The sequence below is a fragment of the Nyctereutes procyonoides genome, unplaced genomic scaffold (genome assembly GCF_905146905.1).
Source record: "Nyctereutes procyonoides isolate TBG_1078 unplaced genomic scaffold, NYPRO_anot_genome, whole genome shotgun sequence".
NCBI lineage: Eukaryota > Metazoa > Chordata > Mammalia > Carnivora > Canidae > Nyctereutes > Nyctereutes procyonoides.
The window spans coordinates 3,775,048-3,837,344 of record NW_026575029.1 but is presented as its reverse complement, the minus strand read 5'-3'; the positions used below and the strand labels follow the sequence as shown (position 1 = coordinate 3,837,344).

The 62,297-nt window shown below is 38.2% G+C and overlaps 4 protein-coding genes across 13 annotated transcripts in view; 2 read left to right on the top strand and 2 right to left on the bottom strand.

The window, feature by feature from the left end:
• Positions 1–1,551: 1,551 nt before the first annotated feature.
• Positions 1,552–4,642, top strand: ANKRD37 (ankyrin repeat domain 37). The gene is made up of 5 exons (XM_055315740.1): positions 1,552–1,689; positions 1,889–2,041; positions 3,322–3,413; positions 3,966–4,169; positions 4,408–4,642. Coding segments are annotated over exons 1-5 (477 nt in total). The 5' UTR covers positions 1,552–1,662; the 3' UTR covers positions 4,409–4,642.
• A 79-nt stretch (positions 4,643–4,721) lies between these two features.
• Positions 4,722–25,871, bottom strand: UFSP2 (UFM1 specific peptidase 2). The gene is made up of 12 exons (XM_055315737.1): positions 25,783–25,871; positions 22,503–22,571; positions 19,639–19,822; positions 19,288–19,354; positions 16,848–17,005; positions 16,282–16,474; positions 14,494–14,640; positions 11,323–11,487; positions 10,976–11,100; positions 9,348–9,424; positions 8,326–8,450; positions 4,722–4,879 (listed from the first exon to the last, which is right to left on the bottom strand). Exons 2-12 carry the CDS (start codon positions 22,564–22,566, stop codon positions 4,793–4,795), a joined length of 1,392 nt encoding a protein of 463 aa, XP_055171712.1. The 5' UTR covers positions 22,567–22,571; positions 25,783–25,871; the 3' UTR covers positions 4,722–4,792.
• A 354-nt stretch (positions 25,872–26,225) lies between these two features.
• Positions 26,226–42,883, top strand: CUNH4orf47 (chromosome unknown C4orf47 homolog). 10 transcript variants are annotated; one of them, XM_055315762.1, is made up of 8 exons: positions 26,226–26,309; positions 28,994–29,171; positions 31,119–31,338; positions 32,347–32,484; positions 32,588–32,663; positions 32,766–32,945; positions 40,371–40,540; positions 42,589–42,881. In XM_055315762.1, exons 2-8 carry the CDS (start codon positions 29,072–29,074, stop codon positions 42,635–42,637), a joined length of 933 nt encoding a protein of 310 aa, XP_055171737.1. In that variant the 5' UTR covers positions 26,226–26,309; positions 28,994–29,071; the 3' UTR covers positions 42,638–42,881. The 10 variants fall into 10 exon arrangements, with proteins under 10 accessions (XP_055171737.1, XP_055171739.1, XP_055171733.1 ...); XM_055315764.1 differs by having other exon boundaries at positions 28,991–29,171; XM_055315758.1 differs by having other exon boundaries at positions 26,403–29,171.
• A 14,049-nt stretch (positions 42,884–56,932) lies between these two features.
• CCDC110 (coiled-coil domain containing 110) overlaps positions 56,933–62,297 on the bottom strand; it is a 14,408-nt gene continuing 9,043 nt past the window's right edge. Inside the window, exons 3-6 of the mRNA XM_055315682.1 lie at positions 61,636–61,691; positions 61,306–61,371; positions 60,116–60,226; positions 56,933–59,104 (exon numbers count right to left, since the gene is read on the bottom strand). Of these exons, the coding sequence (XP_055171657.1) occupies positions 56,933–59,104; positions 60,116–60,226; positions 61,306–61,371; positions 61,636–61,691 (2,405 nt within the window). The remainder of the gene's footprint in view (positions 59,105–60,115; positions 60,227–61,305; positions 61,372–61,635; positions 61,692–62,297) is intronic.

The window sequence follows — 62,297 nt, the reverse complement described above, 5'->3', positions numbered from 1 at the left end:
GGGACTGGCTGGAGCAGGCCAGCCGGGAGCTCCGGGGAGCCACTGCCCCGCCCGCGCTGTGCCCTCCGCGCCCCGCCCCCCCCCCGCTGTGCCTCCGCGCCCCGCCCCCCCCCCACCGGGACCAGCCCCTTCGGTCACTGACGCCCGCGGCCCGGTCCTCCCCCACCGGGGCTGCTGGGGCCGACAGGTCCCCTCCCAGGCGGCCGAGGGGACGCGGTACAACGGTCGGCTCATTTCACCGGATTTCCCAGCAGGGGCCCGGTGTCCCCGAAAGGGCCCGATTTGAAAAATCATTTAGTTTTTTGGGGGAGGGCGGGGGTGGCCGGAGCAGTCGCGGGGGCGAACCCATCACCTCCGTTCACATTAGCCAACCTCCCCGCCCCTCGCCGCCCCACCCGGCAGCCCCCGCTATGCTCCCTCCAGGCCCGGGGCGTCGGGGACCGGGGGGGGGTGCGGAGCGGTCCCGGGTCAAGCCCATCCCCCCCACCACGTTAGCCCCTCTCCCCTCCCCCGTCCCCAGCTCCCCCCTCCAAGCCCGGGGCGTCGGGGACCGGGGGGGGGCGGAGCGGTCCCGGGGCAAGCCCATCCCCCCCACCACGTTAGCCCCTCTCCCCTCCCCCGTCCCCAGCTCCCCCCTCCAAGCCCGGGGCGTCGGGGACCCGGGGGGGGCGGAGCGGTCCCGGGGCAAGCCCGAGCTCCCCCCCCAGCGGCGTCACGGGTAGCCCAGCCTCCCCCCACCACGTTAGCCCTCTCCCTCCCCCGTCCCCAGCTCCCCCTCCAAGCCCGGGGCGTCGGGGACCCGGGGGGGGGCGGAGCGGTCCCGGGTCAAGCCCATCCCCCCCACCACGTTAGCCCCTCTCCCCTCCCCCGTCCCCAGCTCCCCCCTCCAAGCCCTGGGCGTCGGGGACAGGGGGGGGGGCGGAGCGGTCCCGGGGCAAGCCCATCCCCCCCACCACGTTAGCCCCTCTCCCCTCCCCCGTCCCCAGCTCCCCCTCCAAGCCCGGGGCGTCGGGGACAGGCGAGCGGTGGGGGGCGGGGGGGAGATTTTGAACGTGACGCCAAAGCAGCTCTTCCTTCCTCGGGAGCCGGAGGGCGGGGGGCCCGGCGCCAGCAGCACGCTCGGCGGCTTCCCGAGGCGGCGCTGGCGCGGGGCTCTGGCTTCCTGGTTACGTGCGCGCCCGCGACTCCCGCTTCTCCACAGGGACCAGAGGGCCGGGCCCGCTGCCGTGAGACGTGTCCAGCTCCGCGCGCCTCATGGCCGCCGCCAAACCCCGCCGCCCCGCGGCCTCGGCGGCGCACGCGCACGGGCGCCCCGCGGGGGTCACTCCGGGCCCCGCCCCGCGGTGGGCGGGGCTGCGCCTCCCGGCCGGCCAATCAGCGGGCGGCCCTGCGCCGGCCTCCCCCGCCGGCCTCCCCCGCGGGCCGGGCGGCGACACGTGCGGGTGTTTGCGTACGTGCGGCTCCCGCGGGGCGGGCAGGGCAGGGCGCGCGGCGGGGCGGGGCGGGGCGGGGCGGGGGCGGCGGCCGGGGGCGGCCCGCGGCCCGGGCAATCTAAATTCCCCGGCTCCGGGCCGGCGGCGCACTCGTACCTCCCGGTCCGCGGCGACTGCCCCGCCGCTCTGCACTGGCCCAGGGCCTCCGGTCCTCTGCGTCAGGCGGAAGATGCAGCTGCTGGACTGCAACCCGGAGGTGAGACGCGCCCCTTCCTTCTCGGGAGGTCCGTGTGTCTGTCTGTCGGGGGCAGTAGCGAGGGGACTGGGCGCCGAGCGCGGCCGGGTCAGGCCTCGGGTTAGATCTGGGGCGTGGGGGCGTCCGTGCAGCCGCGGGCGAGGCGGGAGCGGGACCCGGAGCGCGAGCGGGAGCCTGAGCTGCGGTTCTGCCCCGGCAGGTGGATGGCGTGAAGCACCTGCTGGAGGCCGGGGCCTCGGTCAACGCGCCGCCGGACCCCTGCGAGCAGGCGCCGGTCCACTTGGCCGCGGGTGGCGGCCTTGCTTGCTTTCTTCTGTGGCAGCTGCAGATCGGCGCCGACCTCAACCAGCAGGTAACTAGGTTACGGACCGTGGCCGCGAGCCCCCCGCTCCACGCACCGCCGCACGGACGGCTGCCGGCGCCCCAGTGCTGCTGCTGCCCTCGTCCTCCATCAGCCCGTGGCCCAGGTGCCCGAGAGAAATACTCGAGCGAGACGCTTCCGTGGTGAGATTTTCTCGTGGCCACGTTAGGAAGGTGGAACAGGAAGCCAAAGTTATGACTCAGCTCAATTTACCTAAATATTTCAATATGCAAGCAGTGTAAAAAACATTGCATACATCTTTTTTTTTTTAATTTATTCATTCATGAAAGACACACACAGAGAGAGAGAGAGAGAGAGAGAGAGGCAGGCAGAGACACAGGCAGGCTCCATGCCGGGAGCCTGATGTGGGACCGGATCTCAGGGCTCCAGGATTACGCCCTGGGCCAAAGGCAGGCGCCAGACCGCTGAGCCACCCTGGGATCCCCCATCTTCCGTTTTCTTCTCAGACCTGCCTGGTATGTATGTTGCATTTACAGCCCGTTTCAGCTCGGTCTGGCCACATTGGTCTGGCCACATTTCAGGTGCTCGTTAGGCACCGGCGGCTCCTGGCTGCCACACTGCACAGCGCACACAGGTCTACAGTTTATTTCAAAGGGAGCAGTTGCTACATGACTAGGTTAAAAGGGTCAGTACAGTAATTACTTAAATAACGGTTGTGAGGCAAACTCATAACCATGAGAGCTTTCTGCAGAACTTTACGATCTTATATTGAATTTAAAGTAGAGTGAATTTATTTACTTTTACTTTTTTAAAGATTTTATTTATTTATTCATGAGACACACACACACAGAGGCAGACACTTAGGCAGAGGGAGAGAAGCAGGCTCCCTGCGGGGGAGCCCGATGTGGGCCTCCATCGCAGGACCCCGGGATCGCGCCCTGAGCCGAAGGCGGACGCTCAGCCATTGAGCCACCCAGGCGACCGGTAAAGTAGGGTGAATTTAAATTGTAAACTGTTAAAAAATTTAAAAAAAAAATAAATTGTAAACTGTTTTACCTCTGTAAAACTCTACTTCACTTTTATTCACTTAAATTTTAATGTATGGAGCTGTGGCTGCATGTGTTTTTATTTATGGAAATTTTGCATTTGACAGAACACAAAGTGGACTTTATTAAAAAATTTTTTGAAGTAAAAAACTTCAGTACAATGTAGTTCTCACTGGCTTCCTTAAACAGTCATTAGACTTCCCCTGCCACCTTCCACAGAAATTGTTTTGGGGAGAGGCTAGAATGTACTGTCTTATCTTTAAGGATGTTTTTGGAGAAGCACCACTACACAAGGCAGCAAAAGTTGGAAGTCTGGAATGCCTTAGCCTGCTTGTAGCCAGTGATGCCCAGATTGAGTAAGTATAAAGTCAGTGGTTTCAAATTTCACATTTTCTTGGATTAAGCTAATCAGACTCCTGACTCCTGAAGCATAATTATGTACTTTAAAAAAAAAATGATGCTTGCCTAATTGACCGTTTAGTTATTTAAATGTTAACTTAGGCTGTTAACAATACCTAATACTATTAAATTTTAGTAAAAAATGGATCCTTAGCAATCGGAGGTGAAGTTCTTTTCATCTGACAGTATTACATCTTAGGTTTGGTTTGGGATAATCCCTTCTATAAAAGTTCATATTGATTTCCTTTGAGTATTACTTACTAGATTGAGCACAGAACACACTTTTATCTATTCAGAAATGGAATGTTCACTGTGCTGAACTCTGTGCTAGCCACTGAGCATGCAATAGGAGGGGATATTGGAATTTCTTGGATTCCTTTACTACTTGTATTCTGAAACCAACATTTGTATGACTCCAAAGCTCTTTTGTAGAGAGAGATTATTTAAAAAAAAAAAAAGGCTAAACAATTGTCAATTTTTATGTAACTCAATTTTTGTCTTAAATTCAGTTTATGTAATAAGAATGGGCAAACAGCTGAAGATCTTGCGTGGGCATGTGGATTTCTAGAATGTGCCAAGTTTCTTACAACAATTAAATGTATGCAGACAATAAAATCGAGTGACCGATCCAATAGAGATCACTGTGTTCCAGTGCTTAGACAGAAACGAAGTTTTGGAAGTGCAGAAAATACAACTGGAAAAAGGAAATGTTGGTATGTAACTCAGTTGTTTTCTTCCTTCCTCGGGGATTGCTTATTCAGCACAGTTAATTTTTTTCATTTAGATATTGGCAGTCTTATTTCAGTGTATCTTTTTATTTTCATGAACAATTTTAATACTGGTTGTAGTAACTACTGCTGATTCTAGAAACAGGAAATCATCCTGCATGATGGAAGGATGGGGAGAAAGGCTTTTTAAAAAAGTTTCTAATGTCACTATGTTTTATCACAGATTCATGTTGGTTCTGAAAAGTTCTGAAGAAAGCCTTTACTCCGTACAGATCTACTGCTCAGCTCTAAGCTATGGCTTTTGGCTCACCAGGTGTATCTCCCAACTCCTTCTAAGAAGGAGGAAAACTTTCTTCTAAGTGAAGATAACATTTAAGAATACATGTTTTTACATGCTTGTAATATTTTGGTTGTGTGTGCTTTTTGTCTTTTAAGTTATTAAAGAATGTCTAAAGAATAAACTTTTCTTTGTGGAGTATCTACAGCCTTTGAAAAAACTTGTACTTTAAACCATCAAGACTACACCCAGGATTTAACTGAAGTTAAACTTAGTCTTTATTAACAAATTTATAATACAACTTTACTACAGTATTTGAGTCTGGGATACTTTAAAAAATATTCGGTCGCTGAGGAAGACATAAATTATAGTAAGCATCTTTGTTCCAAAAGTCTGGGCCTTTCCATCCACACCAGCCCTAGATTTGGGAGAAGGGATAGGAAAACCTTTTACTAAATTATAGGATTACATGATCAAAATAGTAACATTTTACAATCCTGTTCTGTCAACTGGATCCCAGAAAAGACTCTATCTATATAACTCAAAGATCTGAACTCTATAAAGCACAGAAAAGTAACATACTTGGGTCCATTTCAGATAGAGTTAAAAAAAAATGTCAATTCTATAGTATTTAACCAAAGAAATGTTAAAAAAAGAAAAAGCTTCGTTATGGTAACATTACTCCAGATACCACACTTTTATTGATTCCAAGTTTTATGATTCTGGTAGCCAATGGCAGGTAATAAATAGCTGAATGGGCAATCTGCTTTTGTGATCCATTAAAGGCTGTTCTAGGGATCATGATGTGCATCTCAGCTACGAGGAAATGTGGCAGGGAGAAATCTGCTGGCCTCTTGAATTGCCCTTCACTGTCCTTCCACTTTCCAATCTTTTCCATCCTTTTCCCCAGCAGAGAAAATTACTTTCAAACAAAAATCTCACTGTGAATACAAAAGTCTATCAAATTTCCTCTAGGGCCGTCAATTTTCTTAAAGACCCAGCTAATGACTAGTCTGAGTTCTAGCATTCCGAAATGAAATGCTTTGCTTGTGAGGAGGCCAGACAGAACTCTTAAAATAAATACCACCCAGTGAGTGACAAGTGCTGTGGTCTTACTCTTTCGCCTAACTCTGAAGCTGCTGTGTACTCTGCAGTGATCTAGAGCTGAAGTTTATGGTTTATGGTTTCTACGTGTTAGAAGATAGCATGTTAGCTTTATTTTGTAGTGTGGAGATTGGAGGGCTGAGTTAGAGATGCTCTTTAGGTTTTGTGGTTTTCTGATTGCAAAAACAAGATACACATTATAAAAGTTCAAATGAAAGTAAAAATCAAATCCTCCATCAGTCCTATTTCCTTGTTCCCATGTAACCACAAAATTTGTGTTTTTTTTTCTGACTTTGAGACCTGTTTCTATACGTACTTTTTTTTTGTTATCTTTCTTAGCAAAAGCTTTTCTAATAAATTTAATGTGCTAAAATCTGTTTTCTTCTGGATGAATAAAGGCTTATACTATCTGTTTTAATCTTTTAGGTCTTTTCCACGTAACCAGACTCAAATTACATTAAGGAGAAGTGAGTAGAGAGGGTGCCCAAACCAGAAACTGATGAGAGTAGATAGAGGAGCCATGCTCTTTTTCTTGAGGCAACTAGTCTGGGAACTTCAAATGGGAAAGTTCCACAAGACGGTAGACAGGTTGCTCAGAGGCAGAACTTTCCCTACGGGGCCCTTGCTAGACTGAATGTTTGTGTCCTTCCAAAATTCATGTTGAAACCTAATGGCTGATACCTAAGGTGATGGTATGTGGAAGCGGGGCCCTTAGGAGGTGACTAGGTCATGAGTGTGGAGCCCTCATGGATGGGATTAGTGCCTTCATTAAAGGAGGCCCCAGAAAGGTCCCCGATCCCTTCCACTTTGTGCAGACACAGTGAAAAAGACTGATGTCTGTGAACTAGTTAAGTGGGGCTCACCAGACCAAATCTGCTGGTGCCTTGGGTTTCCCCACCTCCAGAACCGTGAGGAATAAGTTTCTATTGTTTCTAAGCCACCTGGGCTATGGTGTTATAGCAGCCCAGGCTATAAGACACTGCTCTAGATTCTTGAGTCAAGTGAGGAGTCAATAGTTCTAGTGATGGCCAGGCCTTGGCTTCATGGTGCCTTGTGCTAACAGGGCAAAGGGTTTTCTAACATTGAAAATTCTTCAGAAATAGAACTAGCAAAGAAGGACAGTACAATCCACAGAGAAAGTAATCCAGGACAATGCCTTATTCTATCCAACTGCTTCAGAAAACACTACCTACACACTTCCATGTACTGCAAAGTTCCTTTAACCAGCCAGAAAGCAGTAATTTTATGATCTATATCACACTTTTAATTAAAATGATTAAGGCTTCCCATTGCCTCTAAGATCAAATCTAAATGCTCTTTTTCTCTGCCTGGCTCACAATTTTAGTTCTTGCCTCTCCCTCCAGCCAAACCTCTTCGACAGCTCTAATCATGTTAAGACTGCTTAGTTCTGAAAACATGTCTGACGTCCTTTCACTGTCTCTAAGGGATCCCCAGTAGGGGGAGCAGGCAGTAGGCATCAGCCTTGTTGTGAACTCCACCTTAGATAACCATATTTTTTTCTTGGGAATACTTTTTTAGATTGCTTCTGTCTTCTACACTAGACTAAGAGCTTCTTAAAGACCTTTGTAATGCCCCTATTACCTTGGACAGTGGATGGCACATATTAGGTACTTAATGCTGAATAGGTGGATACTTTGCTACATAAAGAGAATAAATACTGATCTCATTTTCATGTACTAGCCAAAAACATTTCATAGATTTAAAAGTCCAAATGTTTTGAAAGAAAAATGCAGGACACATTTATATCCTGTTAGTATTTCTAGTCTTATCGCTGGTAAAATACTAAACTGGCCTATAAAGAGTTCAGCTATACATACCCCAAAGCTCTTTACATACTCAAACCCCTTATCCTTAGGGCTTTGGTAACCTCATGCAGTTACATTCTTTTCAACTTCTGAAAGTGTCTCACCAATGAATTTCAATTCTAAACCACGTAATTTCCCAAGAATTGTGTTTTTTTAAAAAAAGGACCTAATTAAATTATAACTTCAGAGTTTAGAGAAAGCTATTTCTTGGTATTAATGATATTGACTTAAGTGACAACATGAGAAAAATGAAGGGTAGTGGGTAAGAGTACGATAAATTCCTTGATTTGTGGCTGAAAAAGTTGTATGCATTCTTTGTGATTTTAATATATTTGGCAAAGAATATAGAAGTTAAAATTCAAGTTAATTAAGTCTTATTATACTTGCCTACTATGAGTTTTCACATGTAGAATTAGTTGCCTATAAATTAAGTTACATTTATAACTCCTTTCACTGATATTATTAGTATCAATGAACATACTTAAATTTGTCTCAAATTCAAATATTATAGAATGAGATTAAACTACATGTAAATAAATTAAAAGTAGGTAAGCCTCCATAATATCTAACTTTTGGCTAATAATACAATTATAAGGTTATTTAATCCACTCTATTTTAATACATTTGTTTATGCAAAGCTGTAACATCTCCAGAGGAATATATGAACTCTTTGTTCCATTAAGTTTAATAACTAAGAAAGTCTTCATAAATCTAAATTTTGTTCTCTGCAATTCATGTTAGTTCCCTCTTATCCTATCTTTATTTTTTTTGGTTTGTCCTCCCTATCTAGACGGATACTACTCACAGCCCTGGAAATACCTCGAGTGTGGCTCACAGCCCTTGCTTTATAATCTTTCTGTTAATGGTCATTTTGGTCTCCTTTTCTTCCAGGTTCTTTGCCATGCATCTAAATTTGTGTTAAACAGATACTTACCTTTTCCAAAATAACTTGCAGATCTTCAGCGCCTGTGTAATGTGGATCTAAAATCAGAAATTTTATCTGCCCTGTAATCTCATTCCATGCCACTCCTAGTATTGTGTGGGCCAAAACTCCTCCTCCTATAGCAAGGGAAATATGAAATATGAAAGGGCATATATGAAATATGAAAAGGCATATATGAATCTCAGCTTCCTATTCAATTTCAATTTAAAAAGATTATTTTGCCAATTAATTGATCTAACACCTTAAAATAGACTAGCTTATATTACTAAAGACCACAGATAATGTCCAGTATACTCTGAGAAGATATTTTAAAGAATTATATCTTTAAAATCAGAAAAGATTCAATCATATTTGTAATCATAGCAGGTTTATATTCCACTGCCATATCCATGGAATTACCTAAACTGGATTTAGAAAGGGCTATGAGGATCACAGTCACTGCTGTGATGCCTCTCTCAGCATATGGACAATGCTGCCTCTGCTCTGAGTACCTCCAGTGGGACAGCCCACCTCCCTGTTCAGGTCTTTCTGATATTCTGCTAAAATCTGTCTGCCTGCATATTTTATATTCCAGTGTTTGTTTGCCCTCTGTCATCACAGATCAAGTCTTATTCTTCACAAAATCATCAGCGTTTAGATCAATGAATCTGATCCTCTTTACAAATAAAGCCCAGAGAGGTGAAGCAATTTATATAATGTTACATAGCCAGCCAAGCTAGAGACACCATGACTTAACTGGCTCAATTGAGTGGCCTCTTTTCTATACTGCTCTTGACTTAATTTCAACAGTTAGCACTTCTCAGCTTTTACTTCTGTTTATTACAATCTTTTTTATAACTTTCCTCCCACCTTGCAAACTGAAAAATAAATATCCAGAGATCAGTATTAACGGTATAAAAGCTAATTTTAAAATGTTTTAAAATGACTAATATTATGACATTATTTATATTAACAATAAATTTTATATATTCTCCCCTTTACTCAAAGAGCCCAAGAGGTCCAAAACACCTTACCGATCATGACTGGAGTTCCTTCAGTCTGGAAATGATTAGCCAGCTCCCGTCCTTGAGAGGCCATTTCACAACCTTGGCTAGAAAGAAATCATTTTCCGTCAGATGAACAATTTCTCACACTAATGTCAAATAAGGAGTTTGGGAGCCACTGTTTTCTACTGTTTTTTGTTTTGTTTTTTGGTTATTGAAAAAAAAAAACCGTATAAATTTAACTAAAATATTAAGTAGTAGGGAACTGACTTGAGAAGAACTTAAAACACCATAACCTCTCTAAGTATTTAAGGCCACTAAATGTGCTAGGCCACTAAAAGCAAGCTAGAAAACCTTGCTTCTTTGCTTGTTAATGGAAGACTGAAAGTGGTCACCTCAATGGCCACGGGGCTCTTATGTGTGGATTTAATTTCAGAAGAATGAGTTTTAAGTCCTGGGTTCTTCTTGTCTTCTTGCCATCAGACAAAGTCTATACTTCCTCTTCTTTAGACTGTGACCAATCACCCCTGTCCTGTCTACATGACAGAAGATTTGGGACTAAAATAGACACTATCTGTGACGCCAAAGTGGAAACTGCAATAGGTTTTCAAGTACAACATATTATTATTGGCATTTCAAGTACAATGTCCTATACAATTTGTACTCTTGAGAAGAGAGAAAGATAGCCAGATAACAGGAGATTATTTTTTAGATTGGAGGTGCTGGGTGGTACTAATCCTTAGTACCATACAAAATTTTAATGTGCCAAAATGTTCAGTCTTTCATCACCATATGCTTCACTACTTAATTTATCATTTATTTGTTAGTTCTGGTTTCCACAGAAAATCCAAACTGCAATTGTGAAATCATATGTTCTTGGACATAATCACATGGACAAAAAAGGATAATGTGACTATATCTATTGAGATTATTATAATAGAAAATTTATTTAAAACATAAGGTCACTAACAAGGAATAAGCTAGCTATTGTCATAGAAATCAATATAATTTAGTTAATATTTGCTCATTTTTTATTTTTATTTTTTTAAGGATGTATTTATTTAGAGAGAGTAAGTGCAGGGGTGGGGAGGAAGAGAGGGAGAGGGAGAGAATCTCAAGCAGACTCCACACTGAGTTTGGAGCCTGATGCAGGGCTCAATCCCAGGGCTCTGAGATCACATGTTCATATTTTAATACTAGAATTATGGTTAAACTGTATTGGGAAAAAATGACTATATTACTTTGACACATTATTAGCTTATTGACATCTTAAGAAGAAAAAGAGCAGTCACAGATCAAATTTGATTTTCTTCTTTCAAGACTTTCTAAGGACTTAAGGATAAAAAAAAGCTGATTTTCTGTAACTCTAGTCAAAATTGACATATTTCCAAGTTTTCTTCTTCCTGGCTAAAATTAAGCCTACAACCTGCAAGTATATATCACAAAGTTTATTCATCAACTCAAAGTCTTCTAAAAAATAACTAAAAAATTTAGGGTTTAAAAATGAGATTTATAAAGCAATGAGGCAACATGGAGGAGAGGAAGTAAAAACAGCATGGAGGAAGAGAAAAGAGAGAAATATGTAATTTTCCTCTTATTTTAATAAAATGACAAACTTGTTTTGAAAGGATTTCACTAATTTCTTAAAGTATCCTCACCTGACAAACAATATTTTTGAAGTTACACCAATCAGTTGGTTCAGTACCAGCTGTACCTCGATGGATCCAATCCACTGTCGTGATCCAACAAATGTTGCTGGTTTGTCCCCGGCATCAACTAGGGCCTTTGTGTATTTAAAAACACAAAAAGATCCATATACAAGACAGCTATTAAAAAACTATAATTAGGATCTCTTCCCTGATTACCAGTATATTTTTTTCCTTCAAAACAGAAATAAGTCTATACCATGAGGTATACCATATTGGTATATACCATAATTATTAATAGTATATTAAGGCTAATGAAATGTACAATTGATTATAACTTTAAGTGGCATGTTCTGTACCTGCTGAATTTCTCTGTGTGTTGGAATGGATCTCTCTGTGTAGCCTTGGTGTTTGAACCAAGAGCAGATTGTCTGCAGAGATCGGTAAGCACAGCCCCAGCCATTGTCATCTATCCGATCCTGCATATAGTGATGATAGCCATAGATACCCTGGACCATATAAATCTAGATAAAAAGAAGAAATATAGTAACATATTAACTTAGGATAGATACACATATTTTATACACACATCCAAGCCAAGTTTACTGTTTGCAGAACTTGACAGTTAACCTTAGTTCCTTACAAAAATGACTTCAGAAAACTACAGTTGAACATTATATTTTCTTGTTTTTTTTTTTTTTTTAATGTTTTATTTATTAGAGACACAGAAAGAGAGACACAGGCAGAGGGAGAAGCAGGCTCCATGCAAGGAGCCCGACGTGGGACTCAATCCAGGGTCTCCAGGATCACACTCTGGGCTGGAGGCGGCGCTAAACCGCTCAGCCACCAGGGCTGCCCATTTTCTTGTTTTTTTATTAAATGTTCCAAGTCCTTACCATAGGCTATAAAGCCTGGCAAGTCCTGCCCTCTGGCCTCCTCTCCAGTTTCATCTTGTACCACTTTCCCTGTTGCTTGCTCTGCTTTAGGTTCAGGTATACCAGGGGCAATCTAATGTCAAAGCCTTATAGTTCCCTCTGCCTGGAACACTTTGTTCCCAAATAATTTGCAGCTCTGCCCCTTACTTCACTCAGGTCTCTGCTCAACCTTCTGTGATCACCCAGCCTAAAAATGGCACACTTACCCCCTCACCACCCATCTCCTGCTCTGGTTGTCATTCTATCCTGCTTTATTTATTTTTCAGAGCACCACTTGACACTTACTACTGTTTAAATCTCTGCTTAACCACACTAATATGTGAGTTTAATAAGAGCAAATACTATCTTATTTATTTCTGGGCCCAAGCTTCTACAGTGGGTCTGGCAAATGGTCAATAGATAATAAACGTTTGTTGAATAAATGATGAAAGGAGGAAGGAATAAAAGAATGAACAAAGGGGCCATATGATGGGATATATGAAGAATATTTCTCCAATTTTGTAACTCTGCCATTGATTACAGCCCAGGAATGCTATTTAAATATCCTTAAATAAAGGCCAAGGTCATAAAACTTCTTTCTTGTAGTATAAAGTTAAGAATATGTTTTTAAAATGTTTTTCCCACAAACTGGTATTATTTTTTTAAAAAATTAGGTAAGAGGAGGCATGGACAGATATAGAATCCTTACCCAACAATCAGACAATATATTCTCAAGCACACACAGAAAATTTATAACTAGAACATTGTGGTAGGCTGAAAAATGGTCCCCAAATGGTATCTATCTCCTAATCTGATCAAAAGTCTACCTGTGAAGTCTACCTTATCTGATCAAAAGGCAAAAAAAAAAAAAAAAGGGTGGGAGGGATTCCTTTGCAGATGTGGTTAAAGATCTTAACATATGGGGAATTTTCCTGGACTATCCAAGGTGGGCCTGAAATGCAACCACAAAGTATCCTTGTGAGGGAGGAGAAAGGGAAATCTGACACAGGAGAAGAGGAGGCAAAGTGACCACAGAGGCTGATGGGAGTGATGCACCCAAGGAGCACTGGCAGCTACCAGATGCTGGAAGAGGCAAGGGATGGATTCTCCCCAAAGCCTTTGGAGGGAGTGTGGCCCCCCCTAACACCTTGGTTTCAGCCTACTGATAGAGATTTCAGACTTGTGGCCTCCATAACTGAGAGAATACATTTTTGTCATTTTAAATACCACATTTTTGGTTTCTATAGCATTCACAGGAAATGCCCATGTCTCAATGAATTTCAGATTCATATAAAAATTGTATCATATAAAAATTGTTTCTGCCAGTCGGCAAAAGAGTCAGAAATTAGTAAAAATACATATACACATACCTACATAAATACACCTACCCTATCTAGAGGAGTTCCAAATACAGTCTGAGAGAAGACATCTATGCAATCATCTACTAGAAAGCCATCAAGAGTTATGTTGCTAGAGACTCTACATTTTGCATTGCGTATTCTGTGACTCTAGGACTGTGACAGAGCAAGATTTTTAACCAGGAAGAGGTCTCCCAGGATTTCCTCCTGCATAAGCAAAATATATGAAAGGATTTAGTATCATTGACATGCTGACTAGAGACTCCTCTGTCCGGATGTAATGGTAAGTGCCCAGCCTGAGTCTCTCCGTGGGAAGCTGGTCTGTCCACAGCTCTTGCAGATACAGGTGCTGTCCTCAGTGCACTCTGATGGCCAGGACTAGAAGTGAGCCCCTAAGTCCTCTAGGTAGACATGGTATCATATATTCATTTTTTATTCTTAAGATTTCCTTACAAAGCACATAGAGACTCAGCAGATACTGAATAAATGCCACGATGTAACAGACAATTCCTCTTGGGAATGGAAGTTGAGAGGTACAGTGAATCAGGCAGTATGGGGTGGGAATGAAGCTGAAGTGATATGGGCAGTGAGCAGCTTTGAGGGTGGTAAGAAACAGTTGGAAACAATGAGTAAACAGGCTGAGAAAACACAGAGTAAAAGCAAGCCAGTCAGGATCAAAGCATTCCCCTGGAAAGCAGCAGAAATGTCACCAAAGAGTCAGTGGAGACCTGAGACAGGAGGCTGCCAGTTACAGGGCTGCTCTGCTCTAAGAGGCTGGCTGAGCAAGTATTCCTGTTCTTGAATGCCTAGCAGATCCTTTCTTCCTGTTCTAGAGATGCCCTTAAAGAACCCCTCCCCACGCTCCGCCAATCCACTCTTGTTTGAGCTACCGTTAGTGAGGATTCACCACTTGCACCTGGGTACTTGCTGTGCAGTAACATGCTTTGGGGAGAAAATGCTCTTCAGTTAGTGTGATTTCTCAGGATCAGAATGAAAATAAATGGGGATAAGCCTTTAAATAAATTAGGGAATGGGATTTTAGTAGGAAAAATGTGGTACATACTATCTATTCCCTATCTTTTTAGACTATTGTGAATACTGCTATTTTAGGCAATGATTATTAAAAGAAACGAATGGTAAATTTTGTTTTAGAGACGACATACATTCTGAATCGATCCTTAAAACTTCCACTGGATACAAACAAAAATACCACTGACATTGATGATCAGTTGACTCCATAAATAATTATTAAACTCACCATACCAGTCTCTATGTTAGGTGGATTGAGATAAGTATGTGGATTTCTAATGTAACCATCTTTGTATGGTTCATCTGGAAAGTGATAGGCATTAGATCTTCTGAAATACGGTCTGTCATGAGGCAGATTGAAGAGGTCATGTAACTCCTAAATGAAATCAGAATCAATAGAAGAGGAAAAAGTTAAATTTAGATTCCTCGCTCGTCAGTAAACAAACTCAAACTAAAGATATATAAAAAAGGTACCTATATATTGGTATAAAAGTTGTCAAACACTTATAATTCACTAAGGTCAAAGAGGGTGAGATTTAAACTAAAGCCAAATGAGAGTTATAAATGTTTTTCCACGGATATGGGTAGAAACTGGAAGGGAACACAGGAAAAATGAAAATGCAGTGAGCCTTCAACAATGCAGGGAACAGAAGCACTGACCCCTCACACTGTCGAAAATCTACATTTAGCTTTTGACTCCTCAAAAGATGAATAGCCTAGTGTTGACTGGAAGCCTTCTGATAACATACACGTTAATGATTAATACATATTTTGTCGTCATATATATTATATATTGTATTCTTATAATAAAGCAAGCTACAGAAAAGAAGATGTTATTAAGAAAATTATAAGGAAGGGAAAATACATTTACAGTGCTGTACTGTATTTATTGAAAGTAATCTGTGAATGAGTGGACTCTTGCAGTTCAAACCTGTATTATTCAAGGGTTGACTGTAATTTGTCCGAGTGAAAAATAACATGATTTCAAATTAATTATTTACTATAACACAGTCTGTTAAAAGACATTCAGGCTAAAGACTGGTTTTGAAACAGCCTTGTGAATGAGTAAAATATAATTAACAATGACAGAATTGCATGACAGTATTTTGAAAAGTCATGATTAGAGTACTTAACAAATACAAGTGGTGGGGATTAAATTAGGAGGAGAAATTGGTGGTAGGAAACCAAAAATATGGCATCAAAATTAAAATGCACATACACGTTTAAAACGTGTAAAATTTTCCCAACTATATAAAAACATGACCGTTCCTTTGTAAAGCCTGACATTTTCTTTTTCGTATCTCCTAAGTCCTCTCTCAGTTGGAATGGGACCATCTGGTGCCTTTGTAGGTCAATTCTACCAGCACTAACAGACGATGCTGAAGGATACAGTACTCCACCTCCTCCCAGGGACAGATGAGCAAGACGCTCCCATGGTATAATTTGATGGGTGCCAGGCAAGACCATACATAAAAGATATGTACTCCAATATCAGTCATTTCATTAATAAATCTCAGTTCTTTGAATGTTGACCATTCTTCTTTCAAAATGTCTCTAATAAAACCCAAATAATACTGGAAGGTGGGGGATGAAGTATTATTATAAGTCTGACAGAATTAGCTATAAATCCTAACTTTCCTTCTCTAACTGTAATCTTGTCTCTTTCACAAATCTGAAAGTAACAGAAGGGAAAAGGAATTTATTTATAAACACTCAGCAGCAGCTCCAGGCATGTAAGCATCTTTTCATTTTGGTATTTCATTATGGAAAAATTTCACAGAACATATGAACTACACTGAATGTCTGAAATCAAAATGTTACATATGGCTTAGCATATTTTTTCATTAATATACTTTTTAAAAAGTTACATATCAACACAAATTAAGTAACATGTAAAAATAGTAGTCTGATTCTACTTTCATATTAAATCACAAAAGAAATTTCCATTTATTAGAAATGTTTAATAGAAAATGAATGATGGTCATAGGTTTTCTAAGAATAAATGTATTGGTTTTACCTTTCTATAAGCCTGCAGCTGACCATCTGGAATTCCTGATGGATATGAAATTGTTACAAGATTGTTTTCCCCTGGCAATAGAAAGTGCAGTGGTTCAGGAACCACAATAGATGTTCCTTTCATATGTTTCAAAAGGCACTTTTCCATATCCCTTAGTTGGTTATGAATTGCATCAACTAGAAGTTTACGAACTCTGTGAAGGGAAATATTTGAGTGAATTAACACAAGTTATAGTGGCCATGATAAATGAGAGTGGAGAGTTAAGATAACCCAAATACAGTAAAAAACTTGATTAGACCAGGATTATTAAATTATGCAAAGTTAAGTAAACTGTGTATTTTCTCTGTGTAGCTAAAGGGAAAACCCTATAGGTTTGTATACTACTCTACTTCCTCCAAATAAACATTTAATTACTAGATGACTCAGTTTAATAACAAACAAGGAATAAATCATAGTAAAAATAACAACAATCCTGGATATGCCTACATGATATTTAAAAATGGGCTCTGAATACTCTGGGGAGGAGTGCTTATTTAAATGTGCCAGTAGAAGAACAAAACACTTACTTTCCCCATGTTTCTTCTGGAGCAACAGATAGAACTACGTCAACAGGTAAAGTCATACTAACATAGTGGTGTCCTCCACTTTCTCTTTCAATGATGGGGGTTACAGCTCCCAGAGAGGTTGACATTTCCAGCATAAGATCTATATTTACTATTTGGTGCTATAAAGATAAACAGTAATAGTCAACTTTTAGCACATTGAACATTAAATATAAAAGGCGAGTAAAAGGACTTTTTAAGGGCCACAGAAAGCTGTATTACAGTAAATTGCTTAAAAATACAAATCTTAAAAAAAATACAAATCTTAAAAAAAAAAACTCTTCTCTGCTTCAAAATAATCTGAGGAGGGGCAGAGGGTAAGTGAGGATGAAGATGAAGTCAGATTGACCATGTGTTGATAAATATACTTTTAAACATTTGTGTGTGTGTGTGTGTGTGTGTGTGTGTGTGTGCTGTGAGAGAGAGAGAGCATGTGTGTGTTGATAAACATTAAAACTGGTATAAGTTCACCAGGATTCATATATTATTCTGCTTTTGTACAGACTTAAAAAAAATCAAAAACAAGATACAATAACCACAAACCAAAGGAACTTTAGAAAATACATTAGAATTACAAACCCATGGTCTAAAGACAGAGAACTATAAACATACACTGAACACCATTAGTAGGTTTGATTTTGCAGTGGTACGGAGTAACCACTCAGAAAATACTTTCTATTTTGAACAAATCTGGCAAAACATTGAGAATACTGGAAGCCATGTTTCTCACTGGCAAAAAGTTATGAATTGTGTGAGGGAGAAGTAGAATTGGAAATATAATTTAGATAAATAAATAGGAATGTACTGTGTGTGTGTGTGTATGAATATACATATGGTATGTATGTATACATGTGCATGCTCCTGGGAGAAATGGCTGATTCCTGAGCTGGAACATGGACAGTACATGATGTGCCTAGAACATCTTATGGAAGAAAGTAGGAAGTACTCAAAAATAGCATCAGAAGGACATTGGAGCCAGCTTGAAGAAGCTTTCATTGGCTAAATCTTGGAAAATGTGAGCATCCAAATAACCAGTAAGAGTAACAGATTGTAACTCATTGCATAAAATAGAAACCCATGCTTCCATGCCTATAATAAATAGGGAACAACAACTCTTCTTTATGGTGTAATGTCATCTAATAAATGTAGAAGGAAATGACAGAAAAATCACCACTTTGTAATCATCAGGTTAATGTTGGACTCAGGCAAAAATGATCAGTTGATACTGGAAGTGGTGGGTAAAACTTTGGTGAGGAATAGGATATATATATATACACACACACATATATAGCTCAAAGTATCTTACCACGAGATACTACTTACAAGGGAAAAAAATAGTGCCCTCACAGAGAAGGAAACCAGTAGACACAATGTTAAGAGATCAGAGTTAACATGACGACTACTAGGAGCAGACTGATAGCACACACCTCTTTAATATCATGTGCTGAAGAGGACAGGATATTACTTCTTATTCCTACCAATAGAGTACTACCTGAATTAATGATGAGGAAACCTAAAACAAACTCCAACTGAGGAACATCCTACAAGATAACTGACCTGTATTCTTCAAAATGTCAAGCTCCAACTACTGGTAATTATGAAATCATTTGATGTACAGCCCATGTGTTTTTTCGTACGTTCCATATTTGTAAATCTAACAGGTCATGTGGATGTCTCATGATGGAAACTGACCTCATGCTTTCCCCATCATCTTTACCAGAGCAAGAAAATGGTCATTCCCCTATCCAGTTCATTTCCAAGTATCATCCATTTTATCCCCTAAATATCTCTTGTATCCCTTCCCTCCTCTTCATGACCATAGCTACTGGCTTAGTTCCGCTTCTTCTGAAGAGGCCCCCACCTACGTCTCTAACATCATGTCCAGCCTATTTCCCCATAACAGTCTAAAAAAGCACTGTAGTCATATTAACTTCATACAACTTCCTCCTTTGAAGTAGCTCCATTTTTTACCTCCAGGATCTGCCAAGTTTGTAGCATCTGGCAGGTCCTCAATAACTGGTTAAAAAGCAGATCTAAGAACAATGTGAAGAAAAGTAAATTCTGTATTATTTACTCTCTCACAGCATAATGTGTCACTGTCATGTTTCAGGATGATTCCTTTTTATTTATTTTAAGTAATTTGTAAACATTCTCGAGCTGTGTATTTTTGTGGGAGCAAAGAAAGCATCCCCAAAAAGGTATGTACTGAGATACATATTAATATGGAACAAAAGCTTAGACGAGTACAACAGAGATAGAACCTCTGATTAGTCATTTTCTGGACCTCAATAATCTGATCTGTAAAAAATAAGGGAGCTGCATTATATAATCGCTCAGTTATCACTCCAGTTCAAATTAAAGGATTATATATTTTTAATACCAAGAAGACAGGTGACTTGCTTACCATGTCTGGTACCTTTCTGTCTTTCTTTCTCATAAATTTTCGTTTTGTGTCTTCTTCCTGTTCAAAGCTAAACGTTTAATACACAAAGATGTTTATTTTTTTTAAAAGATTTTATTTACTTATTCATGAGAGAGAGGGGGGCAGAGACACAGGCAGAGGGAGAAGCAGGCAGAGGGAGAAGCTAGCTCCATGCAGGAAGCCCAACATAGGACTCGATCCCGGGTTTCCAGGATCACACCCTGGGCTGAAGGCAGCACTAAACCGCTGAGCCACCCGGGCTGCCCGACAAAGATGTTTACAGTAAGAAATGACATTTTGAAAACATTTCTAGCAATTTTCAAACATACTCACTGAATAAAGCGCATTATGCTCTTACAAGGAGAACTATCAGCCAATTCTCCTGGGATGGTGTTAATATCACTGTTTGGCCATATGTACACTGAACTGTGGCAGATTTTGAACACAAGGGCATTTGAAGAAAGCTTGGTTGACAGGTCACTCAGCACATGTTTTAGTGCTTTCTTGATAAATATTTCTAAATTATAAAAATATAAATAGAAGTTAATATGAAAAATTTTAAACTTTTCAACATGAATGGTTCCAAACACATGAAAGTAGAACATAGTAAAATTGACTCCCAGTGAACTAGTCTCTGGATTCAATCATATGAAAAAAACATTTTGCCTTTCTTTTTAAAAAACTGAGATAAAATTCACAGACCATAAAATTCATCCTTTTAACGTATACAATTCAGTTGCTTTTAGCATATTGACAAGGTTTTACAATCATGATTATCTAATTTCAGAACAGTCATCAACTCAGAAGAACCTGACACTTATCAGCACTCACTCCCCATTCCTCCGACACTTACCCACAGCAACCACTAATATACTGTCTGTCTCTACAGATTTGTCTATTCTGGACACTTCCTATAAATGTAATTACACAGTATGTGTCCTTTCAGTCTACCTTTCACTCTGTATAATACTTTCAAGATTCATTCATATTGTCGCATAAATCAGTGCTTCATTTCTTTTTATGGCTGAATGATACTCTTTTGAATGGATACAAAACACTTTGTTTATCCATTTATAAGCTGATATACACATGCATTGTTTCTTTGCTTTCTGGTTATCATGAACAATGCTATGAACATTTGTGTGCAAGTTACTGTGTGCATATTTGCTTTCAAGTCTTTTAGGTGATCACTTAGGAGTAGAATTGCTGGGTCACAGGGTAACTCTATGTTTAACCTTTTGAGGAACTGCCAAACTGTTTTCCAAAGGAGCTGTGCCATTTTATATTCACACCAGCAATGTATGAGGACACCAATTACTTTCAAAATACCATATAACTTAGAGCAGTAAAACTGTTGAATGAAATTTAAATCTTTTTGGTGTTGTTTTTCTCTTTGGACTACATCCCACTAAGACTGTACAACCAAAGTACTTTATTCTAAAGTCATAGTTTTTTTTTTGGGTAATGTGTCATTAACCTGACACTTGTTTGACTTCATTTTCGGGGATTTCCTTTTAATTTACTGCAATTTTTGGAATATGTAAAACATTTTCATGGCTCAAGAAGAGACAATACATATATATTTATTTTAGCTTTATATTTTTAAATCTTAAACCTATTTAACCTTGTGGTTAAAATATTTATTTAACTATCACTTTGAAATCTTGATAAATAAATACCTCAGGGTTGTGGTAGAGAAAAGAATACTTATAACAGGTTAGATTTTAAGACATCTTGGTATGTTTTAGAAGCCAAATTTAAAGATTCTTAGCTGCACTACAAAAAGACAAACATAATTCCTGGATTATCTTCTGTATATCCTTGAAGAACCAAGAGGTAAAGTAATCTAAAAAAATTGTGATGTCTTTAAAGTTAAGCACCTCCTTTCTCTATATTTTTTCATTAATGATTCCCTTCATTGAGTGTTTGAAAGAGTTTAATGTTGTAGGAGGAATATAATCAAGTCGGAAGACAAACTCATATAAATTAATTACTTGGTAGAAAGAATTGTAGGTCTTGCTTACATTTGAAATTACATTATTATATCTACTAATGGATTAATTATACTTTGCAATAAGGTCATACATAATAAAGTATATCTTCAATTTATATGAAGTTGGGAAATATAAGGCATTAACCACACAAGTAACACATTAGTGAACAACTACACTTTACTGACAAGATGGACTTGAAAATGAGTTTGATTTAGTCTTTGTAAGTTGGTTCTCATCTTGATGGCACATTACAAACAGCCAGAAAGCTTACTGATGCCTGGGTCTCTGTCCCAGAGATATACTTACATTCATCAGGAGTGGGGACTAGAATGCACCAAGACTGAGAACAAGTTATTTAGCATGAAGGGATGAGTCAGAAAGAACATTCTATATTCTTTCCTTTCCTATTTCCATGGGGCCAGGAAATGATGATCAGCTAGTGGAACTGGCACTTTTCATTCCTTATCCTTCTGAACTTCTCTGTGGTTTCTGACACCACTGATCATACTTTTCAGGAGTGATTTTATTATCACAGTGTTAATGATCATCCCTCAGAGATATTCTCTTTCTAGGCCTGACCACACTCCCCTAAGTTTCAGATTCAAGTTACCCGATGCCTGCTGGGAATCTGCACTTGATATACTCTGGCATCTCAAATGAAACACCTTCAAACACAGTTCCTCATCTTCCTCCTCTGATATTCTTTACTTCTGTTTGTGGCCTTAGCCCAAGTCAGAAAGAGGAAGACATCCTAGAGTCTGCTTTATACAAACTCTGCTGATATTTCTCCCATAGAATTCATATATCATTCTAAAACAACATAACTTCCAACAGTGTGGGTTCTGGGGACTCAGAATTTTGTATAGGTGCAAGTGTGCAATGTACAAATCTGCATGCCTCATTTACATTGTGCTCAGTGTGGATATTTATATATATTCTGACAATTTTCTGCCAGTGGGCAGTAAAGTTTTTTTTTAAGAAAGGGGACATCTTTTTCTAATTTGTACAGAGGAGCCTCACAGGCTAGTGGTGGTGCTGGAACACAGTGCCTAAGTTTAAATCCAATTTCTAGAGCTTACTAACTATGATTTTCATTTATTTATCCTATCTCTCACTCAGTTTCATTTGCAAAATGAAAAAGTTCCCAGTATATTTCATCATCAACTTTAAAATAAAAAAGGAGAGTTTTCTGGTCAGACCTACCATTAGCAGTAGCTAGCTGAAAAGCTAGATCAAGGCCTCCTCTTATTCTGAAGAGTATATCCATAGCCTCTGAAATTACAGAGACAAACAGAATCAAAATTCCTTTGTAAAACAAAATAAATTTATCCTCATACAAATGAGACTCTACCTGAGTTTGGGTTAAGGCATTAGTTAATTCTGATTCTAAAAATTATTTCACGAGTTGATTTTGTTTTATGCAGAAAAATAAAACACCCTAAATTCAAAATCAGGGGTTCTCAATCTTTGTTCCTCATTGAAATCACCCGAGGAGCTTAAAATTACTTACACTTGGGCTGTAAGTGTAAAAGTATTCTTACATATCCTGCTTTAGGGATTCTGATCAATTGATCTGGGGAGAGTCCAGGCATAGAGATATCTCAAAGCTTCCCTATGCCAGTGATTCTAATGTGAAAAGGCTGAGGACCAAAGATTCTAAACAAATTTTGTTACAATCTTAGTAATGTGTTTAAGAATGACAGGAAAACATCAATGGTAAAGAACTAGTTTTAGAATGGGACAAGAACATTGAATCTAATAGGATGACACTGATGGTCAAGACAATGAGAGGAAACTAATGATGGGAATATGAACTGTAGAAGTGGTCACAGGGCAATTATGGCCATAAGACTCAGAAGTCTTATATTCACATTCTTGGCTTAGTGATTCTGTATTTAGAAATGGAGTCTGAGGAAATCTGTGAAGCTAACAAAGATCCAGGTGAAAGGATGTTAAACTAAATGTCAGCAACAGGATATTAGTAAAACAATTATGAATATTATGCAGCTATGAAAAACACATATGCTTTAGAAGAATACTTAATGGCAGAGGAAAATGCTTGCAACTTATAAAGGGGAAAAGCCCTTGTAAAATGGAATCTCTTAGTAGTTGTTAATGCGGGTTTATATGTTGAATTTCAAGTAGTTGATGACATGGCAAATGACAGGAATCATTTTGTTGAGGGGGGAAAGAGAGAGGAAGGGAACATCTAAGAGGTTTCAAGACTTTATCAGATACTAAAAATAGGTCTCAATCAGGCTGAAGAACCACACTACACAGTAAGAATCCTATTTTGAAGTAAGTGAATAAGTACTAACAATTACTGATCTCATAAAATGTAAAAGGTACCTTGATAAGGGATTGGACATTTATTAAAAATCCTCAGAACAGGGGCAGCCCGGGTAGCTCAGTGGTTTAGTGCCGCCTTCAGTCCAGGGCATGATCCTGGAGACCTGGGATCGAGTCCCATGCCAGGTTCCCTATGTGGAGCCTGTTTCTCCCTCTGCCTCAGAACATCATGAAGTAGGTACCATTACTATTTTTCTCTTTTCAATACCCTTGTCACTTTTCTTTTTTTCAGAGAGAGACAGACAGACAGACACTAGAGGGAGGGAAAGAGCAGAGGGAGAGGGAGAGAATCCTAACCAGGCTCCATGCTTGATCTCACAACCCTAAGATCATGACTTGAGCTGAAATCAAGGTTGGATGCTTAACCAAGTGAGCCACCCAGGTGCCTCCTGCCACATTTTTTAAAGGATGATTGCTTTTATTTATTCCAGAAATTCTAACCTGTTGAAAGGTCATACCCTTTGCCTCAATTCTATTTCTGTATATTTGTTCTGAGGAAATAATCAAAGTTCCGTAAAATATTAACTTCAATGTTGTCCACTGTTGTTCATCATAGCAAAAAAAAAAAAAAAAAAAGGAACCCCCTAAATAATAGTTAATCAATAAGAAGTTGGTTAAATAAAGAACAATACTACCATACAAATATTAGGCAGCCATTTTAGCAAAAAATAGTTTTTAAAATTTATTTATTCATGAGAGACACAGAGAGAGCAGAGGGAGAAGCAGACTCCCTCGGGGAGGCGGGTGAGGGACTGGATCCCAGGACCCCGGCATCAGGCCCTGGGCCTAAGGCAGATGCTCATCCAATGAGCCGCCCAGGTTGTCTGGAGCAAAAAAATTTTAATGACCATGAAAAATACTGAAGACGACGACAAAAGTTAAAAAAGACAGGCAGGAGCAAATGTAACTGTGTATGATTTTGCACAACGGAACTGATCACCTTTGTACTCTTCTGTAAAATGGCAAAAATCCACTATTTCACAGAAATGTGAAGATTCCCACAAAAGATCGAAATAAAATTTAAATGTTTTTATCCCCAAGGTTTTTTATTTATTTATTAATGAGAGACACGGGGGGGGGGGCGGGCGGAGAGGGAGAAGCAGGCTCCATGCAGGGAGCCCGACATGGGACTCGATCCCGGGTCTCCAGGATCAGGCCCTGGGCCCAAGGCAGGTGCTAAACCGCTGAGCTACCCGGGCTGCCCAAGATCGAAATAAAATTTAAACTGAGATGTGAAGGGTATTAACAATTGCAAAGGGAAGACGGGGGGGGGGCGGTGATGGAGAACTTGTTCTACTAAGGGGCACAGATTCGGGGAAGATCTGCTGTAAAGGATGCTAAGGATGCTTCAGAGACACCCCCCCCGCCCCCCGCAGATGCTCGGATCTGATGCGGCAAGGACGGGGATGGCAGGGGCAGAGTCAGTGACCATTGCCGGCCACGCAGTGAACAGAATGCACAGGGGCTGATTATCGCTCAGCTCTTCAGAAGTCGAGAAGAGGAATAGCCAAGGATGATTTCGAGGGTTTCGGTCTGCACAACACGGTGGAGTCACGAAAAATGGGGCTCACTGGAGGAAGAGCGGGTGTGTGGGATGAGGGGGGGCAGGGAGAGGCGGGAAACAGGGAGTCAGTTTTGAACCTGCTGAGTTTGAAATACATACGAGTTCTCCAAAGTGAAGGTGCAATTAGTGGGAACAGACCTAGAGCTCGCAACACAGCTTTAAAAGCTGGAGACGTGAATTTGGGAGGAAGCGCAGGGTGCAAAGAAAAGCATCCCTGAAGGACACTACCTCCGCCATAGGGCTTGGAGGGCCCCGGCTGAGCAATTAGGAGGAGAACCGGGCTGACACTTCTTCAAACCGTTGAGGAATCCAAATAGCACCTGGCTCTCGAAGTGCTTTTGAGGAGGAGGAGGCGCGGGCCGCGCGGGCCGCCCGGGTCACCCCCCCCCCCGCCCCCCTTCCCGCTGAGTCGGGACATTTAGTCCAGCCTGTTTGGGGCCGACCGAGAGGAAGCCGGCCCAGACCACCGCGGGCCCCGCCAGCGCCAGCTCCTTCCAAGGGCTTGGCCCCACCGCTGCTACCAAAGTCCGAGGGGGAGCGCGGGGGTCGCTGGAGAGCACAGGTACTCACCACCGGGGCTCCGTGGCGGTGATGAAGGGGGCGCCGACGTCAGCCCAAGGGCTCAGCGCGCTGGCCCGGAAGTGGCGTTACGAGGGGCGGAGCCTGGGACGGCGGACTACAACTCCCGACATGCCCCGCGGAACGTCGAGGGACGAATCTTGCCACACCTCCTCGCGGACGGATAACGGGGCGGGGAGCCGAAGCCTTTGTTCAGTAAACTCTATTGGCGGAGTCGTTCGAGTTCCGCTGCCAAAGCTTTTCCGTGTGTGCCTCGCCGCGGCTTGGAACTCCCTCCGCGGCCCCGTACCCGAGGCGACGCGCCACGGTCGGCACCTGCGGCCACGGTCAGCGCCCGCTGTGCGCGGGGCGTGCGGAGGGCGCTCCGCGGCGAGGTGGCCCCGCGGCGAGGTGGCCTCGCTGTCCCCGCGGCCCCTGTCGCTCCTGCTCTGCTGCTGCTGCTGCTGCCTGCTGCGTGAACCCGGACCCGAGCTCTGACGACCCGGGCTCGCCTGTCGGACCGGGTCCCCTTCTGAGAGGTGACTTGGTCCCCGGGGCCGCAGGGTGCTGTCCTATCCGATACCCACCCACCCCGAGCCCGTCTCCTTAATGCGAAATCCTTTTCCTGGCAGCTCAGCCAGTTTTCCGCCCGGTCTGCACCGCCGCCGCCCGCTCAGCGCTTTAAGCACAGACTTGCCAACTTGCACTTGCGTTACCTTGAATTGCATACCCGCCTGATGAGATTGTAAGCTCCCCGGGGCCAGGACCCGTGCCCTTTAGAGATAAACATCCTAGCTTCTGTCTGCGAGCTTGACCCCCGAGGAGGGGTTTGCAAAGTGTCTGTAAAATGAACGAACGCTTCTGTAGTGTGTTGCTCCAGATGAGCTAAGTGGTGGGAAAATTCAAGGCGGGAACTTCTTCTTCTTTTCCTCCCCCCGCAGGGGGTGGCTCGCTTTGTTGTGTGCCAGGCGCTGCGCAGACCGTGGAAATACCGTGGTGAGGAAGAACCAGACTCATCCCAGTTCCTGCCTTCGTGGAGCCAGCAGTTTATGGGAGGCGGCGGGGGGGGGGCAGCTGTTAATTAAAGGATTCCCACGCATTGCATGTGAACTGATAACCCATTAGATAAACCATGGCCAGGGCGTGCAAAGAGAAGTACATGATATGAGGGAGTTAAAGAAGTGATGAGGGGGCTACACAATCCAAAGGATCGGTGTTAATTGGGGGAACTAAACTTCAGCACAGTGAAGCACTCGCATGAAGTAAAACAGGTCCTGTGGCTGGAGAGAGCCTGATTTGAGAACTGAAAGAAGACAAATGGAGCCCAGGTGCCGGGGAGTGTGGTTCCCATGGTGACAAATGTGGGTGCCGGCAGACCTTGTGAACCATGTAAAGAATTGCAGCCCTTGGAACAGCACAGGAAGCCCTTGTGGTTGGGCAACGGGATGGAGCTTTGAAACAAGCTGCAAATGAAAGTAGTGCATCCCCAGCTAACTAACATTTGCTTTAAAACAGACTCGATCAGAGGAAGAAGTGGAATGGGAAAAAAAATGAGAAGATCTTCTTATGTTTTAGTTTATTTTTTTTTAAAGATTTTATTTATTCATGAGAAACACAGAGAGAGGCAGAGACACAGGCAGAGGGAGAAGCAGGCTTCCTGCAAAGAGCCTGAGGTGGGACTCGATCCCGGGACTCCAGGATCATGCCCTGAGTTGAAGGCAGACGCTCAACCGCTGAGCCACCCAGGCGTCCCTATGCTTTAGTTTAAAGGGAATCTTCACTTGCTCCTTTGATATTACACATTAGCAATGATTGATGCTCAGATGAGCCACAGTTCCAAATAGGCAAGCGTGTTTAATGTCACTGAAATTCAAGGCAAAAGGTTCTTACCTTGGATTATAAACTGGGGAGCATAAACCAATGTTTGTTTTATTCAATAATGTGTGCCCAGTGCTTGGATCTAGTTGGTACTTAAAAAAAACTGTGGGGGTGCTTGAGTGGCTCAATTGGTTAAGCTTCCCAGTCTTGATCTTAGGGTCCTGAGTTCGATTCCCCCCACTTTATTCCTATAATATACATATAATATTTCATTACTGTAGTGATGAAATAGAAGCAGATATTCTTTAGCTCTATGGTCTTCTTTTCTAGAACATGTTGTTGTTTGTTTGTTTGCTTTTAAAGATTTTATTGGGCAACCTGGGTGGCTCAGTGGTTTTGTGCCTGCCTTCAGCCCACGGCGTGATCCTGGAGACCCGGATCGAGTCCCACATCAGGCTCCCTGCATGGGGCCTGCTTCTCCCTCTGCCTGTGTCTCTGCCTCTCTCTCTCTGTCTCTCAAATAAATACAATATTTTAAAAAATAATGTATTTATTTATTTGAGAGAGAGATAGCAAGAGAGAGCAGAGCAGGAGGGGGGTGGTCAGAGAGAGAAGCAAACTTCCCGTTGAGTAGAGAGCTTGACCTGGGGCTTGATCCTAGGATCCTGGGATCATGACCTGAGTTAGAGGCAGATGATTAATGGCTCAGCCACTCAGGGGCCCCTCCAGAACATGTCCAACAACAGAAGTAAATAAATAGCTGAATGTTTAATGTGATATATCAAAAGAAAATTGACAATTGGAGTTTGCCCTTGAACACTCTTAATTCATTGTGGATTATTGTTTTTGTTGTTCTTTATTTTTTTATCTTGCCTAGACAATTGTCCTTTCTCGTCCATCCCCTTAGTGAACTAATTTTGCCAGTGACACATCTCTTGTATTCATTTAAACTTGAAAAAACTCAAGAACTATAGGATAATAACAATTATATGTGTGGTGCATTCTGAAACACTGTTGTAATTTCCAGTAGGAGAGACAATGCAGTATGTTTAGGTCATCTGATCTCAACTGGAAGTGCCCCTCCACCTTATGTAATTATTATGTTTAAACCCACTTTGAACTTCTCAAAAGAAAGATGTTTGTTTATACAGTATTTATTCTGCACTATACAGTAACAATTTTATCATTTACAATAGGTGAATGGCAATGTAATAGATGTCATACACATTCCTTTGTAATTTGCGGACACTTCACCTGGCCCCACAAAGTAGATTCTTTCCCCACATAGTTTGGGACCATTGTTTTATAGTGAATGCTAACTCTGAGGCTGAAAGTAATTTGGACTGAAATTTAATAATCACCTTTTTTCTAAACCTTTTTTTCTGTATTTTTCAACATAAAGTAGGATTTTGCTATAAAAGAAATAGCCATAAGGAACCTTTTGAAGTTATCAATATAGAGAAAACCACCACAAGAAGCAACCATGCCTGCAGAAGGAGGGAAAACTGACATGGAGAGGATTGGCCTCTTCAGTGAGATGGAATATGTTACTGTTGGTGATAAATACTTGTCATCATTTAACCGTAAGTACGTCTGGTTTTCTTTACAAAAGCCTAATAGTGGATTTTTTCTATAGAAAATTTTGGATTTAATATTCAGGTTAAGTGATATTTTTTTAATGCATTGTATTTTAAAGTGTTAAGTTTAAAGTTGAAGAAACTTATAAAATTTCAAGAAAGAGAACTTTATATGAGCAGGAAGCTACTTTCACTGGGATACCCTACCTTTGTATATTCTCGTCATTGGTAATTTTACTTCTTTCCAAAGGTGCATGGCAGTGTTCTCTCAGAATATTTTGTTTTTAGCTGATGGTTTCTCAGATGGGACACTCTGCTACACAAGCACCGTTTATATTTGCATCCCAAAAGGCCATCCATGATTAATTTCTTGAAAAATGAAATGCTAAGTGATAGCTGAGGGATTTTTAGAAGAGTCATAAAGAGCTAAAGTCATTAAACATTTTAAATATCTTGGTTAAAGTTTTGGCTATTCAATGACTCCTTTGTTATAAGAAGAGAGAATACACTGACATTAAATATCTCCAAGGTATATTGTTAAGTAAAAAAAATCGAGGTGCAGAATAGTTATTATATATTATGCTAAGCATTAATGATGGAAATGGATATATATGAAAGTATTCATTGGGACATGTTTAAACATTCTCTGGAAAACAAAATAAATATCATGATTTCCTGTAAGAGAGGAACTGGATGGATGAATGTGGGAGGAAAATTTATTGTAAAATAAATTCAATTTATTTTAAAATAAATTTCAAATTTATTGAAAATTTATGTAAAAAATTATTTGGAACCATGTGAATATATTAACTTTTCAAAACTTTAAGTTCAAAATCAGTGATACAAATTTATATTTATTTGTTTATTTTTAACAATTTTATTTGTTAGAGAGCACAAGCAGGGGGAATGGCAGGCAAAGGGAGAGGGAGAAACAGGCTCTCCGCTGAGCAGTGAGTCTGACTCTGGACTCCCTCCCAGGATCCTGGGATCTTGACCTGAGGTAAAGGCAGATGCTGAACTGACTGAGCTACCCAGGCACCTCACAAATTCATATTCAAATAACTGATTTAAGATTGTTTTACTTCAAAAAAATTTCACATTGCTGGACTTCCCAAATTGAGCTCTCCTAGATCTAAATTATATAAAAGGTTCTAAATACTTATAAAACTAGCCTTTTAAAAAATTACTGGGCTGCTAGTATTTTATTGTATAAATATATCACATTTATCTGTTCTCTTGCTGATGGACATTTGAATTGTTACTTGTTTTTGAATATTATGAATGAAACTGCTATGAAAATTCTTGTTCATGACTTTTAGTGAGTATAGACACTCATGTGTGTTGTGTATATATCCAGGAGGAGAATTACCTCGGTTTGAGTATGGAACACCTTTCACTTGGGTCTGAATACACACACCCACGCACACGTACTGATAACTCACACAGTGTTTTTCTAGTATATAGATGGGGAAGCATTGGATTAGATGACTTTCAGGGTCTCTTCCAGCTCTAAAATTCAGAGTCTATAACCAGGACCTAATTATTAAAATGAATTAATGGAAACCTCTTAGGTCTTTTTTTTTTTTTTTTTAAGATTTTTATTTATTCATGAGAGACACACACGAGAGAGAGAGAGAGAGAGAGAGAGGCAGAGACACAGGCAGAGGGAGAAGCAGGCTCCATGCAGGGAGCGTGACATGGGACTCGATCCCCGGTCTCCAGGATCAGGCCCTGGGCTGATGGCAGCGCTAAACCACTGAGCCACCCGGGCTGCCCAGGTCTTATTGTCAATGCAGTATGCAACACAGACCTTTCAGTGAATATCTTGAGATAGCATTTTAGAGCTCAAAACTCACGGCTCCAATCACAGTTTGAAACTTTTCTCGGTTATTTTTCATGTTCTTTAATTATTAGTGAGCTCAAAATTATGATATTCTTAATTTATTTTTAAAGGACCCTTTAATGAGGCTGCAAGCAAAAATAAACAGATGCTACCTGGGGGATCCAAAGAAATGTCAAATCTCCAGGCAGGTTATTTTGATCACCATTTTGTAAGGATATTTGAAGGTGAAGGCTATGTAAATCTGAATCAAGTGAGGAGACGGCATATGATGGAAGAAGCCAAAAAAAATCTAGGCAAAGCCTTCCTCCCTAGTAGTGGAGAAAAAAAGCCGTAAGTGTTTGGGGGAAAAGTCATAAATACATCTTCTGCACCTTTCTCTCCTCTAGCCCAAATTAGGTGTTTTTCTGGGTGACTTAAGTAGGATTCATTTATTAAAATATAAGTTTTAGGATGAACTTGTCTTAGGTGGAGACAGTTATATTGGATGATATAGGTTGATCAGTAGTTTTGATTCTCATCTCATTAAATTTATGATTATGCCATTACTCTCTATTGGTTTATATAATAAAAGCCAACTAGGTAATGCAAATACCTAGTTTGTTTGAAAACCTTGAAAATACTACCTTGGGTCATCATATCTATGCCCTTTACTGTTTTATCGGCTTTGTAAAAACTTTTTAAAAGTATAAATAAAAATTATAAAATTAGGAGAAGACTTTTTTGGATAAAGAAGATAATTCATCAAGATATATTATTTCAAAATCATTGCGAAGATACATGCAGGGAGTTTAACAATATTTAAGTTGTGACAGTTGTCAATGTGAAGGTTCATTTTTTTTTCTTACCTTTAAACCACTAAACAAAGGAAATCAAATAGTAGGCTACATCATCTTATAAAGCTCAGCTATATAATGCTGAGCTTTATATGCACACATAATATTGACTGTAGAATTTAAGATAGATGAGGATTGCCTGAAGGCCAATTTTGTGCTTAATTGTGCTATTTTTTTCTTTTTGAGGTTAGTAAAACTGCTATCTTTTGAATTAATGGAAACTATTATCATTTCCTAGAGATTATGTAATTTTATGTGGAACATTTAAAATAAGCATTAAAAATTAAAAACAATATCTCATCTGAAGATTTGTGACTTTGGAAAATGGGGAAATTAGATTAGAAACTAAAAAAATGTTTTTTTTTCTTAGTGATATTAGGCAAGTCAATTCCATTGCATATATTTTGTTACCTTTTCAGTGATTTTTTTATAAATTGTGATCCAATGTGAATAACATAAAATTTGCTGTATTAATTTGCTTCCTTTTTAAAAAACTGAATTGAAGATGTGGTTTAGGAAGCTACTATGGAACAATAGGTGGTCCAGTGCCATTCTTCAGTGCACAGTCAAAACCCAGAGAAAAATATGAGGCACCTGGAAAGAATTTGTACACAAACCCAGGAAAGAAAGGAACTGGGTATGGGTAAGATATTTTTCATACTTTCATATCATTTGTTTCAAACTTAAAAAATAAAATTTAAAATTTCTGAATCCTAAAGTCACCATTACTTAATTTCCTTCCTTAGCTATGCAAATGTTACCATAGGTAAACAGTTTTCACACTCTGCTGATTTCTACGATGCACCCAAACTTAATTTTAAGGTAAAATAATTTATTTTAACTTTCTTCAGTCTTAATTGACCTAGGGAATTCTTCTACTTTGAATAATTTATGTTACATAATTTCAAATTCTCTGATTGACAGAAGGAGAATGAAGAACACCATCGTTTAGTTAAAGGAACACCTTTCAAATTAAATCTTTACCCAAGGGAATATTTTGATACTAATCCTTATTTGTTTGAGAATCCTTTACCACCAATTAAAAAAACAGAGAAGAAAGAATTACTTACACACCCCTTTAAGCCCTCTTCTCCTGGTAAAAAGGTAAGTTAAAATTTTTAAAATTAAAAAATATTAAACGTTATAAAGAACTATTGCTTCTTCCTATCAATTCATTTTGTTATCCGTGTAAATAATAAACTTCTGTTTATTATTCACATTCTTATCATTCATATTAAGATTTGTGAGATTTATTTTTAAAAGATTATGAAAAATCACAAAGCCTGGCTAGTGTAGGGAATAACAAAGCTCTTGAAATGAAAGAATGTCACTTCAAGTGTATTTGAATTTACAATGGATTTTCTAAATACCTCTCTAGGTCTTAGACATAGTTTTTCACAAAACCATGAAAAGCCAGACCATCTTTTAGTTTTTGAAATAGCAGCTAAAATGAACTCTCTCCTGTGCTGAAGTTTACAAGTGTGAATAAAAATAAAAATGTTGTTGGAGAAGTCCAAGATGGTAGAGGAGTAGCAGACCTTAGCTTCATTGGTCCCAGGAATTCACCTAGATAGCTATCAGATCATTCAGAACACCTGTAAACTCAACTGGAGATCTAAGAAAAGGATAGCTGCAACTCTACAATAGAAAAGCAGCCACTTTCTGCAAGGTAGGAGGTGTGGAGAAGTGAATCAAGATGACATATGGGAAGATAGATCTTGGGGAAGGGAGCCTCCAGCTGCTGGCACTGGAAATTAATATAGCAGTGGACCACAAAATCAGAACTTACAGAAGTTTGTTCTGGTGAGGGACATTCTGGCCTGAAAGGCACTGAGGTGGCTAAGTGGGGTGGAATCCTAGGTGGGATAGTGTGGTTTCAGGATCCTTGGGGTCTCAGGAAGACTGGGGGTTACCTGAGTGCAACAGAGTTCCCAGACCTTGGACTGGGGAAGCTAGCTGCAGTCAATGTGCCCAGGAGTGGCCTCTCAGCTCAGGGTTGCCTTAAACCATGAACCACAGCATGATCAGGCAGTTGCTGTCCGAGCAGGGCCCAGCAAGTGGCAGAACCACAGTGAGATCACCACCTCTTCCTCCCCTGGGAGGAACTGTGTATGTGCTGCAGGAGTCTGCAGGGTTTGGAGACTCAAAATGGGTTGCATGCCTGAGATAGAAATGCTCAGTCACAGACTGGGTGAGCACGGAGTATGGATGGAGACCAAGGAGGTGAGAATGATTGCTTTTCCTTGAGGACACATTGAGGAGTGGGCACTGAGCTCTTGGTTCTGGGGCTAGAAATTGGGAGGCTGCCATTTTCTTCTCATCCCCTAAAGAAGTATGGAAAGCCTTCAGAGAACAAAAACCACACAAAGCAATCCAGAGCAGATTGCTTAGCCTGGCCCCCTGGCAGGGTGGTGTCATTCAGCTAGGGGTAAAGACACCTGAGAATCAGTGCAACAGGCTCCTCCCTGAGGAGACCAGCAAGAACATTGGCTAAGACCAAGTTTACTGATCACAGAGAATTGCAGAATTCCAGTGGTAGGGGAAAATAGTATATAGAATTCATGGTTTTTTTTCCCCCATGATTCTTTAGTTTTTCAATTTTAATTTTTTCTCTTTCCTTTTTCAATGAATTTATTTGATTGGCTTTTAAAAAATCATTTTAAGGGATCCCGGGGTGGCGCAGTGGTTTAGCGCCTGCCTTTGGCCTAGGGCGCAATCCTGGAGACCCGGGATCAAATCCCACGTCAGGCTCCCGGTGCATGGAGCCTGCTTCTCCCTCTGCCTGTGTCTCTGCCTCTCTCTCTCTCTGTGTGACTATCATAAATAAATAAAAATTAAAAAAATCATTTTAAATCTTCATCTTTATAGTTACATTCTCTCTTTTCAATGTATTTAATTTTATTTTTGTATATATAAATTTTTCTTTATTTACAATTTTGAGGTATAGTTTATTCTAACAAACCAACCAAAATACACTCAGGGTATTGTGTATTCCTCTGTTCTGTTCACCTGTCTGTTTATGTTCCCTTTTTTTTTTTTTTGGTCTTGTAATTTTAATTTTTACAGTTATATTCTATCCTTTCAATGTATTTAATTTTATTTTTGTATATGTGTAAGTTTTTCTTTCTTTACAATTTTGAGATCTAGATTTCCAACAAACAGGCCAAAATACACACAAGATCAAGTATATTGCTCTGTTCTGTCGACCTGTCTGATCATATTCTCTCTCTTTTCAATTTTTTTTGGTTTGGTTTTGAGTCTCTTCTGATATGTTTAGTGTATATTTATCTGATGTCGTTGCCATTTTAGCATTTTGTTCTCTACTTCATCTATTCTTCTCTGGACAGATGACAAGACAGAAAAACTCACCTCAAAAAAGAGAGCAAGAGGCAGTACTGATTGCCAGGGACTTAATCAGTATGGACATAAGTAAGATGTTGGAACTAGCATTTAGAATAATGATTATAAAGAGAACAGCTGGGCTTGAAAAAGGCACAGAAGACACTAGAGAATCCCTTTCTGGAGAAATAAAAGAACTAAAATCCAATCAGGTTGAAATAAAAAAGACTATTAATGAGATACAATAAAAAAAATGGAGGTTCTAACTGCTAGGATAAATGAGGCAGAACAGAGAATTAGTGATATAGAAAAGACAATGATGGAGAATAAAGAAGCTGATTAAAAAAAAAACCCAACTACTGGATCATGAGGGTAGAATTCAAGAGATAAGTAATACCATAAGATGAAATAATATTAGAATAATTGGGATCCCATAGGAAGAGGAAAGAGAGAGGGGTAGAAGGTATAATGAAGTAAATTATAGCAGAATACTTCCCTAATCTGGAGAAGGAAACAGGGATTCAAGTCCAGGAGGCACAGAGAACCCCCCCCCCTAAAATAAAAAAATAAGTCAATACCCTGACATATAATAGCAAAACTTGCAAATATCAGAGACAAAGAGAAAATCCTGACAGCAGCTTGGGACAAAAGGTCCTTAACCTACAGGAGTAGAAACATTAGACTAGAAGCAAACCTATCCACAGAGACCTGGCAGGCCAGAAAGGACTGGCATCATATATTCATGGTGCTAAATGAGAAGAACATGCAGCCAAGAATATTTTATCCAGCTAGGATGTTATTCAAAATAGAAGGAAAGATAATAAGCTTCTAGGACAAATAGAGACTAAAAGAATTTGTGATCACCAAACCAGCCCTGCAAGAAATATTAAAAGGGATCCTTTAAATGAAGGGAGAGCCCAAAAGTAACATATACCAGAAAGGAACAGAAACAATAAACAGAAACAGTGACTTCACAGGTAATACAATGGCACTAAATTCATATCTTTTAATAATTACTCAATGTAAATGGACTAACTGCCCCAATCAAAAGACACAGAGTATAAGACTGGATAGAAATACAAGACCCATTGATATGCTGTTTGCAAGAGACTCATTTTAGACCCAGAGACACCTCCAGATTAAAAGTGAGGGGGTGGAAAACCATTTATCATGCTAATGGACGTCAAAAGAAAGCTGAGGTGGCAATCCTTATATCAGAAAAATTAGATTTTAAACTAAAAACTGTAATAAGAGATGAGGAAAGACACCAAATAATGATAAAAGGGTCTATCCAACAAGAAGATCTGACAAATGTAAATATTTATGCCCCTAACATGGGACCAGCCAATTATGTAAAGAAGTTAATAACAAAATTAAACACATTTATGATAAAACAATAATAGTAGGAGACTTTAGCACCCCATTCACTGCAATGGTCAGTTCATCTAAACAGAAGAACAGCAAGAAAACAAGGACTTTGAATGACATACTGGACCTGATGGACTTCATAGATATACTGAGAGCATTCCATTCTAAAGCAACAATACACATTCTTCTCGAGTGCAAATGGAACATTCTCCAGAATGGATTACATACTAGGTCACAAATCAATTCTCAACTGGTACCAAAGGATTAGGATCATTTTTAGGCCACAGTGCTTTGAAACTTGAATTCAATCACGAGGAAATTTGGAAAGAACTCAAAATACATGAAGGCTAAAGAGCATCCTACTAAAGAATGGGTCAACCAGAAATTAAAGAAGAATTAAGAAACTTCATGGAAACTAATGAAAATGAAAACACAACTGTTCCACGCTTTTGGGATATGGCAAAGATGGTCATAAGAGGGAAGTATATAGCAATACAAGCCTTAAGAAACAGAAAGGTCTCAAATACACAGGCTAATCTTACACCTAAAGGAGCTGGAGAAAGAACAGCAAGTAAAGCCTAAACCCAGCAGGAGAAGAGAATTAATAAAGATTAGAGCAGAAATCAATGAAATAGAAACCAAAGGAACAGTACAACAGATCAATGAAACTAGGAACTGATTCTTTCAAAGAATTAATAAAATAGATAACCCCCTGGCCAGACTTATGAAAAAGAAAAGAGAAAGAACCTAAATAAATAAAATCCTGAATGAAAGATCATAATCAACATCGAAGAATACAAACAATTATAAGAACATATTATAAGCAACTATATGCCAACAAATTAGGCAATCTGGAAAAAATGGATACATTCCTAGAGACATATTAACTACCAAAACTGAAACAGGAAGAAATAGAAAATCAGAACAGATTCATAACCAGCAAGGAAATTGAAGTAGTAATAAAAAATCTCCCAACAAACAAGAGTCCAGGGCCAAATGGCTTCCCAGGGGAATTCTATCAAACATTTAAAGAATTAATACCTTTTCTTCTGAAGCTGTTTCAGAAAATAGAAATGGAAGGAAAACTTCCAAACTCTTTCCATGAGGTCAGCATTACTTTAATCCCAAAACCAGACAAAGACTCCATCAAAAAGGAGAATTACAAACCAACATCCCTGACAAACATGGGTGCCAAAATTCTTACCAAGATACTAGCCAATAGGATCCAACAGTACATTTAAAGGATTATTCACCACAACCAAGTGGGATTTATTCCTGGGCTGCAAGAGTGATTCAACATATGCAAATGAATCAATGTGATACACTACATTAATAAAGGAAAGGACAAAAACCATATGATCCTCTGAATAGATGCAGAAAAAACATTGACAAAGCACAACATCCTTTCTTGATTAAAACTCTTCACAGTGTAGGGATAGAGGGAACATATTTCAATATCATAGAAGCTATCTATGAAAAGCCCAACCTCTATGACCTTGGCTACAAATATCATTCTCAATGGAGAAAAACTGAGAGCTTTTTCCCAAAGGTCAGGAACATGGGAGGAGGTCCACTATCACCACTGCTGTTCAACATAGTACTAGAAATCCTAGCCTCAGCAATCAGTCAACAAAAGAAAAGGCACCCAAATTAGCAAAGAAGTCAAACTCTCGCTCTTTGCAGATGACATGATATGTGGAAAGCCCAAAGGACTTCCCCCTAAAGTTGCTAGAACTCAGTCAGCAAAGTGGCAAAATCAATGCACAGATGAGTTGCATTTCTATACACTAACAATGAGACTGAAGAAAGAGAAATTAGGGATCCCATGTACAATTGCACCCCAAACCATAAGATACCTAGGAATAACCTGACCAATGAGGCAAAAGATTTGTATTTCAAAACCAGTAGAATTCTCATAAAAAAAAATTGAGGAAGACACAAAGAAACGGAAAAACATTTCATGTTCATGGATTAGAAGAACAAATAGAGTTAAAATATCTTTACTACCTGGAGCAATCTAAACATTTAATGCAACCCCTATCAAAATACCATCAACTTTTTTTCACAGAGCTAGAACAAATATCCTAAAATTTGTGTAGAACCAGAAAAGACCCCAAATACCAAAGGTATTTTGAAAAAGAAAACCAAAACTGATGGCATCACAATTCCAGACTTCAAGGTCTATTACAAAGCTGTAATCGTCAAGACAGTATGGTACTGGTACAAAAACAGACACATAGGTCAATGAAACAGGATAGAGAACCCAGAAATGGTCCCTCAACTCTATGGTCAATTAATATACAACAAAGCAGGAAAGAATATCCAATAAAAAGTCTCTTCAATAAATGGTATTGGGAAAATTGGATAGCCACATGCAGAAGAATGAAAGTGGACCATCCTCTTCCACCATACACAAAGATAAATTCAAAATGGATGAAAGATCTAAATGTGAGACAGGAATCTGTCAAAATCCTAGAGGAGAACACAAGCAGCAACCTCTGTGACCTTGGCTACAGCAACTTCTGGCTAGAAACATCTCCAAAGGCAAGGGAAACAAAGGCAAAAATGAGCTATTGGGACTTCATCCAGATGAAAAGCCTTTGCACAACAAAGTCGACAAAACCAAAAGACAACCAACAGAATGGGAGAAAATATTTACAAGTGACATATCAGGTAAAGGGCTAGTATCCAAAATGTATAAAGAATTTATCAAATTCAACATCTGAAGAACAAATAATTTAAGAAATGGGCATTCCCGGGTGGCTCAGCGGTTTAGCGCCGCCTTCAACCCAGGGCGTGATCCTGGAGACCCGGGTTTCCGTCCTGTGTCAGGCTCCCTGCATGGAGCCTGCTTCTCCCTCTGCCTGCGTCTCTGCCTCTCTCTCTCTCTCTCTCTCTCTCTCTCTCTGTATCTCTCATGAATAAATAAATAAAATCTTTTTTAAAAAAGAAATGGGCATTCCTAGTGATGTTGCAGATTTATCTATTTAATTTATTTTGTAAGGCATCATTTGATGGTTTGTTTATATATTTTTCTATTTTTAATTCATCCAGTTTAATGAACTTGCTTTTTCTTAAGTTTATTTATTATTTGTTGCTCCTCAAAAGAATCTATGTGTCCTCAATCTGGAAAACTTGAAATATCACAATTATATCTTTAATTTTTATGTGTATTAGTCTCAGATACTGTAAGATATACTTAGTTGATAAAGCAGCAGCAGGGCTTGAGAGGATGGACTCCAGTTTGAAAGAAGTTCTACTGTGGGTAAAATGTTATCAAACAGCATTGCATGCTACAGGGAATCATTCATGAGAGAAAGACTCAATTGACATGGCAAACTTCATTTCTTATTTTAAGAAATTGCATAGCCACACCAACGTTCAGCAGTCATCATTTGGTCAGTAAGCAGCCATTAACATCAAGGCAAGAACTTCCACCAGCAAAAACTATGATTCATTGAAAGCTCAAATGATGTTTAGTATTTTTTTAGCAATAAACTATTTTTAAATTAAAGTGTAAACATTGTTTTTTTAGACACAATGTGATTACATACTTAATAGACTACAGCATAGTATAAATATAACTTTTGTAAGTACTGGGAAACCAAAATATTCATTGGACTTTTTTGTGATATTCACTTTATTGCAATTGTCTGGAACTGAACCCACAATATCTCTGAGGTATGTTTGTATAGACAACTTCCTTTAAATGTAAAACCAGCTCTATAGACAATACACAAATATGTATCAACTTCTTCAAATTCTAATTTTGTTAGAAGCATTTTACCCAACTATGTTGAATTATCTCATTTTTATTTATAGGCAGGTGGAATGAAGGCAGGAACATTTGACCCTTATCCTTCACATTCTGCTGACCCTTATGTGGTTAAATTGTCAAGCCAGATTTCCAGCAAAGGTGCTAAGATTTTCCATCCACCAAGTGGGCCAAAGAGCAGACCAGTTGAAAGTATAATGACTTTGAATGTCAAAAGGTATCAGTATTATGTTACCTTAGCCTATAAACTAAGAAAATTTGTTTTTGACTTTCGAACTCTTCAAAATAATATCTCCTATTTGTACATACTTTAAACAATAACAAATCCGGGTGTCTTTGGAAATCTCAGCTCCTTCCATATAGAAGCTGTCCTTTGTAGAAGTTCTTTTTACCATCTTTTGAAATTTCTAATTAAAAAAGCTTAATATTGTATGAACTCTTCTATTCATAATTTTTCTTAAAGATTTTATTCATTTAGTCATGAGAGACGCAGAGAGAGAGAGAGAGAGAGAGAGAGAGAGAGAGAGAGAGGCAGAGGGCAGGCCCCATGTAAGGAGCCCAACATGGGACTCGATCCCGGGACTCCAGGATCACATCCTGGGCTGAAGGCAGGTGCCAAACTGCAGGGTCACCCAGGGATCCCCCCATAATTTTTAAATCAGATCTATAGTACCTTATTATGATTTGCTGAGACTGTTTAGATATTTATAGTTCATTTAGCAGTACATGTTAACATTGTCTATTTATCAAAGGGCTTTTTAAAAACAATCTTGGTTAAATTATTATCTCCATGAGGGCTCGAGGCTCTCAGTAGTTGTGAGGAATCCTAATGACACTTGAGACTTTTCTCCTTAAGTTTGAAATAATCTTTTACGAAATTGTCCAGGAAATATTTTGGTTAGTTAAAAAAAAGCTATTAACATCACTTTATAAAGTATTATAATACTTTGAAGAAAATATTTTATTAAAGTATCTTAAAAGTTCCAATTTTACCCAGGTTTTGAGCATTCTGAAAACTGAGAAGTTCTCAAGAGTTCAGAATATAAATTAGAAAAGGACAGTCCATCATTCCTTTTGTGTGTGTGTGTGCAAGATCTGAATAAGTGAAAGAATTCATTTGATTACCTTTATGTTCATTGAAAAAGTTTTATTGCTGATGAAGCTAATTTACATCTTTCTAACTTCTGTGTAATCATATAATAGATTAGGTAAAGGACACCAAATTCAATTCTTTTATAAAAACATTTCAATACATCTGTATCACTTCTGGGTGGTGATTTTAATGCCAGTCTTATTATTCTATCTCCAAAATAAGACTGCCTATCATTATTATTCATGTAATTTAACTGTTGTCTCCAGGCATAATATTCTAAGTGGTCTAGTTGGTGGAAGTGGAAATATATGTAGTCTTTTTTCATGTCCCTTGATCTTTCTCCTTTGGCAAGCCCCCTATCTATCAGTACTCTGCCCAACTTTATCTATGTAATATAGAACAGAGAGTAGAATTAGAATTTTCTTCACTACATTCACCCTCAAATAGATGGGATTCTTTTTTGGGTCAGGGGAGTGGGCAGATTCAGGTTTTCTCTGTGTCCTTTTCTATCCAGAGAGCAGACCTGAGAAACTGCTATGATATATATGTTTGGAGCAGAGAAAAGAAAAGAATATCTGATTGCTCTTTTGGAAAATCAGAAGTTTATCTTCTGTTTGGTAATTTTGAGTTTATTGATACTTTTTATATTATCACAAATATTATCCTAAAGCAAGTTTTAGCTTCTTTTACCCTAATTTTACTTATTTATTACAATATTTTACTTAAAAATTTACTTATTTTAGAGCATGCACATGAGTGGGGAGAGGGGCAGAGAGTGAGGGAGAGAGAATTCCAAGCAGACTCTATGCCAAGTGCAGAACCTGACATAGGGCCTAATCCCACAACCCTGAGATCATGACCGCAGCCAAAATCAAGAGTCAGATGCTCAAGTGACTGAGCCACCTAAGCACCCCTTACCCTAAGTTAAAAAAAAAAAATAAACCTTTTGGTTGTACTTAAAATTGGTCCTCAAATCCAATTTTTCCATCTTAAATTATATTTTAAGTGAAGCTTTTTATTTTTTAAAAATTTTTTAAGTGAAGCTTTTTAATGTGGTGAGAGAATTTGGTTTTGAATTATTAATTTTGTATTGCAAAACTTTTTTTTACAAGAATGTACAGATATATTACCTGTACCTTAAAACTAAATATGCATTTATTTTCCAATTTTAGGGCACTAAATATGAAGAACTACAAGACTGCTTCAGTCCAGTCCTATTAGCATGAGGAAGACAAATAGCTCTCTAGGTCCCATCTACCAACAATTCATTATCAAATGCGAATTATTTGCAGAAAAACGTAAGATATGGAACAGGTATCTCAAGTATTTAAAATATATATACCCTGCAACTCTAATACTCTTCCTTGTTTTAGTACTATTGCTAATGAATAAATAGTATTTGTTAATAATATATGATTGCTAATCTTTGTTTAGGTCTCTGTTTCTGGGGAAAATAAACTGTTTAAACATTTCATAAAATCCTGAAATATAGTCTATTGTTGGAAAGCTTACTTCTAATCTGCCAAACCTGTCCAAACCTGCCTTCCCTGAAACATCCCTGCGCCCCTCACCCCACCCTCCCACGCCGGGTCTTAATCTCTTATTCCCGGATTATCTCTTTTTCATTTGCCCTACCACTTAAAAAAAATCAGTTCTTAAGAGATTTGATTTAAATACATTACTGTAATTCACAGTGAGGTCTTTTTTATTAACAATCCCTATTCAATTGAGGGTAGGGGTATTACTATTTAAAAAGAGAAATTTACAGTATCTATTAATATGATATATTGGGGAAGTTATTTTTGAACATGGTGATTTCCTTAGTACTTGTCCCTTTGCCATTCTAGGCTTCTCAGAACTGGAAATCAAAGTGTTTAGAGGCTGCAGTACTCTTTTGATTTGCTTTTTATTCAGGGTGAGAGGTGGGAAGAACACTGTCAATTCAGATGTATCTGACTTTTAAAGGGATTGCAGATGGTATAGAGAATTTTTACTATTATAATATATATATATGTATGTATAAAATTTTATTTATTCATTCCTGAGAGACAAGAGAGAGAGAGGTAGAGACATAGGCAGAAGAAGCACGCTCCCTGTGGGGAGTCCGTTGTCAGATTCAATCCCAGGACCTTAGGATCACACCCTAAGCTAAAGGCAGACGCTCAACCATGAGCCACCCAGGTGCCCCCCTATTTATTTATTTTTATATCTCACGCTATTTACTTTTTTCTAAAAGAATATTTAAAATCTTTATTTCCTATCTGGAGGACAGTGTGGAATGAACATCTTAAAGATATTATCAAGGATATAATGTGACCCAAAGGAAATACATTTGTCTTTAGGAAAAGATTTACTAGATGCACATAACTGAATAAAAGTCATATATATTGATGTTACTAAATAAGCTGTATAGATATATGCATTCTTTTGGGATAGGAGGTTTATATTTTCAAATTTTATTAAAATCTAATTACATTTATGCCTTTGTTAGCTATAATTAATTTTTATTGATGGACCTCTAGTAGCAGTTCACACTTCATGTAATATTCATAGATGGGAATGCTCATTTAATGTCTTACTAGGAGTTATAAGAAGCATTATGACAATTGGGAGAGCTCATTTAGTTTACATAAATGCATTGTGTCAATTTACAGAAAAGCAAATGCAGAAACCAGTCACAGAAATAGTGAAGCATGTAGAAAAACTAAGATTTTTGAAATAAAGCAGAGGAACACACACACACACACACACACACACACACACTTGATTTAAAGGGTATAAATTATTTATGATGTCCATTGATTTTTTTCTTTTTAAGGATTTTATTTATTTAGAGAGAAAGTGTATGTGTGCAGCAGAGAGAGAGGGGCAAAGGGAGAAGGAGAGAGAGAATCTCAAGCTGACTCTGTGCTGAGCATGGAGCCCAGCTTGGAGCTCCATCTCACAATCCTGAAATCATGACCTGAGCTGAAATCAAGAGTCAGACACTTAACCAACTGAGCCACCAAGGTGCTTCAACCTTTTGTTATTTAAATTGTCTTGGCCATAGAAAAATATGAAAAGAATTTCAATCTATTTTATGAGGCTAGCATAACTGGACAAGGATAGCTAAAAAGGAAAATAATATTTCTTTTTTGTTTGTTTTTTTTGTTTTTTTTTGAAAATAATATTTCTAACTCATTGAAAAAACCCCAAATCAAGTATTAGCCAATGGAATTCACATTTTAAATGATCATAAAATAAGATTGATTGTTTATTTTATTTTTTTAGATTGATTGTTTAATGACCACTACAATAGCTTGACATTAGTAGGTCTGTTATTTTAATTAGCTTAATCAATATATTAAAATGGAAAATGTACATATTCTCCCAATAGATGCTGGAAAGCTATTTGATAAAATCAAATACCCTTTTCACTTTAAGCCTCTTAGGACATGAGGATTAGGAAGAACCTTTCTTACTTTTTAAAGTATATCTATCAGAATCATAACAGACCTTAAGCTAGAGCCATCAACGACTCAAACACTGTGCTAGAAAATGCAGCTAATGCAGTAAGACAGGAAAAAGCCCTGAGGAGAATAAATGTCACACACACACAAAAATACATCATTCCTCCCAGGTGATATAGTTACTTACCTACAATGTAAAAAGAAACTGTTGAACAGGGCAGCCCAGGTGGCCCAGCAGTTTAGCACTGCCTTGGGCCCAGGGTGTGATCCTGGAGACCTGGGATCGAGTCCCACATCCGGCTCCCTGCATGGAGCCTGCTTCTACTTCTGCCTGTGTCCCTGCCTCTCTCTCTCTCTCTCTCTCTCTCTCTCTTTCATGAATAAGTAAATTTAAAAACCTTAAAAAAACCCTATTGAACAATTTTAGAAATAATAAAATAGTCCAATAAATGTAAAGATCTCCAAAAAATATATTTTTTATATGACAGAAGTGTGAAACTTGTCTATTTATAATAGAAAAAAGCTGTGGAAACTTAGGATTAAAATGTAGATATAAAAGAGTGGCCTGAATAATATAGCATGTTCCAGGGAAACTCAATATTGTAAACATGCAATTTCTCTACAATATTAATAGATTTAATGCAATTTAACCAAAATCCCTACAGAATTAAAAATAATAAAACTTGATTAGCTACTTCTAAATTTTATTTTGAAGACAAAATATGAAAATACTAATAGGAAAATTTGAAAGAAGATATTTGTCCCAACCAAAAATATACAAGGCTCTTTATAACATAATTACAACACTAATATGTTAGGAGATTCCAGTTAAAACATCCAGGTAGAACACATTTATTTGCTGGCTTTCTCTGACACCAAAAACATAATACTAAAATAATGAGCCTAGAAAAATGTATAATGTAAGGGGATCACCAGAGAATAAGAAGTTTAAAAAGATACAATAGACTTAAAAGAAATAAATAATTTAAAAAAGTAAAAAGTAAGAATAGAGCTAGAAACATTTAATTGTGCTTAGGAAAGACTTTTCCTGTCTATTTCTTTTTTATCTTCTACCTCTTTCCTATCCTCAGTGCTTTCCCAGTTTGGGCAGCCCAGAATTTTTACCCCTACATAAAAAATAAAAGATCTCACCTCTAAACATTTGGAAGATACACTTATGAAAAATTAGGGCTATAAGAGTATGGTTCTTATTCTGGCATTATTCTCATAATAATACTTATCCTGGTTAATTGTTTGGAGGGCTCCATAGCCTAAAGTGTGGCTCTCTACTTATACAGCTTAAAGTGAAGAATGGCTAGTCAATAGCCCTGTACATGGATACTCATAGTCACAGACAGCTTTCCTAGAGTTGGGGGAGATTCAGTGGAAAAACATTCCTATAGATACCAGCTACCTAGAAAAATTACTGCTATGTTTTATCCATTTATAGGACTTTCTAAACTTCCCATCTTGACTATCCCAAAGATAGATTAAGAGGGGCTGGATTTATTCTCCTTCCTTAAACAATTGAAAACTGTACAAAACATACAGAACCCCTCTTCTTAGACATTAGACACAGTGCAGGACTGTAATCAATGAGAAAAAGGAAACAGCTGAGTGAATCCTACAATTGCTTTTTATTTGGAAGCAATTCTGAAATGGAAGGGATGGAAGGGAATCTTTATAGCCTTGCTCAGATGAGACATAAATTGGAACTCAGGGAGTATAAAATGTCTTGAATTTGGGGTAGAGTTCTAGAGAGGAAAGAACTACATGGGAAAAGAGTTCAGAATTGTGCACTGGAGTCCCCTTAATCCTGCTAACTACTAAGGCACACATAGGGTTAAAATCCATGGAGGAAGGCAAAGGACAACTAGGGATCTCAGTTAACTGCTTCCCATAGCTTACTGAGGGCCAGGAATCATTTGAGGATAGGAAGTTCCTACCAGCCCACAGAGGGTCTTTGTCAGTCTCTCAGGGTATTCAGTGCAATCCCAGAGGATCTGGACTACACTAGAGGTTGCACTAGACCCACCTAACAAAAAATTTAAAATAAGCCTCAAAAGGATCAAATTGAAACAGAAGTAACTAATCTCAACAGAACTACCCCTTTTCTTTAAAGGAAAACAAAAAAATCTGGACAATTAATGTGAAATTTAGTGTTTGCCTTCCAATAAAAAACTAGTAGATATGCCAAGAAGCAGGAAAATATGACCCATAACCAGAAAAAGATCATTAGAAACAAGTCCTCAAATGGCAGAGAAGATAGAATTAACATCAAGGACATTATAATAGTTATTATAACTATGTTTATTTAAAAGAAAAGATGAGGACAATGAGGAGAGATATTAAAGGCATAAATAAGACCAAATGGAAAATCTAGAGATGAAAAATAAAATAACTGAAATAAAAATTTTCAGTAAATGGGCATAATAGCACATTCAGCATTGCAAAACAAACAAACAAAACAAAACAAACAAAAAACTAGGGAACTTGAAAATATAAAAATGGAAAGTATCCAAAGTGAAACACATAGAGAAAAAAGACTAGAAAGAAAATGAAAGGAATATCAGTGAGCTCTAGAACAGTATTAAGGTCTAATGTATGTCTAACCAAGTCTTAGAAAGCAGTAGAGAGAAAAAGATTAAGAAATAGGGAAGTCCCGGTGGCTCAGCGGTTTAGCGCTGCCTTCAGCCCAGGGCATGATCCTGGAGACCCAGGATCGAGTCCCATGTTGGGCTCCCTGCATGGAGCCTGCTTCTCCCTCTGCCTGTGTCTCTGTGCCTCTCCCTCTCTCTATGTGTGTGTGTGTGTCTCTCATGAATAAATAAATAAAATCTTAAAAAAATAATAATAATGGCTGAAAATCCCCAAATATGAAGAAAGTTAAAAACCCCTAGTCTAAAATGTCCAAGGAATAATAAGTAGCATAAAGAAAGAAAATGCATACCAAGACACATCATAATAAAATTATAGGAAACCAGTGATAAAGAGAAAAATCTTAGTATCTACCAGAGAAAAAAAGACTGTCTATGAGAATTCTTAGCAGAAATGATGTAAGTCAGAAAAAGAATGATATCTTCAAAAATTCAAAGAAATTGCCAATTCAGAATTCAATAGTCACTGAAACATATTTTTCAAAAGATTAAGGTGAAATAAAGACTTTGTGAAAGAGAAAAGCTGGGACCTGCATTACAACTAATGTTAAGGAAGTTTTTAGGTAGAATACAAATGATCAGATGGAAACATGGGTTTTAAAGATGCTAGAGAGGCCCCTGGCTGGCTCAGTCAGTAGAGCATGTTGGGTGTAGAGCCTACTTAAAAAAATAAATAAAAATTTAAAAATTTTTTAAAAAGGATGCTAGAAATGATTAATAAAAAAACTTTTTTTGGGGATCCCAGGGTGACTCAGCGGTTTAGCACCTGCCTTTGGCCCAGGGTGTGATCCTGGAGTCCCCGGGTCGAGTCTCACGTTGGGCTCCCGGCATTGAGCCTGCTTCTCCCTCCTCCTGTGTCTCTGCCTTTCTCTCTATGTCTATCATAAATCAATCAATCAATCAATCAGTCAATCTTTAAAAAAAATAATAAAAAAAAACCCTTTTTTCTCCCTTCTGGTTTAATTTCTTTAATCAAAGATAACTTATTATTTATAGTAAAAATATTAAAAATTTGTTGGGTTTATAACATATTTAAAAGTAAAGGCTAAATTACAGTAGCATAAAAATGGGAATAGGGAAATAGAGATTTGTTATTGTAAGAATCTTCCATTGTATATGAGTTGGTATAATACCATTTGAAGAAAATCAAAGTAAGCTAAAAATATGCAACTCTAGAGCAGCATTTAAAGAGTAAACAGAGATTTCTGACAGATTGGAGAGAAAAATGTAATCCTAAATAATCCAAAAGAAGGCAGAAAAAGATAAAAGGAACAAAATATATGAGACAAATAGAAACCAAACACATAGAAATCGATTACATTAAACATATTGATAATTACATTAAATGTAAATAGCTAAACGCTGCAAGTTAAAGGCATAGATTGTCAGACTTGATAAAAAGAAAGTCTCATTTATATGCTTTCTAAAATAAATCCATGTTAAATGTAAACACATAGATTAAAAGTAAAAGGATGTACTTAGCTTGTGAGTTCAATTGTTTTTTACTGGCAGTGGTTTTAACACAAATACTCTATTTTGTAACCATAAGTCTCACAGTTCTTTAATCTTAGTTCTGTATATAAATGGATGCAATGCTCACCTCTACTTCTTTTTTCAATACCTGAATTCATTCTTTTTTTGCCATTTATATAATTTTATAATAAAGGAAAATATGAGACCATAGTTTTTCACACTGGTGAGCATCACTGCTTATTTTTAAGTTGATTTTTTTAATTTAGTCCATTTTAAGATTTTTTTGTGTGTGTGGTCCAGTTTCAGTTTTTTGCATGTAGCTGTCCAATTTTCCCAGCATCATTTGTTGAAGAGACTGTCTCTCCTTTATTTTATATTCTTGCCTTTTTTGAGTTAGATAAATTGACTATATAATTGTGGGTTTATTTCCAAGCTTTCTACTCTGTTACATTGATCTGTGTGTCTGTCTTTGTGCCAGTACCATACTGTTTTGATTACTATAGCTTTGTAATATATCTAGAAATCTGGAATTTTAATACCTACAGCTTTGTTTTCCTTTCTCAAGATAACTTTTGTTTTTCAGGATCTTTTGGGATTCCACAAAATTTGAGTACTTTTTGTTCTAGTTTTGTAAAAAATGCTGTTGGTATTTTGTTAGGGATTGCATTCAGTCTGTAGGTTGCCTTGGGTAATATGAACATTTGAACAATATTAATTCTTTTAACCCAAGAGCATAGAATAGTTTTACATTTGTTTGTGTCATCTTCAATTTCTTTCATCAATGTTTTATAGTTCTAAGAGTGTAGGTCTTTTACCTCTCTTGTTAGGTGCATTCCTAGGTATTTTATTCTTTTTGGTGTAATTGTGAATGGAATTATTTTCTTAATTGCTCTTTTTGCTACTTTTTATTAGTATATAGAAAGGCCAATTTCTGAGTATTAATTTTGTATTTGTAAATTTACTGAATTCATTTATTACTTCTAGCATTTTTTTTTTTTTGGTGAAATCTTTAGAGTGTTCTATGTATAGTATCATGTCATCTGTAAATAGTGATGGCTAACTTCTTTACCAATATGGATGCTTCTTTATTCTTCTTGTCTGATTGCTATAGCTAGAACTTCTAGTGCTATGCCGAGTAAAAGTGACAAGAGTGCACATTCTTGTTTTGTTCCTCATCTTAGAAGAAAAGCTCTCAGTTTTTCTCCATTGGGTAAGATGTTAGCTATGGATTTTTAAAAAATGGCCTTTATCATGTTGAGGTATATTTCCTCTAAACCCAGTTTGTTGAGAGGTGTTTTTTTTTTAGATCATGAGATGTTGTTGAATTTTGTCAATGCTTTTTCTGCATCTATTGAGATGATCATATGATTTTTATCCTTTGTTTTGTTGATGTGGTGTATTACATTGATTTGCAAATATTGAACCATTCTTGCATCCTCAGAATGAATCCCATTTGATTGGTGAATGATCCTTTTAATGTATTATTGAATGTGGTTTGATATTTTGTTGAGGATCTCTTTTTGAAAAAATATTTATTTGTGAGAGAGAGAGAGCACAAGCAAGGGAGGGGATGAGGGAAAGGGAGGTTCCCCACTAAGCAGGGACCCTGATGCAGGGCTCAGTCCCAAGACACAGGGATCATGACCTGAGCTAAAGGTAAATGCTTAACCAACTGAGTCACCCAGGTGCCCCTTTGTTGAGGATCTTTGTATCCATGTTTTCTTTTTTGTGATGTCTTTGTCTGCTTTTGGTATCAAGGTAATGCTGGCCTCATAGAATGTATTTTGAAGCATTCCTTCTTCCTCTATTTTTTTGGAATAGGTTGAAGGGAATAGGTTTTAACTCATCTTTAAATGTTTGGTAGAATTTACCTGTGAAACCTTCTGATCCTGTACTTTTATTTTTTGGTAGTTGTTGATTACTGATTAAATTTTGTTACTAGTAATTGGCCTATTTGGATATTTTATTTCTTCCTGATTCAGTTTTGGAAGACTGTTTCTAGGAATTTATCCATTTTCTAGGTTGTCAAATTTGTTGGCATAATTTTTCATGGTATTCTTTTTATAATCCTTTGTATTTCTGTAATGTCAATTATTCTTGATTTTATGTGAACTCTTTGTCTTTTTTCCCTTGATGAGTCTGGCCAAGAACCAGACTCTTGGGTTTCATTCGTGTGTGTGTGTGTGTGTGTGTGTCATTTATTTCTGCTCTGATCTTTATTATTTCCTTCTTTCTACTCACCTTGGGTTTTGTTCCTTTTTCTAATTCCTTTAGGTGAAGGTTATATTGTTTGAGCTTTTTCTTGTTTCTTGAGGTAGGACTGTATAGCCATATATTCTCTCTTAGAACTCCTTTTACTGGGTCCCAAATATTTTGAACCATTGTGTTTTCATTTTCATTTGTATCTATGTACTTTTAAATTTATTGATTGCTTCATTGACACACTGGTCATTTAGTATCATGTTTAGCCTTCACATGTTTGTGTTTCTTAAAATTTTTTCTTTTGGTTTAGTTCTAATTTCATACCACTGTGCTCAGAAAAGATGTATGGTATGAATCCAAACTTAAATTTGTTGAGGCTTGTTTGGTGGCCTAACATGTGATCTATTCTGGAGACTGTTCCATGTACAGTTGAAAAGAATGTGTATTCTGTTGTTTTTGGATGGAATGTTCTGTGCATTTTATATCTATCTGGTCTAATGTGTCATTACAAGACACTGTTTCCTTATGGATTTTCTGCCTGGATGATGTATCCATTGATATAAATGAAGTGTTAAAATCCCTTACTGTTATTGTATTACTGTCAGTTTTTCTCCATGTTAATATTTGCTTTATGTTTAGGTGTTCCTGTGCTGGATGTGCTTGCAATTGTTATATTCTCTTGTTGATTTGATGCCCTTGTCTCTTGTTTTAAAGTCTATTTTGTGTGATATAAATATTGTTACTCTGGCTTGTTTCCTCCTCATACCCATTTGCATGGTAAATGTTTTTCCATTCCCTCACTTTCAGTTTGTATATGTCTTTAGGTCTGGCCAGGTAGCTAAAGCTGAAGTGGACACATGCCAAGGTGTCCGAAGATTCTGTGTTGATGGCAGCTGTCTGACAGGACAGCTGAAGTTGATGTGGGATGCCACTGGTGTGCCCTGGGATGCTCTGAGCAAAGTGTGTCTCATTGAGGGGGGAGCTGGAGCTTAGGTGATATGCAGGCCCAGAGGTCCCTGAGCTCTCTACACAGAGGATGCTCTGATGGGACAGTTAAAACTGAGGTGGATGCACTCCAGAGGGCCTGGGTCTCTATATACAGAGGGCACCTTGGCAGGTTAGTGGAGCTGAAGTAGATGTAAATGGGTGTCCCAGGACTATCTGTAAAGAGAGTACCCTGAAGGGGGACATCTGGACCTGAGACAGGATACAAGGCAGGAGGTCCTGGGATGCTCTGCATAGGAGGTACCTTCATAGGACAGTTAAAGCTGAATTGGTTGCAAACCTGGGTGCACCAATGGTCTCAGTTCTGAGGGTCCTCCGGCCAGGCAACTGGAACTGAGTCTGGTATAGTCAGGTGTGTTCTGCGGTGCTTTGCATAGGGTATGCTCTGTGGGGTGGCTGAAACCAGTGCAAGCACCAGCCATGGGTTTCTAGGGTACTTTCTGCAAGGCATACCCTCTCAGACAGCTGGGTCTGAAGCAGACATCAACTGAAAGGTTCTGGAGCGCTTTGCACCAGGGGTGCCCTAAAAGCTGTCTGAAGCAGTGTGGGCCTTTTGTGTTCTGGGGTGCTTTGCACCTGTGTCACATTGGTGTGAGGGGTGGAGCTGTAATGAACACTAACCCGGGTGACCTGATGTGCGCTGCCCTTTGGCTGCCTTGATGGGGTGGCTGTGGCTTATATGAGCTATGGGTCTAGGGCTCACTGAGGCGGCAGGTCAGCTAGGGTATCTGGACCATGCATGGGTCCATGCTTTCAAAGGGGAGCATAAACCACATCCGTCAGATCCTCCCAACCAGAAAGTGTTCCAGCAGCAACCCTAGCCATCTGGTGGAGTGCTAGTGCTGGCTTTTATATGCTAGTTGCAATTTTAAACTTCATCTTTTTGAAGGGAAAAGAAAAAAAAGAGGGGGGGGGGGAGGGAAAAATAAAAAGCATAATAGAAATATAAGGCAAAAACAAATATAAAAAACCATTTATTTTTAAATTAAATTAAAATTTTCTCCCCATGCCCAAGTGCAACTGGGACTAGTGTTGGCTTGTGTTCCAGGGCTTGTTGAGGTGTTGAGCCAGTCCCTCTGATCCAGGGAGTGTTCCTGCAGTTCCTTTGCCCTTTTTAAAAAAAAAAAAATTATCTTAAAGATTTATTTGAGAGAGAGAGAAAGAAAGAGAGCTTGGGTGGGGAGGGGCATAGGGAGAGAGAGAAAGAATCTCAAGCAGACTCCTTGCTGAGTTTAGAACCCCACACAGGGCTCGATCCCAGGACCCTGAGATCATGACCTGAGCCAAAATCAAGAGCCAGTCACTTTAACTGGCTGACTGGGCCACCCAGGGACCCCTCCTTTTCCCCTTTAAACCATAGCTTTTTTTTCTGCGTCCCAGCACAACTGGGACTGGTGTGTGCTTGCAGTCCCAGGGCTTACTGAGGCTGCCAGTCAGTTATGGCAACCAGACTCTGCTCTCATCTGTGCTTTTAAGGTGGAGAGGGAATGTAAACCTGTCATTCTCCAGTTTCCTATGACCTGGAAAGCATTCCCTCAGCTCCTCCATGGTGTGACAGGGTTCTACAACTTCTCTTTTATATGCTAGTTGCTCTTTTAAACTGTTAGGTTTCTTTTCCTTCCTTCCTTCCTTCCTTCCCCTCCCCTCCCCTCCCCTCCCCTCCCCTCCCCTCCCCTCCCCTCCCCTCCCCTCCCCTCCCCTCCCCTTCTTCTTCTGTGCCCAAGGACAGAGGAATAAGTTCCCCATCCTTTAGCATTATCCCTCCTCATTGCAGTTTGCAACATCAGGGGTAGGGGTTCTCTTTGTTACCATGTCTCCATCTCTCTTGCTGTTATTCTATCTTTTATTGTGCAGAAGCTGTTCAGTTGACCCTCAGTTCCTCCTGTCGCTCTTCAGGAGGAGCTGTCCTATAAATAGGTTTAATTTGGAGTGTTCCATGAAGGGTGTGAGGTCAGGGTCTTTCTACATCACCATCTTGGACTGGAACCACCCTCATTATGATTGGTTTTCAGGATTTTGTCATCAATTTTTCATGGTATATATTTATGATTTGACCGTAAAAAAATTCTACTGACTCACCATTACAAATATAATAGTAAAATGATGCAAAAATATATACTATGCAAACACTAGTCTAAAGACAACTGGAGAGCCTCTATTAATATCAGTCAAAGACATTAGAATGAGGAGAATCATTAGGGACAAATGAGCTCATTTTATAATAATAAAGGGATTAATTCACTAATGGAACATGAAAGTGTATACATAAAAGAATTTTAAAACATATGAAACAAAAACTGATGGGATGGACAAACCTACTTCTCTATTCTTCTGTAGTAATTGTTGGGACAACTAGAAAATCAGTAAGGATATAGAAGATTTGATCAACACTGTCAACAACTTTTCCTTGGTTGACATTTATAGAACACCCTAACCAATAACAGCAGAATACACATTCTTTTCAAGTTAGTGTGAAACACTGACCAATATAGACCATATGCTGGGCAGTAAAATAGTTTCAATAAATGTAAAAAGATAAATTGTACCGAGTATGTTCTTTGATCACAATAGAATTAAAGGAGAACTAAGTAACAGAAAATATCTGAAAATCTCCAGTTGGTAATTTAGCAACATATTTGTAAATAGTCCATTATTTCACAGAATAAATCACAAGGGAAGAGAAAATATTTTGAACTGAATGAAATTGAAAGCATTAAAATTTGTGTGATGCAACTAACATGGTGGTTGAAGGTTAAGTTATAGCTTTAAATGTATATAGTAGAGAAAAATAAATTTTCCAATCCAATGATGTGACCTTCCACCTTAAGAAACCAGGGAAATTACAAATAAGGAGCAAAATAAAAAGTAGGAAATTACTAAATAAGAACAGAAATCAATGGTTTAAACATAGCAAAGTTAAGAGAAAAATCAATAAAAAGCTCATTTTTGAAAAAAGCAATAAAAACAATTGAACTCTAGAAAAACTGTTCAAGAAAGGAGTACCCCTAACTTACCAATGTCAGAAATTAAAAATGGGATATCACTATATGCCCTCTGGATATTAAAAAATAATAGAGTATTTTGACCAACTTTATGCCAATAGATCTGAGAACATATATGAAATGTATGAATTCCTCAGAACATACAAATGATCAAAATAGAAAAAGATAGAAAAATCTCAGTAGTTCTATCTCCATTAATGACATTGATTTTACAATGTAAAACCTTACCATTTAGAAAACTCCAGGCTCTCCAGTGAATTCTATTATCTACTTAAGGAGAAAATAATATCAATAACCAATCCTACACTAATTATTTTCAGAAAATGGAGGAGGAGGGAATATTTCCCAACACATTTTCTAAACCCAGATTTTCCTGATATCAAATCCAGATAAAGACATTAAAGAAAATATCATAGGGACTAATATTCTTCTGAACATAGACCAAAATATGGTTTAATTGAATCCAGGAGTATATATTATAAGGATAATACATGACCTGGTGGAGTTTATCCTAGGAATGCAAGATTGGTGTAATGTTTCAAAATTAATCAATGGAATTACCACATTTACAGATTAAAGGGAGAAAACCCCCCCACATGATCACTTCAATAAATGCAGAAAAAGAATTTGACAAAATTCAACCAGTTTATTTGTATGGCAATCAGTCTTGGAAGCTAATGATAGTGTCTCCTTAGGAGCAAGGACAGGTATACGAACTGCTCTATCTAATAAAGGTAATGTTTCCACCAAGAAACGTTAGGTATGCATAGGTATGCTTAGTGTGCTCATAAAAGATTTGAATTTGAGTTCCCTAGGTTCAGAGTTCTCTCCTGTAATGCAAAGTGCTGTGTGACCCTTTTCATGTTGCCTATAGGAACTAGGGCTTGGAGAATCAATGCAAAAGTGCTGGTGTTTTGGCTACTGCTACTGCTGTGAGTAACAAACTGCTCTTCATCTCTGACCCAGGACTCTCATGTCTTCCACTAGAACCCATGACACTGTGTCAGGCCAACATTAGCTTATAAGTTCAGCAAAATCTCAAGGATGTTCACAGTTTTGACAATATAAAAGTGTATAACTAATTCCAGTTTCTAATTAAAAATTAATTAAAGGTAATAATAATAATATATAAAAGTGAATTTAAAATAATTTTGTGGAGAGGGTGCCTGGGTGCCTCAGTCAGTTAAGCACCTGACTCTTGAATTCAGCTCAGGTCATGATCTCAGGGTCCTGAGATCAAGCCCCACATCAGGCCCTGTTCAGGATGGGGAGTCTGCTTGAGATTCTCTGTCTTCCTCTCCCTCTGTCCCTCCCCACCCCCTGCAGTGCTCTCTCTCTCTCTCTCAAATAAATAAATTAAAAAAAATGATTTTGTAGAGAAAAAAGTACTGGACAAAGCATTTTGAAATATTGATTTTAGAAATTTATTTACATATCTTAGATGGAAGCAATTGATACAGTTGACTTGGAATTCCTGGGGGAAAAAAGAGAATTTTTTTAAGGCAGGAGTACCAAGTATGGTTCAGAAAACAAAAACAAAAACCCCACTCCCTGCCAAAGTTGCTTTATGCATCTTCAACGTATAGAAGTAATATAAATAAAATAACATGAATTTTATCAAAAGAGCAAAATTCCTTTTAAAAGAGCAAAAGTATTAATTCCAGTATCTAATAAATTAGACACAAAACTTACAAGACTAAATTATATTCATCTTAAAAGTTTCCCTCTTTAATTACTGTGCTCTGGCTTGTGCCCAATAGGTGAAAAATACCTTAAACACATCTCTATTAATCCACCAAATTGCATACCTTTCAAATCAGGAGCGAGAGGTTTACTCCTAGGACCAGAGGCGTCTTCATAAATATCAAAATGGAATTTCTCTCTTCTTGAAATATAACCCATTTTTGATAGGTCACTCTGTGTACTACATATTTTTTCACTTAGGTTTAAATAATCTCTTTGCAGATTCCGCATCTCAAATTCTAAGGTATCCCTTTCATTTTCTATACTTCTTACATAGTTTTCTAAAAGTATTTTGTCTTCTGAAAGTCTATTGATGCTGTTTTCAAATTTCATATTTTCTTTACTATGTTTTTTTAGTTCTTCTTTTAGAATCTGATTATCTGTTTTAATTTCCATTACCATTTTTGATAACATTTCACATTCATTGCCCATTTCTGACAAACTATTTTTATAAATACTTGCTTCTGATTTTGCATTTTTTATTTCTTTCAGAAAATTCTCTTCTGCAGTAGATTGGTATGTTTGAATATTCTCAATTTCTCTTTCCATCATTTGTCTAGCAGCAATAGATTCTTGTAATGCTGTTTCAAGATTAAGTTTTTCATTTTTAACTGTTTCTATTATTTGGAGAAGTGTCTCTTGTTCAGTTTTTGCCAACCTTTCTTTCTCTTTTAGTTGCATTATCTCTAGTTGGTTTTCCTTCAGTTCATTTTCAACTGAGCTTCTTTCCTTTAGAAGCTGGTATGTTTTTTTCTCTAGCATTTCCTTTTCATCTTGTATCAATAGAATATTTGTTTTCATTGATTCCATTTCTATACTCATTCGATTATTTTCATTATTGACAATGGCCATATCATTTTGAGCTTTGTGTTCCTTACTTTTTAGTTGATCTAATGTTTCTATCATTTGTTGCTTCTCCAAAGAAAGTTGACTGTTTTTTTCCTCTAGAGTTTTATTTTGTCCTACAAGAACATTATATTTGCTAATTATTTTTTTTAATTCTTTAAGACATTCTTTACCATCTTCTTCTGTTTTAATTAACTTGGACTGAATAGCATTCTTTTCTTCAACCAAATTCTTAAGTTGCTTTTCATAGGTTTCAATTTTCTGTATCAGAGATTGGGTAGTAAAGACAAGAGGTTTTATTTTGGTTTTAAGGGTTAGATTTTTATTCTCTAGTTCTGTGACTTTTTTCTGTACCTGCATAGATTCTTTTAGGTAATTCTGTAAGTACTGAATTTTTGCAACACACTGCTCAGTAACAGAACTGACTTTGGATGTTTTCTCATTTTCAAATATTATTGGTCCTTGTTTTACTACTAATGGTTCTGTTTCTTTGTCTTTCATTTCATATTTTGTTGGGTCAAAGAATGACAGCGTATGTCTTGGAACTCTGGAATGGAATTTTAAATCTGTAATATTCTTGCAAGTGATAGGAATTTCTTTGCTGTTTTTCTCATTTCTCTTTCCCCTGTGTATTTCACTCTTAGATAACCTTTTACATTTCCTGCAAAAGTTCACATGCAATTTTGACACTGTTTCCCTGAGTGGGAGTAATTTGTTTACTAATGCCTCTAATTCTGAAATTCTCTTTGATTTTATATCTTCATTTAAGTTACTTTCTATATTTTCTTTCTTAATAGAGTTAATTTTTTCCTTGTGACTGGGGGACAGGTCATATTTATCATTGCTTGGGACATTTGTATCAGTTTTTAAAGTTTGAAGTTCATTTGTAAGTGCCAGTTCTCTATCATGTGACTTTTGTAACTCTTCCTTCATTTGTTTGATAGAATTGCAGATATCATCTAAATTTTCACAAAATCCATGCTTGAGGAAAGGCTCAGTAATTTTGAGTTTATCCAGAATTACTGTATCAGCTTGAGACATCACATTTTGGGGTGCACGAGGTAGAAAACTATAAAGGTTATTATAATTCTTCAACATGTCAGAATTCTCTGAAAGGTTCATAGTTATGTTTGAAGCTTTATTATCTGTTGGAGTTCTCTGAGTTAATAGGTCCTTGAAATGTATCTGGGATGGAATATCAATACCTTGAGAGATATCATTGCTGAATTTTTCTTCTGTTGAATGAGTAGTATTAGACTCCTCAAAATGATGAATTTTCTCCATAGAAAGGATTTCTTGATTCTTTATGGGCTAGTGACAATAAAAAGCATACTATAAATGTACTATCATTTGCCACATGACAAGAAAATCAAGAAAATATTTTGTGGAGGATTTATTTTTACAACTAAAATGAACATTCTATCCATTTTCTACAAGAAAATCAAGAAAATATTTTGTGGAGGATTTATTTTTACAACTAAAATGAACATTCTATCCATTTCTTCTCTACAGGCAGAGAAGTCTAAAAATGTGATTCATTTTCTCCAGAAAAATCTAACAGATATTTTGAGATCTGTAACTTTGGTCTTCACAATTTGCTTAGAAATCACTTATTTCTGCAGTAGGTGACCTACATGGGCCAATCCTTTAATTGCAGAAATAGAAATTTAGAATCCCCCAAGAGACCATCATATGTGGATGGGGGGAGATAGAAGCAATAGGTCAAATGCAATAGGAAGTTTAAGGAAAATGAGTATTCCACTTCTGGGCTGTTTGTCAACATTAGCTTGCATACCTATTTCAGATGATTCTAGGGCTGTGACTATTCTAAAAATGCGAGTTCTGATCAAGGTAGACAGAGTGAGTGACTCAGTTCCAACCTGTTTCTAGAGAATTCACCTCAGGTCTTGGTCAGTCTTTTTTTTTTTTTTTAAGATTTATTTATTTATGAGAGAGAGAGAGAGAGAGAGAGAGAGAGAGAGAGAGGCAGAGACACAGGCAGAGGGAGAAGCAGGCTCCATGCAGGGAGCCCGACGTGGGACTCGATTTTGAGACCCCAGGATCACGCTCCAGGCCAAAGGCAGGCGCCAAACTGCTGAACCACCCAGGGATCCCTTGGTCAATCTTAAAGTAGAAAAAATCCTAAGTGGATATAGAGGCTAAGAAAAGCTGCCTTATATTTTAATTTACTTGGGAATCTTTTAGGTATTCCTATGACAGTCGATTTGCCCCAGAAGAAGGTTTAGAATGTAACGATAAACTGGTTGTAGTAACATTTTTGTAGTAACTAAATATAGAAATAGTTTGGACAGAATAACATACCAAAGCTTTTTCAATGTGTGTGCCGAATACTAGATTTTTTTCTGAGCTAAATTGTGGGTTTTCTACATCAATAATGCTTTTCTTCAAGATTTCACTGATTTCAGACTGTACCTTTAAAAAATAAATTGATAATGTTAGAATTTAATTTCAGATTTATAAACTTATGAATGTCTAGAAATAATAGATATTATTATTGAAAAATACCTTTAAATTTCCTGACATAAAAATTCTTTTCCATCATATAGAATATAAATTAAATATTTAATTTATCATAATCTTTATCATTAAAGGAATTTTTTAAAGAAAATTATGCCTTTATTATATGGTTTTAAAATCAGAAAAACTTAATTTCATAAAGCAATAAAATTTTAAGAACTATATTCAAGTAATTTTGGATGTTTGATTTTTATATTATTGAATAAAGCAGAGATTTTTTATCTCTGTCATCAGAATAAATTTATTCTGTCATCTTCAGGAGGAGTTTGTCTTCTCTTGCATTTCCCTGCAGTTGCTTTTAGTATAAGAACATGATGATGAACTTTGTATTCAGTCTGTAGTAAGTATGTGTTATGTTACCGATGACCAATACCCATACCCTATTCTTCTGTTAATATTATCCCTTATTTGTTCTGGATAAAGTCCATGTGCTTTTGGTTATCCCATTTCCAGCTGCATGTGACTAAGAGTTAACCAGTCAGAACCCTGCCTTCCTTTCCACAGTGATTTGTTCAAGCATTGCATATAACCCAATCTTGGTTAGTCAGAATCAGGTCAAGAATTTCAGTATCAACTGTTACGGGAGAAAAGCATGGCCTCTTTTCTGAATGGGATCTGGAAGGATAAAAGCCTAGAGCTTCTAGCAGCCCTTTTGCTACCACATGGAGCTGAGAATCCAGGAACCAGTGAGAATCCAGGAACCAAATCTCCCATTTGTAGATCATATATAGGTAGCACTTTAAACATGCATTAAAAAAAACAAAACAAGTGCTATTTCTTTTTGGCTCATATCCAAATTCAACTATAATAGAATGTAGTTTCCTCCAAACAAATTTTGATCCTGGAATATGTTGTGGCCTTATTTTATTAAATTCTACATGAACTAATAAGTTGGCTAGTGATCATTAGCTTACAAATGTGGGGTGATATCTTGTGTTTGGATATTTCCCATTTAGAGATCAAAAGAAACATACCATGCTAACATTCTGCAAAGTCTGTATTCGGAGAGCCTGAAATGATTCCAGTTGATGCTGAAGGGCCTATAAAAAAATTAAACATGGTATGAAATCAGACCATTTTGAAATTGCTATTATTTCTTTTTATATATATCCCCCAAAGTTGCCTATTACTAGAAAGGATCACATGAGGGTCAAAAGACTCAGATTCTTAGTCATTCTTGCTAATTTTTCAATGCATTTTCATGAAGATTTTTGTGGAAAACCCATGTTTATTTAGGAAGGATTTATTCTGAAAGAGATCAGCCTTTACACAAACATTTGGAGAAAAAATGAAAACGAACTTACTTTCAATGCTGATTGTGGTTGGATTTGATTTTCTGATTCTGACATGCAGCCATATTCTAAAGAGCAAAATTGAAAAACCATGTGATCTAATTCTTAAGTTTTATTTTTAAACAACTGTAATAGAAAGTAGTCTCCTAACTTTCTTGGGTAGTGAGACAGAGATAGTAAGAATTTTGATGTTCACATTAGGAAGAACTCAATGGGAGTCACATAATAAGGTCAAGATAAATTTTCATGTGGCTTAAAATACCTACTTGAGATTGTAATAGTGGTTATACTTTTATAATAAACCATTAACTTGTAATGCCAAACTTGTAACTCTCAACTCGATTATATTTATTTTTGCAATATAAATTGCATTTAAAAAGAAAAAACAATCTAAAGAAAAAAAAACACAAACCAGTCTCATAATCCTGTTATGGGAGACCTTTGACAAAATACTGTATAGGTCTTTAGTGTCTATGAAATGGCCATGTAATGCTTTTCCTCATCATGGAAAACAAATTGGATTAACAGAGCATGATTTTTGTTATGCCTTTAGGCAAAGTACTGTAAAGATCCATGTGTTCCTTCCTAGAAAATAGACTATAGATCTGTAACAGGGAAGAGACTATAAATCATTTGCAAATTTCCCAACGTACATCCCTCTTTGTCCAAATAGG

Bases quoted from the DNA above. Each gene is read 5' to 3' on its own strand.
- ANKRD37 (XM_055315740.1), top strand. From the start codon at position 1,663: ATGCAGCTGCTGGACTGCAACCCGGAG. The intron at 1,690-1,888 runs GTGAGACGCGCC...CTGCCCCGGCAG, and splicing joins TGCTGGACTGCAACCCGGAG to GTGGATGGCGTGAAGCACCT. The intron at 3,414-3,965 runs GTAAGTATAAAG...TCTTAAATTCAG, and splicing joins GCCAGTGATGCCCAGATTGA to TTTATGTAATAAGAATGGGC.
- UFSP2 (XM_055315737.1), bottom strand. From the start codon at position 22,566: ATGGATATACTCTTCAGAATAAGAGGAGGCCTTGATCTAGCTTTTCAG. The intron at 19,355-19,638 runs GTGAGTATGTTT...TTAAACGTTTAG, and splicing joins AGCATAATGCGCTTTATTCA to CTTTGAACAGGAAGAAGACA. The intron at 11,488-14,493 runs GTGAGTTTAATA...CTTTTTATCTAG, and splicing joins CTAACATAGAGACTGGTATG to ATTTATATGGTCCAGGGTAT.
- CUNH4orf47 (XM_055315762.1), top strand. From the start codon at position 29,072: ATGCCTGCAGAAGGAGGGAAAACTGACATGGAGAGGATTGGCCTCTTC. The intron at 32,485-32,587 runs GTAAGATATTTT...TTCCTTCCTTAG, and splicing joins AAGAAAGGAACTGGGTATGG to CTATGCAAATGTTACCATAG. The intron at 32,946-40,370 runs GTAAGTTAAAAT...TTTTATTTATAG, and splicing joins CCTCTTCTCCTGGTAAAAAG to GCAGGTGGAATGAAGGCAGG.